The sequence below is a fragment of the Nycticebus coucang genome, chromosome 22 (assembly GCF_027406575.1).
Source record: "Nycticebus coucang isolate mNycCou1 chromosome 22, mNycCou1.pri, whole genome shotgun sequence".
NCBI lineage: Eukaryota > Metazoa > Chordata > Mammalia > Primates > Lorisidae > Nycticebus > Nycticebus coucang.
This window is the reverse complement of record NC_069801.1, coordinates 28,653,125-28,724,099: the sequence shown is the minus strand read 5'-3', so window position 1 is coordinate 28,724,099 and position 70,975 is coordinate 28,653,125. Positions and strand designations below refer to the sequence as shown.

General features: G+C 42.1%; 2 protein-coding genes, 1 non-coding gene and 1 pseudogene across 10 annotated transcripts in view; 2 read left to right on the top strand and 2 right to left on the bottom strand.

Annotated features, from left to right (window-relative positions):
• The window catches only part of SFPQ (splicing factor proline and glutamine rich), a 16,703-nt gene extending 3,616 nt beyond the window's left edge, over positions 1-13,087 (top strand). Inside the window, exons 5-12 of one of the 2 annotated variants that reach the window (XM_053575258.1) lie at positions 500-696; positions 906-990; positions 1,343-1,460; positions 2,508-2,556; positions 2,639-2,760; positions 11,456-11,503; positions 12,574-12,653; positions 12,995-13,087. In XM_053575258.1, the coding sequence (XP_053431233.1) occupies positions 500-696; positions 906-990; positions 1,343-1,460; positions 2,508-2,556; positions 2,639-2,760; positions 11,456-11,479 (595 nt within the window). In that variant the 3' untranslated portion in view covers positions 11,480-11,503; positions 12,574-12,653; positions 12,995-13,087. Of the gene's footprint in view, positions 1-499; positions 697-905; positions 991-1,342; positions 1,461-2,507; positions 2,557-2,638; positions 2,761-5,145; positions 11,504-12,573; positions 12,654-12,994 lie in introns of both variants that reach the window. The other variant, XM_053575257.1, reaches the window with a different exon arrangement.
• A 15,243-nt stretch (positions 13,088-28,330) lies between these two features.
• ZMYM1 (zinc finger MYM-type containing 1) lies at positions 28,331-66,634 on the bottom strand. Of its 7 annotated transcripts, XM_053575252.1 has the most exons (11): positions 66,023-66,094; positions 54,271-54,440; positions 53,521-53,579; positions 52,917-52,989; positions 52,474-52,723; positions 41,605-41,779; positions 41,299-41,511; positions 35,452-35,605; positions 33,386-33,520; positions 32,879-32,916; positions 28,331-31,349 (listed from the first exon to the last, which is right to left on the bottom strand). In XM_053575252.1, the coding sequence occupies exons 3-11, from the start codon at positions 53,575-53,577 to the stop codon at positions 29,055-29,057; spliced, it is 3,390 nt and encodes a 1,129-aa protein (XP_053431227.1). In that variant the 5' UTR covers positions 53,578-53,579; positions 54,271-54,440; positions 66,023-66,094; the 3' UTR covers positions 28,331-29,054. The 7 variants fall into 7 exon arrangements, with proteins under 7 accessions (XP_053431227.1, XP_053431224.1, XP_053431225.1 ...); XM_053575249.1 differs by lacking the exons at positions 53,521-53,579; positions 66,023-66,094 and adding an exon at positions 66,588-66,634; XM_053575250.1 differs by lacking the exons at positions 53,521-53,579; positions 66,023-66,094 and adding an exon at positions 66,097-66,577.
• LOC128575434 (ubiquitin-40S ribosomal protein S27a-like) lies at positions 36,380-37,235 on the top strand (annotated as a pseudogene).
• On the bottom strand, positions 51,372-51,478 carry LOC128575630 (U6 spliceosomal RNA). Its single transcript, XR_008377057.1, has one exon. It is a non-coding gene; the product is annotated as a U6 spliceosomal RNA (small nuclear RNA).
• Positions 66,635-70,975: the final 4,341 nt, after the last annotated feature.

Here is a 70,975-nt window from a genome sequence, read left to right as displayed (position 1 = left end):
GTTAAATTTTGGCAGTTTTAAAATTTAGTGCAAAAAAGAACTTGCTGTAGTTACTTTTCAATTTTGCTTAAAATATGCCAAATTATTTGATACGGCTATTGATAAAAATCTCGGGCTCAGAAAGTTTGCAATGTTGAAGTTCTTATTCACATAGCTTTTGTTTCGGAGGTAGGCACATTCATATGCAGTCCTGTTCTCATCCTTGTAACAATGGCATGAATTGCATTTTTATGGATTGAAAAAATTAACTTTGGCTATAGAGGAAGACAGACTTGGGGAATCAGGAATGTAGGTTTTATTTCTAGTGCCCATGTTTTTTGTTAATGTATCATTCTCTTTGTTGTAAAAATAGTTTATATAAATCAAAGTAGTTTTTCCCTTTTGTATTCCTTCCAAGTGATAGATCCAGGAAAAGACCAGTATTTTAAGGGAGATCAGGTAATAGTTCTTGGTAAATGCATTCACAAATCAGTTCATGTTTATTTTCGTGTATTATTAGGGAGAGAGAAACTCCTCCTCGTTTTGCCCAGCATGGCACATTTGAGTATGAGTATTCTCAGCGATGGAAGTCCTTGGATGAAATGGAAAAACAGCAAAGGGAACAAGTTGAAAAAAATATGAAGGATGCAAAAGACAAATTGGAAAGTGAAATGGAAGATGCTTACCATGAACATCAGGCAAATCTTTTGCGCCAAGGTAAAAAGTCTTCTATGTGAACTTTGCTAATGGGATCAGTTGCTTTCTTTTTCTTTTTTTTATTTTTTCCAAGTTGTTTCAGGCTAATTTGAAGGTACAAAGAATTAGGTTACAATGTTTGCATTTGTTAAGTAGAGAAGATCAGTTGCTTTCTGAACTTTTTAGAGCCTCATTAATGTGAATCCAAAATACCATTTTCCAATATTCAGATCTGATGAGACGGCAGGAAGAATTAAGACGCATGGAAGAACTTCATAATCAAGAAATGCAGAAACGTAAAGAAATGCAATTGAGGTAAAACTTTATTAAATTAAGCCTTTATTATTCTGAATGATTTTTCTAACCTTTTGACAAAAAAGATATATTTAATCTTAGGAGAGTTAGGTTAAGTAAATATACAGAGAAGTTAAAGGTTGGTTTAACACTTGTAATGGAGGAGAGAATAAGATTGTCATTAATAAAGCTTGTTTTCTTGGCCAGAATATGTTTAATGCTATGTACTTCCAGTTGTTCCTAGTTTTTATTTTTTTTTATTCGTAAATTAGATTTTCTAAAGTTCTTAGGCAAACTTAAGACTTTCTTCCAATTGAATTTTAGAAAATGTAGGTAACACTTAGGTTTAAATATCTTGATGAATATTTTCCAGGCAAGAAGAGGAACGACGTAGAAGGGAGGAAGAGATGATGATTCGTCAACGTGAGATGGAAGAACAAATGAGGCGCCAAAGAGAGGAAAGTTACAGTCGAATGGGCTACATGGATCCAGTAAGTCAGCGTTTGTTGCCAATCTGATTGGAGTTACCCATAGGACTTTTAGGTACCCAGAAGGGAATTTTGCTCAGTTAAATGTAAAATATCTGTGCATGCATGGTCACCATGCCTATAATACCAACACTTTGGTAGGCTGAGGTGGGAGGATTACTGAGGCCAGGAATTTAAGACCAACCTGGGCAACTACTCTCTCTACCAAAAAAGAAAAATTAGGTGGGTGCATGGCTTGCCTCTGTAGTACTAACTACTCTGAAGGCTGAGGCGGAAGGATCACTTGAGTCCAGGAGTTCCAGGTTACAATGAGCTGTGGTAGTGCACTCCTCCTGGGCAGCAGAGTAAGACCTGTCTCTTAACATCTTGGCTCATCACCTGTACTTCACTAGTTAGGGCGCTGGCCACATACACCAGGGCTGGTGGGTTTGATCCTAGCCCAGGCCTGCTAAACAATGACAACTACAACAATAGCCGATGTTGTGGCAGGTGCCTGTAGTCCAAGCTACTAGGGAGGTTGAGGCAAGAGAATCGCTTAGAGGTTGCTGTGAGCTATGACACCACGGTACTCTACTGAGGGTGACAAAATGAGACTCTTTTTTTTTTTTACAACTGTATTGTGTTTGATTGCTATTATTTATCTGTTTAGCTGTTCCTATGGTCCAAAAGATTTCATTGGCTAGGAAGTTTTATAGGTCTTTAGGTAATTGACTCTAGCCTTAGTTTTCAGAATATTAAAGTCTTTTTTTTTTTTTTTTTTTTTTTTTGAGACAGTCTAACTTTTATCACCCTCAGTAGATAGTGCTGTGGCATCACAGCTCACAGCAACCTCCAGCTCCTGGGCTTAGGTGAGTCTCTTGCCTCAGTCTCCCGAGTAGCTGGGACTACAGGCGGCCGCCAGAACACCCAACTATTTTTTGTTGCAGTTTGGCTGGGGCCAGCGCTCTACCCACTGAGCGACAGGTGCCACCCAGAATATTGAAGTTTTGATACCCTAAATAATACTTGGTATAAGTATAGGGCACGTATAAGAGAGATTTTTTCTTTCAGAGAGAAAGAGACATGAGAATGGGTGCTGGAGGAACAATGAACATGGGAGGTAAATATGAAAATTAAATTTAAAATACATCATTAGAGAGCAGTATTCTGGTGGATTTGTAACCACCATTTTTGTTTCCTAGATCCCTATGGTTCAGGAGGCCAGAAATTTCCACCTCTAGGTGGTGGTGGTGGCATAGGTTATGAAGCTAATCCTGGAGTTCCACCAGCAACTATGAGTGGTTCCATGATGGGAAGCGACATGGTAATGTATCTTGTGGGACCTAGTACCAAGGAAAATCTCATTTTCACAACTTACGTGTGTTTTCTGTTTTTTTTTTTTTTTTTTTTTTTTTTTTAATTGTTGTTTTTTTAAAGTAGGTGACTGGACCCTCTGAGTTTTCCCTGTCATACATAAATATGTAATAATTGAGGAATACTTTGGCAACATAGAATTCAGTGTTGGTAACCTAAACATATGGTTGCCAATGAGAAGTCAATGCTGTTAGTATGTGGAATTATCTTTGGCAATAGTAGGTTTAGGAGCTTTTGAACTCCAGTGCATGGTGAATCTAAATTCTAGATGCTAGATAATATATCTGATTATTCTACATCCAAGTGAAAGTGATCAAATGGCAAACTGTCATTCTTTAAGCTGGTATTTGCCATAAGTAGGAATCAGACTTGTAGTTTGTAGCTTTAGGCATGCTTTAGTGACTATTAGGACTTTGACCTATATTTGGTGTGGCTTCTATCCCATGAAAAGGGAATTGACTGTTTTGACTCGTCGTTTCCCATCTGTTGGGCCTGTCTGTAGGTGTACCTTCTAAAACAAACTCATCTCTATTTTGCTACACGGTAGCAAAAATCAATTATATTAAAGCATACTAGTAGTGTGCATTTGATCAGAAACTTCTTGATGCTATCATGTTTTAGCTGTACAGATAGCCTGTTCAGCAGAGGGTTTAGAACAATCAAGTGAATTGGTAAAAGTGGCTGCATTAGGGCACTACAAATCTTGAGGACTGAAATTTGGTGGGTTCAGAAGTGGGCTTTTACAGCTGACTTGAATCTGATTTAGTTCACCTACAGGTATTTGGCAAAGGAGGGGAAGCTGCAGTGTGGCTCATAAGATTCACTTATGAATAGAAATATAAGGATTTAGTGGAGGGCCTCACCTATTTAAAATCTGCCTATGGTTTTTTGAGAATTAAAGTTAGAATTGTAAATGGCTGGTTGGGTAAAATGTAGTATTGTTAGGTTCCTTGAAATTGAATTTTTAAAATATGTAGGGTAATACTTTGGTTTATTTGCTTTCTAAAGACAGATTGTTGGGTATGTATCAAACTTTAAAATCTAATTTGACATGATCCTACAATTAAAGGTTCTGTATTATAGGTAACAGGTAGCTTCTGGGTTCTCAGCTATTCAGGATTACCACGAAACCCTCAAAACTTACCTTTTAGTTCTTAGTGATATGACAGTACAATGCGCAAAAACTCCTATAATTAAGATTTGTAAAAATAAAGGATTGAGGTTTAGTTTTTTCATATAGCTCAGTTTATAGTATTTTGTAAAACAAAAATGTTGAGGTTATGTAAGAATAAACTCTAATGCCCTTTTAGTTTTGCTTTGGAGTAATACTTTTAGTAATGGATTTGTTCTAAATGGAATTAGACAGTGTAGGCTTCTGTGTTTGCATACCTGCAGGGTTCTGCTATTTGGGTACATATGCTTCCTATGTTAAGTCTAGAAGTACCTAAAACTAGATGGAATAAGGAGGTTACTCACTGCTTTATTGCAGTCACTTTAGTGTTAACACCATTTGGGAGGTCTCTAAAACAAGGAATTACAGCAGAGTGCACTTTCCAAAGACCTAAGGGAAAAGGTGGGCTGACGTGAAGGTGGGCATTCAATTTGCAACAATGTAGAATAGTCCTGTGAACCTAATTGTCTCTGGTTATAATAGTGATGGCTTTGAAGGTGTAATACCTATGAATGTGGCAACACAAGTTTTTTCGATCAAGTTACTGTGCCGGTTAAGTGACTAAATCTGTTAGTCTTTTATGCTTTTTCTTTTTGTAGTCTGGTAGCATTTTATTAAAACTCAACCTTTTAAGATTTCTGCAACTTAGCAGATGTGTCTTAAGATCTTGAAAAAGCACAAGGTTTCTTAAGCAGCACATGCCACTAACTGGTGAGTAGGTCTTTGTCACTTCATTGAGTGAATTGAATCTGTCTGGTTGGGCTTCTTAGGCTTACTTGGAAGTTAAAATTCCTGTTCAGACCTTGAAAGTGAGAGTTTGCAAGCTTTTCAGTGGGTTAATCTGATGTGAAATTTCTTAGAACTCATTTTGGAATGGATTTTCACATCTGCACTAATTCTTAAATTTTTTAGCACTACAGGGAAGATCTATTCTTTGAAACAGGTGTATGAGAATGGCTCAAGTGGGAACATACCACAAGGCATGTATTATCGTAAACTAATTTTCAAATTACCCTTTTTTCCTTTCTATGTTCCCGGTACCTGTGGATCGACTCATTGGTGATTGTATCGACGAACGTTGACTACGGAACCTTCTAAAATATTTACTTAACACACATGGACATCAACTACATATAATGAACTGTTAATTACTGTTAACAATAGCGTACTGAGCGCTTTGGGCAGGGAGGTGCGGGGCCTGTGGGTGGACAGGGTCCTAGAGGAATGGGGCCTGGAACTCCAGCAGGATATGGTAGAGGGAGAGAAGAGTATGAAGGCCCAAACAAAAAACCCCGATTTTAGATGTGATACCTAGGCTTCATTCCAGTTTGTTTTTGTCTTTTCTTGTTTAGATACCTATCTTTTAAATTCTTGCATTTTAGTAAGAAAGCTACCTTTTTATGGATGTTAGCAGTTTATTGACCTGATATTTGTAAATGGTCTGTTTGGGCAGGTAAAATTATGTAATGCAGTGTTTGAAACAGGAGAATTTTTTTCCTTTTTATTTCCTTTTTTTTTTTTTTTTTAACTGTATAATGTCCCTCAAGTTATGGCAGTTGTACCTTGTGCCACTGAATTTCCAAAGTGTACCATTTTTTTTTTTTTTACTGTGCTTCAAATAAATAGAAAAATAGTTCTAATATTGATCTTCAAGTTATAATATTGATCTTCAACTTTGCCATTCATGCTTCTATGCACATTAGGCTAGGTATTCCACTTTGAAAGCATGAGAATGTCTAGGCCTTTGAATGGCATATGCCATTTCTGGGAAATGTATCTGGAGGCTAAATACTGCTTTCCACAAATAACTATTCCCCCTTGTTTTAAAAAAAGAAGGAATGCACATTGAAGTAGTGTTATCATTTGTTTGGCATTATAGGAAGCAAGCTGGTGCTAAGTATTTTTAATGGTTATGTAAGCAAAGCTGAACTGTAAATCTTCATTCAGGAATATGTATTAAGATTATGGAATGGGTGTAAGACTTGTAGGGGGTGAAAGTGGATTTGGTTAAATGGATATTTTATGGCCCTATGCTCTATCCTTTCCTTGAAAGTTTTTGAAAAGTGGAAAGAACATTTTGTTGCATTTCCCCATTTCTTGTTTTTAAAAGAACAAATCCCAAGCCCTACAAATGGCTTGTATTGAACTTTTACATTTGAATTAAAGATTGTTAAACATGAAGCCTTTTCATGTATTACTTCAAGTGATTTATAAAGGTGGGGTTTAGTTTGAAAAATCAAACTTTAAAATACGGTTTAGTCACCATGAAGTAGGTTTAGCTGTATTATATATACATTGTGCTCTGCAACTTTTACATCTCCTTGTGCTACTTCTGTTAGGCAAAATGTGTAGGACTATAAAAATCTATTGGTTCTCTTTTCTAAGAGCTAGTGGTGACTGTTAATAACAAATAGGTTTGCAGATAACCATTGTTATAAATTTGTTAACTTGTTTTTACATAGTTTCCTTTTGATGTAGCACTAAATCTGGAGAGAGTTGCTCATGCTACGCAGTACAAATATCCCTTATTCGCAACATAAAGCTTTGGAATGTTTCGATGGTGTTGTCAGTTAATTGTCAACTTCATTGAATTTCCATTAGAACAAAAGAGACTTTCTGACTATTAAAGTAGATGGTTTACTCTTGCCTGTGAGTTCAGTAGGAGCCTGATTTCCCAGTGTAAATATGTTAGGGGAACAACTTCCTAACAGTAGGTAAAGTAATTGAGTGGTTTGGCCTGGTTCTTAGGTATGTTCCATTCAAATCTACATTATATAGAACTCTTACTATGGAATGTGTCTTCCTCCTTTCACCTCTGTTCTTGGTGCTAATTGGCAAAAGAAAAATTCTCAATCAAACCTTTGTTAATATGCTGAAGGTTTATAGTATTGTGCCTGAGTACAAAAGGGAATCTATTGTTGAAACAACTGAGCACTTTCTGCATAGGAAACAGGGTAATACACTAGTACTCTATTAGAGTATAAAGGCATCTCTCCAAATTCTGGTTGTATGACTGATAGGTACATGGTGTGCTATAATTAAGGGAGAGAATATCATCAGAAAATATGCTTATTATTTCTGTCCACCAACACACTCGGAATAAGTAGTTCTGCCTTCATTTACCATAATTATATCAATGAGGCGGTTTTATCCCAAGTCATTAAATTGGTGATACAAGAGATTTTCTGTATGGAAACAGGTCTTGATTTGAAAGGAGTCCATGATAGTTTGGTTGAATTGTACAGTAGGGACTCTACTAATGACAAAATAAGGGGTGTTCATGGGACACCCACAGAGGGTGAATTTGAATTGTGGGTGGGTGGGGGCTGGTGGGGAAATGGGAAAATCTGCCTATAAAATTAATGTTTCAGTTTATTTTTCAGATTACATGCCTTTCTTTATAAGGGATGCTGGCACAGACCCCTAAAATAAGCTTTTGGTAGATTGTACCTTTGAAGAGTGGTGAAAGATGCTAATGGATAATTTCCTGAAAGTTGTGGCTTTTGTTACCCTTGTGGGCTATATAGAATTGCTAAACGTTGTTTAGCAAATAATGTTGCTTAGTTTTCAAATGACATTTGACTTATCAGTTACCAAGGGTTGTATGTAAGCTTACTCAAATAGACTTTCAGTAAGTCTTGCAATGTATATGATACTTAGCTTAATGTGAATTTAAATCATCTTAATAAAGTAGTTTCCTAAAAGTTGATATGAAACTTGGGGTGGGAAAGGGAAGGCAATAATTTTGAAGTACTTTAGCCATTTTTCTCATTCAAAGAAAACCACTTACCCCATTTCCTCTTCTCTTTCTCTCATTTTTTTTTAAGAGGAACACTGGTTGTTTTTAAACTTGTTTCCTAATCTTTAATAAAAACTGCATTCTCCAAAACCACCTCAGTGTATTTAATAGGTATCTTATAAGCTTAAACCCACTAGCTCAACATTACTTAGTGAAACCATAATCCTCTTTGTTAGAACATTGATTATACTCCTGAGAAGTACTATGAACACCACCACTCTTTATAGATGTATTATACAACTAATATAAACAGATAGCAATTTGGGAAATTGTAATGTTACGCCTGTGCAATTTTTGTAAGTGGCATATTATGGCAGATAAAAATTTAGATACTTGGCTTTTCTTGGGCAAGCCACGAAGTTGTGGCGGAATGTTTTCTGGTATTCTTGGACTGCAATTGTGCACTATTAAAGTAGTGGCCTGCTACATAACTACATTTAGCCAGCATTTCTGCAGTGCGTAACTGTGAGGAACGTAGTACCGCAAATGGCAATGGACATTAGGACCCGGATGTAGTATTCCTGCTTGCTCCAAGATTCTCATTGCCGACTGCATACAGGTAGGTAACAAGCAATATAATCTAACTTGGTGACTTGCTATGTACTTTTATTCCGTGGGCATTCTGACATCACACTTCTGACAATGAAATTACAGTGCAGCACCAAAACTTGTATGGTGAAGTTAGCTTATCAAAACTGCGTGGGCTTGGGGTTAGAGCTGTAATTTGTTAGGCAGAATTCAGTGCTGTTGCAGTTCTCATATAAAAAGTGCAAACTTGACTCTGGTATATCTGACTCAGTTGTGTGGTTTTCTTTAGTTGCACTGTAACTGAAGATGACATGAAAAACATCAGTGGTGTGGGGGATGAGGGAACCAAACCATACTTGGGAACTAGAGTGCTTTTAGCACTTTGACATGGACTGTGTATGTAGCATGTGATAATTAGTATCTATTGTAGCAAACTGACCTGCCCAGAGGTTGGCAATATCAATAATTTCATTATGCAATCTTGGTAATTCTGCAAGTTGAGTGAATTAAGACTAAAAAGTACAGATTTTTTTTGTAATGTGATAACTTTTTTTTAAAAAAAAACATGGGCTCCATGGAAACACCTTTGCTACTAACTTGGGCTTAGATGGGAATCTAATGTGAATAGTTCAAGTTATGTGACTTGTCTAAATATGTCTATACTCTAAATCTGGGGGAAGTTGGTGTGGAAGATTGGCTTGCCTACAGTTGAATACGTGTTGGGAATCATTCCCAATCATAAGATTCGTCGTATTCTGTAGGATCACTGCATATGTTCAGAGTAGCATTTTGAATTTGGCTCCCTTAGCTTTAGGGATATGTTACAGTACACAGTGTTTTGTAAGAAAACGTAAGTCTTCAAAAGCACCTTCTTTTGTTGCTTAGGACTTAACCTTTGCATTACTTGTTCCAGACCTCAATCCAACTTAACTTTGGTCTCTGAATTGGTTCTTAGCTAGTGTGCATGAGAAATAGCTTTCATGTAAATGCTTTCTGCTTTGTAACTTGAAAGTTGGGCTTATTTTGCATAAATACCGGTGAAACTCTTCCTGACTGAGAATTTTCTTGCATTGTATCAAGAAAAATAGCTTACTCTTTGGCAAGCAGTTCATAAGGTGGGGACAGATTTGTACTTTATGTAGTCCATTAAAGCCAACAACTTTTGACTCTCCTAGACTCTTGGTAGATGAAACAGCAAATGATAACTAGTTTAGCTCTCCTATGTTTATAATATGCAAATCAAACATAATGCCGAGTACTAGTGACATTGAGTATCACTAAATTGCATGGAACCCTGATGGGGGTTTTCTATGTCGTAATCCATTAAATCGGTGGCCAATGCTTGCTACCGGGGGTTTAGTGTTTGGACATTTAGAAACAAAAGCTCAGGCTTATTTCTTACCAGTCAGCAACAATTTTCAGAGATTGTACTTAGTATAATGTATGGACTAAAGGAACATCATGGGGTTGGGGGGCTAATTTTGCTTTATTCTGCTCACTTCAAGATGATTAGTCTTTTGCACTTGGGAATGAGAAATTTGTGACTTAAGTCTTACTAGTTTATATGTAGCTAAAAATTGTGAATCTTAGTACAAGTGAGTTTTTTAAGAAGTACTCAGTCCAAAAGCTGGGAATTTCAGTGGCTTTCAGTAATGCTATGCCGAGGTGCTTGCATTGTATTTCATAATCTTTTCCTGCTACAAACCAAAATTCTTTTTAATGACACAAAGTTTTGAGTTCAGAGTTGTGATGCCAGAATGCATTTTCGTACTGTTAGGCCCTTGGAACAGATACCGGTGCTTTCTCAAAGATGAAAGAAATGCAATGGGTGCTCTTCATGCAAGGTTGCAAACCTACAAAGAATGCATAGCAGTCTCACTTCCCCAATGAAGAGATGCGTGTGATTAGTTTTGGACTTTTAATCTTAATGGGGGTTGCATGTCTCCTATTGTTAATCATTGTCAGCTGCAGTGACATGATTCACAGTCCTGCATTTACTGCCTTTCCCTGAAAGATTTTGGACAGGTTTTAGAGAGCCAGGATGCTTGTTCTGGGCCTTCATTTGGTTTTGGCTTTAGCTGATAATGTTTCAGTGCTGTCAGCTAGTGCAGTTCTCAAATGGCTGCCTATTAGGGAAATAATTCAGAGGATTTGACTGCTCCTAATCATCTGTCATTGCTGCTAGATAATGATTGGCAATTTTTAAGACTCAATTGTGGAAATCTCAACAGTTGGTGGTAAACCATCAGCCATAAAACATTGCTTTTGAACACCAGTGCTGAAAAGATTTTTTTTTTTTTGAGAGTGAAAAAAGGGGCTGGATGCAGAATAGGATAATCTGGAGAATTTGGGAGGGAATGCAAAACGATATAGTATCCCTTATGGATGGTACATGTGCAACAGGGAACTCTTAACTCATATACCCTTGGCAGTAACGATACAGGGTGGAAGGAAAACCTACAACTTGAATTAAGGCTGATCTTCTGTTTTTGTGCACTGTGGCCCTGCCAGGCATATAGAGAAAGTGAAGGTCTTCTCCCTCAGAACAGCTTGGTTCCTTGCTGTCCCAGTTACAGCATAGCTTTCCTGTCCTGACCTAAAACTTAGTGAGGACTTTGGGGGAAAGAATGAGAAAAATAGGATTGCAGGGTAACTACTGCAGTGTTGTGTACTTTGGGAAGGGATAGGGAACTCTTGAGGATTCCTGATGAAGGTGGCCAGCCCACCTGAGAATGGAAGACACACTTGAATAGGGAGCAGAGTATGTGCTTTTATATGAAAACAGAGTTGATGTTCAAACTCACTTGGTGAGGTAAATGTTGTCACATACCTTCACATAAGGGATAGTATATTTTGGGTTGCAGTCAAACTTCATTGTGCTCAGACTGGTGAAAATAGGAGTTAGGCTTTTACATTTTAAAGAAGATACAGTTTTCATTTTAATTCAGGTGTCTACTTAACTACATTATGTAAGAATAATTTTAGATTTTTTTCACCCATAAAGTTTCTTCCTATTTTTTTAAGCTGTAACTTACCCCCAATCTGTCTCTGGAATTTTACTCTTTAAATTTTGAAGTTGACTAGCATTTTCAGACCTTTATTTTATACCCTTGTCTTATATATTAACTTTTTCTTATTATTCTTTAGGTAAGAATGATTGATGTTGGCTGATACTGGAGTGCTCATTCACTTGAAGTAAGTTGTCTCGGTAATCTTAACCTCCAGAGGATTATGAGTGCTATTTATTTTCTGCTTAATGGTTAAAATAGTTTGATTTAGCTATGTGGGGTGAAACTTTTTTATGGTTACTTTTCCTGAGGTAATATCCCTGTATTTCTTGTTTGGAAAATAGGTGTTATGTGTGATTGAGAAAGGGGATATTTATTATTAAAAAATGTCAAAATAGGCTTGGCACAGTGGCCCACACCTGTAATCCTACCACTGGAAGGCTGAGATAGGATTGCTTCAGCTCAGGCGTTCCAGACCAGTGTGAGACAGAGTCAGACCCTAACTCTATCAAAAAATAAAAAAACTAGCAGAAGTGGTGTATACCTGTTGATGCCATCTACTTAATGGGGCTAAGGCAGGAGAATCACTTTGGGCCAGGAGTTTGGTTTCAGTGATAATGTGATAAGCTACTACACTACTAACCTGTGTGACAGAGCAAGACCTTGTCTCTAAAAAAATAAAAATAGAAATGGAAAAATAAAAAATAGGGCGGTGCCTGTGGCTCAGTGAGTAGGACACCAAGGGTGATGGGTTTGAACCCAGCCCTGGCCAACCTGCAACAAAAAAATAACCAGGTGTTGTGGCAGGCGCCTGTAGTCCCAGCTACTCGGGAGGCTGAGGCAAAAGAATCACCTAAGCCCAAGAGCTGGAGGTTGCCCTGAGCTGCACTCTACCAAGGGCCACAAAGTGACACTTAACCAGCATATTTTTTTTTTTTTTTTTTATCTAATAGTCATAGAACAGAAAACTTGAATTAATGGAGAATGTATTTTCAGTACACTAAATTCAATTTTATACCCATTCAAAATCTCCATGATTCTTTTTAAAGCTGTAAATGGTAGAGGAGTAACTGTCAGTGGTGGGAGGAGGGAAAATTACATAAGTACATGTGAAGAAAAATAAGAGTATAACGTTGGTGTGGACCAGAATTTAAGCAATTAACAAGGCAAAAATAAATAGTTGATTGGAACCAATGCCAAGAAAAGTACATACTGTTGAAAAATAAAATGTAATATGCTAAATATTTTCAATTATAGGTGGATAGTTATTTTCAAGACATCAGACAGCATGAGCCAAGAAGGAAATCTACAAGTTGTTAGACTGACAAAGTATCTAGGTAAGCTGATTTTTTTTTTTTTTTTACTAAATCATAGCTGTGTACATTAATGCAATCATGGGGTGTGCAATGTGCTGGTTTTATATACAATTTGAAATGTTTTCATCAAACAGGTTAACAGCATTTTCTTAGTTACTGTGTTAAGACGTTTATATTTTATAAGGTTGAATGATTCTTGAGTGGTCTTCAGAAGGACTTTTAGGTAGTACAAAAGTCACATTCCTTGATTGATAAAGTTTCTTAGGAAATCCACTTGGTTGATACTGAGAAATACTGTTCTGTTTGTGAATTGGGGATGACCCTGATGTTCCTTGGAGTAATCATGTCCTTTAATTTGACAGGATAAGGTGAGCTGTGTCCGGAAAACCAGTAATGAGGAGTCTAAGGAAGAATGAACAACAAATTTGTCATTAATAAAGACATTATCCTAATTATCCATTTGTGTTTTGTGGGGTTTTGTTTGGTTTGGTTTTTGAGACAGTCTCAAGCTCACAGCAACCTGCAAATCAGGATCAAGTCATCCTCTTGCCTCAGTTTTTCTATTTTTAGTAGAGACAGGTCTTACTTCCTCAGGCTGGTCTCAACCTCGTGAGCTCAAACAGTCCACTCACCTCAGCGAGCCACAGTGGCCCTTTTGTTTTTTGCTTCGAGACAGAGCCTGTCTCCTGGGTAGAGTTACTTGGCATTATAACTCATAGCAACCTCAAACTCTGGGCTTAAGAGATCCTGTTGCTTCATTTGGTGTCTCTTGCTTAAGTGATAGATCCACCTACTTCAACCTCCCTGAGTGCTAGAATTAAAGGTGTGAGCCAACATGCCAGCCTACCTTTTGTTTTTAAGAGATAGTCTCGGGCGGCGCCTGTGTGGCTCAGTCGGTGGGGGCGCCGGCCCCATGTACCGAGGGTGGTGGGTTCAGGCCCGGCCCCGGCCAAACTGCAACCAAAAAATAGCCGGGCGTTGTGGCAGGCGCCTGTAGTCCCAGCTACTTGGGAGGCTGAGGCAAGAGAATCGCTTAAGCCCAGGAATTGGAGGTTGCTGTGAGCTGTGTGAGGCCACGGCATTCTACCGAGGGCCATAAAGTGAGACTCTGTCTCTACAAAAAAAAAAGAGACAAGAGTCTCAATTTATCACCCTTGGTAGAGTGGTGTGGTGTCTCTGCTCATAGCAACCTGCAACTCCTGGGCTTAGGTGATTTCTCGAGTAGCTGGGACTACAGGCACCTGCCACAATGCCGGGCTATTTTTTTTGTTGTATATTGGCCAGGGCTGGGTTTGAACCCACCACCCTCGGTATATTGGGCTGGTGCCCTACCTACTGAGTCACAGGTGCTGCCTAAAATACATACTGTTTTGAATGGTATGAGATTTCATGCCATATTGCTCTGTCCCACCTTGGATGTAAACCACTCACAGTCTGGTACCATCTGGTTTCAGGCTAGTTGTGGAATGTGTCCCCTGCAGGTAAGAGAGGACTGCTCAATTTCAGTAAGCCAGAATGAAGTTGATGAGCAGGGTAATTGGGGTAAGATGGAAGGAAAACGACTAAAAACTGCATAGTAAGATTTTAGATCAGGCTCAATGCCTATAGCACAGTGGTGATGGCACCAGCCACATAACCCAGGGTGGCAGGTTTGAACCCAGTCTGGGTCACCTGAACAACTGACAACTGCAACAAAAAATAGCCAGGCATTGTGGGTGCCTATAGTTCCAGCTACTTTGGAGCTGAGGCAAGAAAATCGCTTAAACCCAAGAGTTTGAGGTTGCTGTGACGTCATGGCACTTTACTGAGGGTGACATTGATTTGCCTTTTTGTAGCTGTCTTGAGCTATGACACAGGACTTTAAAGCTTGCTGGACTGCCTCACACTAAGGAAGCACTACTATATATGTTTCCAAAGCAAGCACTTTATTTAGTCTCACTTTGTCACCTTGGTAGAGTGCCATGGCATCCTATCTCACAGCTCAAACTCCTGGATTTAAGCAATTCTCTTGCCTCAGCTGGGACTACAGGTGCCTGCCAAAGCCTATCTTTAGAGATGGGGGTCTTACTCTGGTTCAGGTTGGTCTTGAACCTATGAACTGGGATTACAAGCCTGAGCCATTGCACCTGGCTTATTTATTTAGAGACAGTCTCACTTTGTTGCTCTCCATAGAATATTGTGGCGTCACAGCTTACAGCAACCTCAAATTCTTGGGCTTAAGTGATTGTTTTGCCTCAGCCTCCCAGAAGCTGGGACTACAGGCGCCTGCCACAATACCCAGCTTTTTTTTTTTTTTTTTTGCAGTTTTTGGCCGTGGCCGGGTTTGAACCCACCACTTCCAGTATATGGGGCCAGCGCCCTATTCCTTGAGCCACAGGTACCGCCCCAGCTATTTTTTGTTGTTGCAGTTGTCATTTAGTAGCTAGCACAGGCTGGGTTCAAACCCACTAGCCTGGGTGTATGTGGACAGCGCCATAACCACTATGCTACCAGTGCCCATCTCTCTTGGCTATTTTTAGAGTCGGGGTCTTGCTTTTGCTTGGGTTGGTCTCAAACCTATAAGCTCAAGCAATCCACCTACCTCAGTCCACCAGAGTGCTGGGATTACAGGCATGAGCCACCTCCCCTGGCTGCAAGCACTTTTTAAAGCATTTGTTCAGGACAGGCTTGAGGCTATTTCATATTTAGATAATTCTAGGCAGCACCCGTGGCTCAAGGGTAGGGCCCTGGCCCCATATACCAGGGGTGGTGGGTTCAAGCCTGGCCCTGGCCAAAAGTAATTCTAGGGCCAGTATGTTACTCATGCCTGTAATCCTAGCACTCTGGGAGGCTGAGGTGGGTGAAGCTAGAGCTAGACCCTTTCTCTAAAAAAATGAAGAAAAAAAGAGAAAACCTACCAGGGCATGATGGCAGGCATCTGTAGTCTCAGCTACTGGGGAGGCCAAGGCAAGAGGATTGCTTGAACCCAAGAGTTAGAAGTTGCTGTGAGCTATGATGCAACAGCACTACCCAGGGTGACAGAATGATTCAAGAAAAAAAAGCTGACAATTAAGTTCACAAACTTATCCTAGAAAAAGTGCTACATACCTCATTGCTGAATACCACTATGGTCACCACTTTGGGAAGGTGACCATAGTGATATTATTCACTGATGCCAGCACCTAGTCTACCCTTCAAAGCAATATGGTTTGGCCATCAGAGCTGCTGAATATTACCCTTGTCTCGAGGGTCATCAAAATGTCTTCAATATTTCTTTTTAGGGTAAAGAAAAAAAGGCATTGGGGATCAGATTAGGTGTTGCAATACAGTTATTTGTTTACCAGCTAAAATCTCCCTTACAGACAGTACCGTGTGAGCTGGTTGGTGCACTATTATGCCCAGGAGTCTCTCAAAGACCACACCACCAGACGAATTAAAGAGGAGTCCTTTATTGAAGAGCCAGCCAGTGACTGCCTCAGTGTCCCAACGTGGGATTTCTGAGAGAGCCCCAAGTTGTCTGAGGCTCTGACTTTTACAAGGCAAAATTTTTCCAGGGGCAAACAAACAGCAGTTAGGGGAAATCAGGAGAGTAAGGTGGCTTAGTCAGTTTATACAATGTTACAATCAGGAGAGCAATTAGTAATTTTTCTTTACAAAGCAGGTTCAATCTACAATGTCCTAAGGTAATGCAGGGCGGGGGACTCGCAGGTGAGGGTCGTAAACAGCATGATCATAAAAAGTGATGATAATCACCAGGGATATAATCACAAGTGCAGGCAGTAACTTAGACATCACTAACAATCCCAGATGAATGCGTTCACAGTTATACAATGGGAGGGCAAAGAAGAGGAACCAGTTTCGAAGGTAATGGAAAATAACAGAAAAGGAGTAAACAGTAAAGTGGAATCAAACTTGCTCTTTTAACATCTTCATATCATATACAGATGGCACGAAGACCACCTAAACATGATCACAAGTGGTGGTGTCACAAGGGTAGTTAGTGACTTTCTACGCAATACTAATAATTCTAACAGTTCTAACCAGGTACACTTGAAATACCATGCAATGGGTGGGGAGGCAAGTGGAACCAGTTTTTTTTTTTTTTTTAATGTAACAAAGCAACAGAATGGAATCAGGCCTGCTTTGCCTTCCCACTGATTCTCTGGAAAAAGAGTTATATCAAAATGGAGTTAGGCTTGCTTCTCTTTCACCTCAACACTGCAATGATGCAAAATCCGAATTGGCCAAGATTTTCCTGTTTCTGTACCTATGTTTACTTGGTCTGCTATGCTTCCCACAGTCAGCCTGATGATTTTGAAGCACAAGTTGAAAATCTTTGTTAATATTTTTCTCAGTTCTGCTCGTTACTGGCTTCCCTGACCTATCTTCATCAGTGATAACTTTTCTCTCCCCTCAGAAAAACATTTAAGACAAATGTACACTACCATTTTCTTCATAGGATTATCCTCATAAACTTGGACTAACATGTCCCCGGTTTCACTTCCACTTTCAGCAAGGTTTAACAAGAAATTGGTGAATATTTGTTGCTGTAATTCAAGCTATGACATTGTCTTGATGGCACACAAAAACACAACAATAACAAATGTCAACACTTAACACAAGTGTCAGACACTGATTTGCCAGGGTTATGAAACCTTGCGGAATTGTTCGTACAGTGCTGCCAACCTAAGTGTATGGTAGCAAGTTCACAAACTTGTCAGACCTCACATAGCCAGTATCAGGAAAGTGAGAGCCAGATGTGGCTGGTTTTCATGCTGTTAGTCACTGCTTATCCATGCCTGGCATGTCTTTTCAAATAACCAGCCAAGGCCACCTACCCCCAAATCAAGAATCTGTTCAGAGTCATTGTTTTAGTTCAGTTTATTCTGCTAATCCCTTATGACTCCCACGATGGATCTCTCAAGGCCAAAGCAATCATAATACCATGGTTAAAATAATTCTTCAGGCTGGGTGCAGTGGCACCCTATGCACACATTCCTGGCACTCTGGGGAGGCTGAGGTGGGTAGATTGCTTGAGCTCAGGAGTTCAAGACCAGCCTGAGCAACAGTGAGACCCCATCTCTACAAAAAATAGCTGCGTGTTGTGGCAGGTGCCTGTAATCCCAGCTACTTGGGAGGCCGAGGCAAGAGAATTGCTTAAGCCCAAGAGTTGAGATTGCTGTGAGCTGTGATGTCACAACACTGTACTGAGGGGAACATAGTGAGACTCTGTCTCAAGAAAAAAGAAAGAAAGAAAAATAGAGGCTCAGTGCCTGTGGCACAAGTGGCTAAGGCACCAGCCACATACACCTGAGCTGGTGTGTTCGAAGCCAGCCTGGGGCCTGCCAAACAACAATGATGGCTATAACCAAAAAAATAGCTGGGCATTGTGGCGGGTGCCTGTAGTCCCAGCTACTTGGGAGGCTGAGGCAAGAGAATCGCTTAAGCCCAGGAGTTGGAGGTTTCTGTGAGCTAAGATGCCACAGCACTCTACCCAGGGTGACAGCCTGAGGCTCTGTCTCAAAAAAAAAAAAAGAAAAAATAATAGAAAAACTACTTGGGCTTTGTACAGATGCCTATAGTCCTAGGTATTTTGGAGGTGGAGGAAGGAGGATCACTCACAGGAGGAGGACACCAAAGCACTCTAGCCTGGGTCAACAGAACAAGACTGTCTCCAAAAACAACATTTATACAATTTGATGCATTATCTGGCAACTTACTTGTCCAAGTTGTAGTTAACCCATCAATAACACTGCCTTTATTATAGGGTCATTGAGATAAAAAATTATGTATACAAAGCATTTAGCACAGTGCCTGAAGGTGCAAAAGGAGTGCATAAGGGCTGGGCATGGTGGCTCACACCTGTAATCCTAGCACTCTGGGAGGCTGAGCAGGTGGATTGCCTTAGACCAGTCTGAGCCAGAGCGGGATCTCGTCTCTAAAGATAGCCAGGTGTTGTGGCTGGTGCCTGTAGTCCCTGCTACTTGGGAGGCTGAGGCAAGAGAATTGCTTAAGCTCAAGAGCTTGAGGTTGAGCAGTGCAATCCTTCAACAAGAGGCACAGAAAGCACTTGGATGAATAAAATTGCCTCCTAACTGGTTTTACTCTGTTCTCTGTGGTCCATTTCCAGTACGGTCTCTGATTCAGTTATCTATTGTTTATTATTCATAACAACAAACCATCCCAAAATTCAGTGGCTTTGGACAACACATCATTATGGTGTTGAGGGTTGGCTGGGCTCACCTAGGCAGTTCCGGGTCAGAGGGAGGGTTATAGCTGGAGTCTTCCAAAACACTTTTAGTCTCTAAGATGATTGTTTCACTAGTGTGTCTGACAACTCTGCTAAGATGGTTGGAAACTACATTCATTCTCTCCATTTCCCTTCCTTATTGCACTCTTTTAATTGACAAATAAAAATTGTATAGTATATTTGGCCAGGTGCTATGGCTCATACCTATAATCCTAGCACTTAGGGAGGCTGAGGTGGGAGGACTGCTGGAGGCCATGAGTTCTAAACCAGCCTTAGCAAGAACAAGACCCCATCTCCACAACAAATAGAAAAATTAGCTGGATGTGGTAGTGCAGGGCTGCAGTTGCATCTACTCAGGAGGTTGAAGTAGGAGGATGACTTTAGGAGGAGCATTTAGAGGTTGCATGAGCTATGCTATGATGATGCCATTGCACTCCATGTGGGGCAACAGAGTAAGATTCTGCCTCAAAAAAAAAAAAAAAAATTAAGGGCAGCACCTGTGGCTCAAAGGAGTAGGGCGCTGGCCCCATATGCCAGAGGTGGTGGGTTCAAACCCAGCCCCAGCCAAAAACTGCAAAAAAATAAAAATAAAAATAAAATAAATTACATGTATTTATGGTATACAATGTGATGCTTTAAAGTATTTGTACATTGTGGAATGGCTAAATCAAGCAAATTAATATACATCACATAATGTAGTCATCATTTATTTGTGGTTAAACCTATTAAAATTTATTCTTGGGCTGGGCATGGTGGCTCACACCTGTAATCCTAGCATTCTGGGAGGATGAGGCTGGAGGATTCCTTAAGCTCAGGAGTTGAAGAACAGCCCGAGGAATAGTGAGACCCCATCTCCACCAAAAATATAAGAAATTAACCGGGCATTGTGGTAGGCACTTGTCCTATCTACTCAGGAGGCTGAGGCAGGAGGATCACTTGATCCCAGGAGTTTGAGGTTGCTGTGAGTGAGGCTAACACCATAACACTCTAGCTTGGGCAACAGAATGTGAGACTCTGTCTCAAAAAAAAAAAAAATCTAGGGTGGCACCTGTGGCTCAGTGAGTAGGGCGCTGGCCCCATATACCGAGGGTGGCGGGTTCAAACCCAGCCCCGGTCAAACTGCAACCAAAAAATAGCCAGGCATGTGGCGGGCGCCTGTAGTCCCAGCTGCTCTGGAGGCTGAGGCAGGAGAATCACTGAAGCCCAAATGCTAGAGGTTGCTGTGAGTCCTGTGACATCATGGCACCCTACTGAAGGCAATAAAGTGAGACTCTGTCTCTACAAAAAAAAAAAAATCTATTTTCAGTGAATTTCTAGTATATAATACACTGTTATAGACTAAAGTCACCAAATTGTACAATACATCTCTTGAACTCATTCCTCTTAATTGAAAAAAAAATTTTTTTGAGATAGTCTCACTCTGTCACCGGGTAGAGTGCCATGGCATCACAGCTCACAAGCAATCTCAAACTTTTGGGCTTGAGCAATCCTCTTGGCTCAGCCTCCTAAGTATCTGAAACTATAGGTACCTACCACCATGCCCAGCTAATTTTTCTATTTTTAGTAGAGATAGAGATCTCACTTTGCTCAGGCTAGTGGCAAACTCCTGAGCTCAAGCAATCCACCTGCCTTGGCCTCCCAGAGTGCTAGGATCCCAGGCATGAGCCACAATGCCTGGCTCTAATTGAAATTTTGTGCCTTTTGACCAACATCTCATTTCCTCCATCATCCTTCTTACTGCGCCCCCCTCTCCCTGCCTCTCATAACCACCATCCTACTCTCTGTGAGTTTGACTATTTTCCCACATATGAGTGAGTTCATGCAGTATTTGTCTTTCTATGCCTGGCTTATTTTATTTAGTATGATGTCTTCTAGGTTCATCTGCTGTAAAAAATGACATGATTTCGGCTTGGCACCTATATCTCTGTGGTTAGGGCACTGGCCACATACACTGAGGCTGAGGGGTTTGAACCCAGCCCGGGCCAGCTAAATAACAATGACAACTGCAACAAAAAACAGCTGGGCATTGTGGTGGGCAAACTGTAGTCCCAGCTACTTGCGAAGCTGAGGCAAGAGATTCGCTTGAGCCCAAGAGTTTGAATATGATGCTACAGCACTACACCAAGGGCGACATAGTGAGACTTTGTCTCAAAAAAAGAAAAAAAAAAAGGCTTGGCGCCTGTGGCTCAAGTGGCTAAGGCACCAGCCACACCTGAGCTGGTGGGTTTGAATCCAGCCTGGGCCCGCCAAACAACAATGACAGCTGCAACCAAAAAATAGCTGGGCATTGTGGCAGGTGCCTGTAGTCCCAGCTACTTGGGAGGTGGAGGCAGGAGACTCCTGGAGGTTGCTGTGAGCTGTGATGCTACAGCACTCAACCGAAACCGACAGCTTGAGGTCCTGTGTCAAAAAAAAAAAAAAAAAATAGCCGGGCGTTGTGGCGGGCGCCTGTAGTCCCAGCTACTTGGGAGGCTGAGTCAAGAGAATCACCTAAGCCCAAGGATTTGGAGGTTGCTGTGAGCTGTGTGACGCCACGGCACTCTACCAAGGGCGATAAGGTGAGACTCTGTCTCTGCAAAAAAAAAAAAAAAAAAAAAAGAAAAAAGAAAAAGAAAGGCTCAAGGCCAGGCACAGTGGCTCACATATGTAATCTCAGCACTTGGAAGGCTGAGGCGGGTTGATAGCCTGAGCTCACAGGTTTGAGACCAGCCTGAGCCAGAGCTAGCCCCCATCTCTAAAAATAGCCAGGCATTGTGGTGGGTGCCTGTAGTCCCAGCTACTTGGGAGACTGAGGGAAGAGAATCACTTAAGCCTTGGAGTTTGAGGTTGCTGTGAGCTATGACGCCATAGCACTCTAATAAGGGTGACAAAGTGAGACTCTGTGTTGGAAAAAAAAAAAAAAAAGGAGCTAAAAAAATGAAACGATGTCACCCCTGTCCTCAAGATGTTCAAGTTAAATCTTATGGGGAGGTTGAATGAGAGTAAGAGAAGAAATTAATGTTTCTGTGTGTTCTACTTATATACTGACACTTTATTTAGGTCACATAAATGATCTAACTTATTCTTCATAGTCATTTACTAGTTTTGGCCTATGCTGAGGTCTGGAGAGTATGGGCTGGACACAGTGGCTCACACCCGTAATCCTAGCACTCTGGGAGGCTGAGGCAGGTGGATTGCTTGAGCTCACAAGTTCAAGACCAGTCTGAGCAAAAATGAGACCCCGTTTCTACTAAAAATAGAAAAACTGAGGCAAGAGGCTCACTTGAGCCCGAGTTAGAGGTTGCTATGAGCTATGACACCACGGCATTCTACCCCAGGCAACAGCTTGTGATTCTGTCTCAAAAAAAAGAGAGAGTATAACGCATGTAGTGGTAGGGAGTTGGATATTGTTTTAAATGGAGATTTGGGCTGGGTGCAGTGGCTTATGCCTGTAATCCTAGCACTCTGGGAGGCCAAGGTGGGAGGTTCTCTTGAGCTCTGGAGTTTGAGACCAGCCTGAGCAAGAGCAAGACCCTAAAACCCTGTTTCTACTAGAAACAGAAAAATTAGCCAGATGTTGTCGCAGGCGCCTCTAGTCCCAGCTACTTGTGAGGCTGAGGCAGGAGAATCATTTGAACCCAGGAGTTTGAGGCTGCTGTCAGCTAAGCTGAACCATGGCACTCTAGCCTGGACAACAAAGTGAGACTGTTTCATAAACAACAACAACAACAACAAAAAAGACAGAAAGAAAGAAAAAGGGAGGAAAAAAGAAATGCCACTTTAGAACAAATGTTATATTGGCTTTCTTTTTTTTTTTTTTTTTGAGACAGTCTCATTTTGTTGCCCTTCGTAGAGTGCCATGGTGTCACAGCTCACAGCAAACTCAAACTCCTGGGCTTAATTGATTCTCTTGCCTTAGCCTCTCAAGTAACTGGGACTACAGGCACCTGCCACAACGCCCAGCTATTTTTTTGTTGCAGTTGTTATTGTTCTTTAGCTGGCCCGGGCCAGGTTCGAACTCACCAGCCTCAGTGTATGTGGCTGGCACCCGTAACCACTGTGCTACGGGCGTCGAGCTGTTACATCTCCTTTCAAAGTTATTTTAAATTGCCTCATAAAGATTTTTTAATTGAGCTGTTTATAGATTTGAACGTACTAGAAGCTTCATTTTCCTTCAAGGCTAAATAATATGACTAGCTATTTGAAGGAACAGGTGAAATGAATTATGCTACCTCTTTTAGTTGAAATTTTCTATAAAAGGTGTACTGTAGAATGATTCTATTATGCCCTATTCCTGTAGACAATTACTATTTAAGCATCACTCATTATTTAACAAAGACTGGGAAATTTTCAAAGCCTCAGGAAAGATAATATTAGTTTTATAATACTATGTGGGAAGTTATTTCTTTTCTTTTCTTTTTTTTTTTTGTAGAGTCAGAGTCTTACTTTACGCCCTCGGTAGAGTGCCATGGCGTCACACGGCTCACAGCAACCTCCAGCTCTTGGGCTTATGTGATTCTCTTGCCTCAGCCTCCCGAGCAGCTGGGGGGGAAGTTATTTCTTTGGAAGAAAAGAAGTTTACATAGCATAGTGATTCTTCTAACATTCCTAGATGTTATTAAAGACAGTGATTGTTGTCTCCTACAGGTAAAAATGCTTTGATTTGGAGAAGGGTAGTATATTCATTAGAGTCACATATTAGATTTGTGAACAAGATCCAGAAATTCCCCCTTCATGCTGAGATGTTTGAAGATTTGGTATAGTTTGGTTATTTAGTATCCCTTGATAGATACTAGAAATTCTTGTTTTTTTGAGAGAGTCTTACTATGTTACCCTCAGTAGAGTGCTGTGGCATCACAGCTCGCAGCAACCTCAAACGCTTGGGCTTAAATGATTCTCTTGCCTCAGCCTCCCAAGTAGCTGGGACTACAGGCACCTGTCACAATGCCTGGCTATTTTTTTGTTGTAGTTGTCATTGTTGTTTGGCAGGCCCGGGCCAGGTTGGAATCTGCCAGCCCGGGTGTATATGGCAGTGCCCTAGCTGCTGAGCTACAGGAGCTGAGCCAAATCTTTTTTTTTTTTTTTTTTTGATTTAAAATATTTTCCTGGGTGGCACCTGTGGCTTAGTGAGTAGGGCACTGGCTCCGTATACTGAGGGTGGCTGGTTCAAACCCGGCCCTGGCCAAACTGCAACAAAAAAATAGCTGGGTGTTGTGGCGGGTGCCTGTAGTCCCAACTACTAGGAATTAAACGAAATAATCATCACCATGTTTACTCACTTTGGAGCTCCTTCTAGTTTTCTTTTTTTCAGAGACAGTCTCACTCTACTGCCCAGACTAGAGTGTCATGGTGCCAGGGTAGCTCACAGTAACCTCAAACTCCTAGTTTCAAGTGATCCTCCTGCTGCAGCCTTCTGAGTAGACTACAGGTACCTGCCACAAGACCTGGCTAATTTTTTTATTCTTTTCTTTTAGTAGATATGGGGGTCTCACTCTTGCTTAGGCTGGTCTCAAATTCCTGAGTTGAAGAGATTTCCCTGCCTTGGCCTCCTGTACCGCTGGGATTACATGCGTTAAGTCACCATGCCTGGCCTTGTTTTTTCTTTTTTTAAGACAGAGTCTCACTATGTTGCCCTTGGTAGAGTGCTGTCAAATCACAGCTCACAGCAACTTGAAATTCTTGCATGACAGCTCACAGCAACTTCAAACTCTTGGGCTCAAGCTATTCTACTGCCTCACCTTCCTGAGTAGCTGAGATTACAGGGTGCCCACCACAAGGCTCAGCTAATTTTTTTTTTTTTTTCAGTTTTTGGCTGGGGCCAGGTTCAAACCCACCACTTCTGGCATATGGGGCTGGTGCCCTACTCCTTTGAGCCACAGGAGCTGCCCTAATTTTTTAATTTTTAGTATAGATGGAGTCTCACTCTTGCTCAGGCTGGTCTGGAACTTGCTCAAGGGATCCTCCCACCTCAGCCTCCCGGGGTGCTAGGATTACAGGCATGAGCCATTGCACCTGTTTTTTCGTTTTTTTGAGACAGAGTCTCACTATGTCACCCTCGGTAGAGTGCCATGGTGTCACAGTTCAGAGCAACCTCCAACTCTTGGGTGTAAGTGATTTTCTTGCCTCAGTCTCCCAAGTAGCTGGGACTATAGGAGCCCACAACACCCGACTTTACTTTTTTGGTAGAGACGGGGTCTCATTCTGGCTCAGGCTGGTCTCGAACCTCTGAGTTCAGGGCAATCCACCTGCCTCGGCCTCCCAGAATGCTAGGATTATAGGCGTGAGCCACCACACCCAGCCTAGAACCCTATTTCTTTCTTTTTTTTTTTTTTGAGACAGAGCCTCAAGTTGTTGCCCTGGGTAGAGTGCTGTGGCATCACAGCTCACAGCAACCTCAAACTCCTGGGCTCAAGTGAGTCTCCTGTCTCCGCCTCCCAAGTAGCTGGGACTACAGGCACCCGCCACAACGCCTGGCTATTTTTTGGTTGCAGCTGTCATTGTTGTTTGGCGGGCCTGGGCTGGATTCGAACCCGCCAGCTCCAGGTGTATGTGGCTGGCACCTTAGCTGCTTGAGCCACAGGCGCCAAGCCAGAACCCTATTTCTTGATCTTGTTTTTGATGGTGGTACTTTCATGTTAATTACTGATCAATTTTATGGTCTTTTTAAAAATTTTGAGACAGTCGGGGCGGCGCCTGTGGCTCAGTGAGTAGGGCGCCGGTCCCATATGCCGGAGGTGGCGGGTTCAAACCCAGCCCCGGCCAAAAACCACACAAAAAAAAAAAAAAAAAAAAAAATTTTTTGAGACAGTCTCACTATGTCCCCCTCTTCGCCCTTGGTAGAGTTGTGTTACAGCTCACAGCAACCTCAAACTCGTAAGCTTAAGCGATTCTCTTGGCCTATGATGCCACAGCACTCTACCTGGGGTGACAAAGTGAGATTTTGTCTTCAAAAATAAATAAAATAGGGCGGTGCCTGTGGCTCAGTTGGTAAGGTGCCGGCCCCATATACCGAGGGTGGCGGGTTCAAACCCGGCCCCAGCTGAACTGCAACCAAAAAATAGCTGGGCGTTGTGGCGGGCGCCTGTGGTCCCAGCTACTCGGGAGGCTGAGGCAAGAGAATCGCTTAAGCCCAGGAGTTGGAGGTTGCTGTGAGCTGTGTGAGGCCACAGCACTCTACCGAGGGCCATGAAGTGAAACTCTGTCTCTACAAAAAAAAAAAAATAATAATAAAAAGTAAATAAATAAAAATCAATAAATTGGGGGGAAAATGACAACACCTAATATTGGTAATGATGTGGAGCAACAGACTCATCTCATGTGTTACTGCTTTGAGGGAAAAACGATATATATTCAAGGTCTAGTTAAGGTGGAAGATGCAGCCTAGACCCACCAACTCCTCTTGTAGGTTACATGCCTTTGAATAGACCTTCCCAACTGGTGAGCCAGGGGTGGGTGGCAGGGTGAGGCCTAATGTGGCCATAGCCTCCAAAGCCTTTTTTTTTGCAGCTTTTGACTGGGACTGGGCTTGAACCACCACCACCTCCGGCATAGGGGGCCAGCACCCTACTCCTTTGAGCCATGGGCGCCACCCTAAAAAAATCTTTTTTTGACAGTCTCACTCAGTTGTCCTGGGTAGAGGGCCGTGGCATCATAACTCACAGCAATCTTGTACTCTTGGGTTTAAGCAATCTTCTTGTCTCAGCCTCCCAAGTAGCTTGGGACTTATAGGTGCCTGCCACATGTCTGGCTTGTTTTTTCTATTTTTTAGTAGAGACAGGGTCTTGCTTTGCTCAGGTTGGTCTCGAACTTGTGAACTCAGGTTCTTGCCACCTGTCTTGCCCTCCCCAGAGTGCTAGGATTACAGGCATTGAGTGCCCAGCCTGTACTTTAAAAAAGTTTCACTTTTGGGCAGTGGCTCAAGGAGTAGGGCGCTGGTCCCATATGCCAGAGTGGTGGGTTCAAACCCAGCCCTGGCCAAAAACCAAAAAAATAAATAAATTTAAAATAAATAAATAAACTTAAAAAAAAAAGTTTCACTTTTATTTACTTATTTTTTGAGACAGTCTTACTATGTCGCCTCAGTAGAGTGCCCTGATGTCACAGCTCACATAAACATCAAATTCTTGGGCTTTAAGTGATTCTTTTGCCTCAGCCTCCTGAGTACCTGGGACTACAGGCGCCTGCCACAATGCCCAGCTATTTTTCTGTTGCAGTTTTCATTGTTGCTTAGCTGGCCGGGGCTGGGTTCAAACCCGCCAGCCTTGGTGTATGTGATTGGTGTGGCAACCACTGTGCTATGGGTGCTGAGCCCTAGTTTTATTTAAGAGACAGGGTCTTGCTATGTTGCACAGACTGGAGGGCAGTGGCTATTCACAGGTGTGATAAAGGCACACTACAGCCTTGAACTTCTGGGCTCAAGCAATCCTCCTTGCCTTAAGCTTTCCAATTAGCTGGGACTACAAGTGCCCACTATTGCACACAACTTTGTACCTTTTCTGTGTTAAAACCATCCACAATTTTTAAAATAGTAGAGCAACATTGATAAATCTAAGAACACGTTCAAAAAACAAATAACTAGAACAAATCACTAGTTGGGTTAATTAAAAAAGAAAATGTGTACAGAAGATGAATAAAGAGGTACACAGAAGAAACTAAGAATACTTCCCACAACTCTAGGGAAACACATTTGAAAGCAAGTCTCGATGAAATGAATATTCTTTCTATAAAAATTACAAGTTATGAGAATTGATAGGGGAAGAGGAAGAGGGAACCACTAAAGAAAGTACCAAAGAAATAATCCTCAAAACACCAAAATTCCAAGCACAGATAAATGCAGCTCATAGCCTTTCAAATCTTTGAGAAACACATTTGCTTTATCATTATCATCATCATCATCATCATTTTTTGAGACAGAGTCTCACTATGTCGCCCTTGGTAGAGTGCCGTGGTGCATAGCTCACAGCAACCTCAAACACTTGGGTTTAAGCAATTGTCCTGCCTCCGCCTGGGCAGAGTAGCTGGGACTATAGGCGGCTGCCACAATGCCTGGCTGTTTTTTGGTGCAGTTGTCACTGTTGTTTAGCTGGCCCGGACTGGGTTTGAACCTGCCACCCTTGGTGTATGTGGCTGGTGCCGTAACCACTGTGCTATGGGCGCCAAACCCATTTTCTTTATTATTTAAACTTTTTTTTTTTTTTTTGAGACACAGTCTTGGTAGAGTGCTGTGGTGTCTTAGCTCACAGCAACCTCAAACCCTGGGCTCCAGCAATCCTCTTGCTTTAGCCTCCCAAGTAGCTGACACCCACCACAATGCCCAGCTAGTTTTTCTGTTTTTAGTGGAGATGAGGTCTTGCTCTGGCTCAGGCTGGTTTGAACCTGTGAGCTCAGGCAATCCACCCTAAGAGCCTCGCCCTCTCAGAGTGCTAAGATGAGCCAATGCGCCCGGCCTATTATTCAAATTTTTCTAAAGCATAAAGAAGAGTCCTTTCTTTGGGTGTTATTTATTTGAAAATAGTCATATTTTAATCAAGTAGCTCAATAATTTGCTGTGTTATCCAGGTGAGGTATAAATACAGCAATATTTAATTTTAATTTTTAAACATGACAGTTACAAAAAAAAAGAAATACAAAGAACTGAAACAGGCATCCAACCTTATTAAGTGAAAATATAAAATTCGACTGAGATTAAAATACCATTTTCAACTAACAGCTTGGCAAAGATCAAAACATTTGATACACTGTTTATAAAGATTTAAAGAAATTAGGCACCTCAAGTATCATGGGAGTGTAAATTGGCACAATCCGCATATATAGATCTATCAAAAATAAAAATGCACAATCTTCTGATCTAAATGTAATTTCAGATTTTATCTTATACTCACTTGTGTACCATATGATCTATGTGCAAGGTTATTAAAGTGTTTATAATAGCAAAAGATTAGAGAAAACATGTCATTAAGGATTACTCAAATATATTATGGTACATTCATTCACACAATGAAATCTGCAGTTGCAAAAAAAATCAAGAAACTCTTTATGTACAGATATGGGACAATCTCAAAAATATGTTATGTGGAAGAACAGTGTGCATTTTACAGTACCACTTACAAAAAATATCTCTAGAAAGATATTTAAAGAACAGGTAATACTCCAGGGAGGAACTGAGTTCTAAAAGAGGTATATCTGTATATTGGTCTATATCTCGTTCTGTCTCATTATGTGTCTTTGATCTGACTGACAAACTTTTCCACAATTCCATTGAGTCTTTCAGGTTCCATGAGTTTATTTACCAATTCCTGCTCAACAGCCATTAGGGCCAGGGAACTAATCTTCTCTTGTCCCATGGTATGACATAAATACGTTTTAAGACGGGGCAGTACAGATAATGAGTTTTCAGTACTTGGTGAAGTAATTGGCCAAGACAAAGCAATAAATAGCAGCTCTGAGATGCAAGGAATATTATTGTGTAGACCATGTTGAATAAATAAATAGCCAAGACTGATGAAGTTGAGGCAATCATTATCTACAACAAAGTTACGCTTTGCATAATGCCGATAAAATCTAAGCTCTGGGATAATGTCAGCATCAAGTTTATAAAATTCTTGAACACTTTTGGCTGTTGTTTCATTTAATGGTTCATTCCATTTAAATAACAGTTCTGAAATTTGCTTTATTTTGTAATAATCAAACTCTGAAAAACATAATTTAAAATTTTGTAATACAGTATCCAATCCTTGGTAATAAATATTAACTCTATATAGTTCTTCTGCTGAAGTAGGAAAAAACATACTATCTGAATTGTCAAGATCTATTGTTTTCTGAATTTTTCTTCTTTTCTGAAGAGAGGGTTTTTCAACTTCAAAACCTTTACAGGTTATTTTTTGACATATTTCCTCTGCTTCATCCCAAATAGTTTTGAAATATATATCATTTCTTTCAGATAATAAACATTCCAAAATTGCTTCTATTTTTGAAGATAGAGAAAAAATGTCTATGGTTTTACTTTGAAGCTCTTTGGAAAGAATTCCTGTAACACTTAGCACTCGATAGAGAAATTTCAAACAGAAGACAAATTCAAATCTGGAAACCAATCTCAGCAAATCACTCAATTCATCAGCCAGACTTGTGTTTGCATAATGGCTCGATATGACTTCCAATGTTTCAATAATCTCTGGAAGATTGTCGATCACAGATAGCAGGGTACGCTCATGGGCCGTCCAGCATGATTGTGATATGTGCTTCTTGCATGTTTTGTTTTGACTTAGCTTACAAATGTTCTGAAAATTTGCCAACATTTCTCCAGACATATGAATAGCACTGAACAAAGAACTGAGAGCATTTAGAGTACTTCGGAGTTCTTTTACTTCTTTACAAAACCTAATTACTGCTAAATCCAAAAAGTGAGCATAACAATGTATGTATAAAGCTCTTGGTTTTTCCTTTTTGAATTCTGCTGCAATTTTACTAAATCTTATCCTCAAATTAGTGGTACTATCATAAGCCTGGCCATGCATTTTATTCAAATCAACTCCAAGTTGCTCTAAGTAAGTTTTGACAGTATTATGTAAAGGGGTCCCAGTCATCTCTCCAGTATCAACAAAACCCAAGAATCTTTCTTTAATGAAGACAGCGTTTGGTGATTTCTGTGGGTATCTTACACAAACTGAAAGCCGTTCTGTAGTTCCTCTGTCAGTTATCTCATCACATATTATGGAAAAGGCTGAGCAGTCATTGATCTCATTCACAATATCCTGCAACATTTCAGTCTTTATTATTTCAATAATATCACTTTGAATTTGTGTACTATTATAGAAGTCGACTTGTGAATTCGTAAGTTGAAATATTTCTGCTCCTTTATCTTTTGCTCTGATTTCTAACAGTTCCAAAAAATTGCCTTTATTCACATATGAAATAGACTGGTCCTTTCCCCTTAAGGGTAAACACTGCTTTCCAAGAAATAAAATATTTTCAATTATTAACTTCAGGTATTTTTTATTTCTCTCAATCTGTTTTGAATGAATAGGTAAATTATCATTAACAGTTTCATCACAAAACTGATACTGCCGCCAAAATTTCAATGATTTCAAATGCATTTCACTTTTTTCATGTTTCCTGAATTTTTCCAGAGTTTTTTTCCAATTAGGAGTTGCAAATGACTTTCTTCCATAGCTAAAATTGTTTTGGCAGAACAACTGGCATGAATAACAAAATGTCATATCTTTTTTAATACTGTCTTGCAAATGCTGAAAATTTGCACAAGATTTTTTAATCCTTTGTGATTTACCTTTGACTTTTTGCACTTTGGACGTAAATTCTCGGTGACACAGTCCATCACTTACGTTCATAGATTTCATATTGTATGAAGGATCCTGGTTTGATACTTTATCTTTTTGTACTTCTGTACTGGAACCAACTGTAAGCTGACTGAGGAGTGACAAAGATGGTGAAAGGCTTGGCTGTTCCACACCACTATTAGTAGCACTACTGCTTGACTCACTGGGTGAAGAACTCTTTGGGGAGAAAATGATAAAATAACACTGTTTTAATAGTTTTCAAACTATTGATTAAAATATCAAACACATGTATTCTTTTTTATTTTTTTTGGCTGGGGCTGGGTTTGAACTTGCCACCTCCTGTATATGGGGCCGGCACCCTACTCCTTTGAGCCACAGGCACCGCCCAAAACACATGTATTCTAATACAGTAAAATGAATGGTGGAGTTACATACAGTACAAGCTCCATCGGGGGAATTATTAATAATTATTTGTAACTTATTTATTTGCCATCTAGTTTCAGCATTAAGTGTTTAAAAGACCTTTTGGTATCTAATTGTAAAAGAAATGGGTTTTGGGCAGCACCTGTGGCTGCTGAGTAGGGCACCGGCCCCATATACCAAGGGTGGTGGGTTTGAACCTGGCCCTGGCCAAACTGCAACAAAAAAATAGATGAGCAATGTGGTGGGCGCCTGTAGTCCCAGCTACTCAGGAGGCTGAGGCAAGGGAATTGCCTAAACCCAAGAGCTGGAGGTTGCTGTGAGCTGTGATGCCACAGCACTCTACCGAGGGCAACAAACTAAGACTCAGTTTCTAAAAAAAAAAAAAAAAAGAAAATAGATTTTACTGTTCATGTGATTAGAATTGATTAAGTATTTAAAAAAAGAATCCAGAAGAGAAAGAAAATATGACTAATAAAACTTCAGTTTAAACAGTCCTTTTCTCTTTTCTTTTTAGGTAGGGTCTTGTTCTGTTGCCCAGGCTGGAGTACAATGGTCTGATCATGGCTCACTGCAGTCTGAAAGTCCTAGGTTCAAGTAATCCTCCCTCTTTAGCTTCCCAAGTAGTTGGGACTACTTGCTGCCAGAGTTGGCTCAGTTTTATGTTTTGTAGAAAAGAGATCTTGCTATGTTGCCCAGGCTGGTCTCAGACTCCTGGCCTTAAGAAATCCTCTTGCAGGGCGGCACTTATGACTCAAAGGAGTAGAGTGCCAGCCTCATATGCCAGAGGTGGCGGGTTCAAACCCAGCTGTGGCCAAAAACTGCAAAAAAAAAAAAAAGAAATCCTCCTGCTTTGGCCTCCCAAAGTAATGGGATTAGAGGTGTTGAGTCACCAGGCCTGGGCTAAACAATCTTATTATATACATAATTACCATATATAAATACACATACACACACACACACACACACATATATATATATATATATATATATTTTTTTTTTTTTTGAGATAGAGTCTCACTTTGTCACCCTGGTAGAATGCCGTGGCATCACAGCTCACACCAACCATAAACTCTTGGGTTTAAGCAATTCTCTCGCCTCAGTCCCCTGAGTAACTGGTGCCTGCCACAATGGTGGCTATTTCTAGAGACGAGGTCTCGTCTAGCTCAGGCTGGTCTCAAACTTGTGAGCATAGGCAATCCACCTGCCTTGGCCTCCCAGAGTGCTAGGATTACAGGTGTGAACCACCTCACTCGGCCTATTACTTACATATTTTAAAATCTACTTATAAAAGACAGAAACAAAAAAGAAAAAAGGAAACTTACATCCTCAGTGATATTTGCCATTACTGAAGAAACTGTACCTATTAAAATAAATTAGAACACAAATTCAAAATCTTATACTATGATCTATGAAAAGCATCATAAGCTATTAATTGCTTATTTAATATCAGGAAACAAAAAGAAAATTTAGCATATAGACAGATTTATAAATTATGACAAAGCACTGTTAACATCAAATATCTTTTTTTTTTTTTTTTTTGAGACAGAGTCTCATTCTGTCATCTTGGGTAGAGTGCTGTGGCGTCATAGCTCGTAGCAATCTCAAACTCTTGGGCTCAAGTGATCCTCTTGCCTCAGCCTCCTGAGTAGCTGTGACTACAAGCACTGCCACAATGCCTGGCTATTTTTTTTTAGAAACAGGGTCTTGCTCTGGCTCAGGCTGGTCTTGAACCTGTGAGGTCAGACAATCCACCTGCCTTGGCCTGCCAGAGTGGGAGGATCAGCCACCTTGCCGAGCCCTATGTCAAATATCTTAACGCCAATTTTTACCTTGCAAGGTATCAGTGTTCATGATGGGCAAAGAGACATGAGTGTCTGCCAATGACACTATATTGCTTATAACTGGAGTTGTATCTTTCTTTGGAGAAAGGAGCTCTGTTGAATTATCATGCACCATGGAAACATCTGATAAAAATAAAAAGATTTCTTATAAAGTAGGCAAAATCAATCAGTAGGCACTGTTTAATAAAAAGTGTTTAAAGGAACAATGCAAGTAACTAAGGTACTGCTGAGTATTGAAGCAATTTTTATTAGGGCTTAAGGAATGCCCAGCTTCTTTAGTATATAGTATTAATTCCAACTATACTAAACTGTTAATTTATACTTTCCCAACATTTTAAATCTTTTACTTTGTATACAACTTCACAGCCCTTTTATACGATATGCTTGAAATTATGAACAAATTGTTTTTTTTTGTAATTGAGACAGAGTCTCACTTTGTTACCTTCTGTAGAGTGCTATAGTGTCATAGCTCACAGGAACCTCAAACTCTTGGGCTCAAGTGATTCTCTTGCCTCAGCTTCACTAGTAGCTGGGACTACAGGCACCCACCAAAACTTCTGGGTATTTTTTTTTTGTGGTTTTGGGCCGGGGCTGGGTTTGAACCCGCCACCTCCGGCATATGGGACCGGCGCCCTACTCCTTGAGCCACAGGCGCCGCCCCCGGGTATTTTTTTTTTTGTTTAGCAGGCCTGGGTTGCATTTAAACCCACTAGTCCTGGTGTATGTGGCTGGTGTCCTAACCACTGAGCTATAGGTACCTAGCCTTATGAACAAATTTCTACCACGAAATTACCCATGAAGAACAGAAAAGATTCCTACAGAATCTCTTAATGGGTATTGATTTCAAACTCTTCCAGGATTTATAAATCTCTACATTAGTGGAGTGATGTTAGTGTATAGGAGAAATTTCTGTTAATAAGCCAGTTTGCATGATTTACAAACCCCAGGGGCTTCAGTTACTGTGCTGTATATGTAAATAGCACCACTGATTCTGTATTAGACTCTCTGATGCAAAACTTATTTGGCCTGGATTGTTTGTACTTTTCTTAAATTTTTTTTACATTTTTATTTATTTATTTATTTTGAGACAAAGTCTCACTATGTTGCCCTTGGTAGAGTGCTGTAGTATCACAGCTCACAGCAACCTCAAACTCTTGGGCTTAAGCAATTCTCTTGCCCCAGCCTCCCAAGTAGCTGGGACTACGGGCGCCTACCACAATGCTTGGCTTTTTTGGGTTGTAGTTGTCATTGTTGTTTGGCAGGTGCAGGCTGGGTCAAACCCACCAGCTCCGGTGTATACGGCTGGTGCCCTAGCCGCTGAGCTGAGCCAGTATTCTATATTCTAATAGAACAAATCTCATCATAAATATATTGAATACATTCAATATTATCTGAGTGCCTCAGTCCTGAGGCAGGTGTTCAATATATATTAATATAAAAATACGTGTCACTTACTAAAGGATCTAACTAAAGACATACATCCCTAATTTTTTTTTTTAGAGACAGAGTAAGACTGTCTGAGGCTGAGACAAGAGAATCATTTGAGTCCAAGAGTTTGAGGTTGTTGTGAGCTATGACACCATAGCACTCCACCAAGGGCAACGAAGTGAGACTCTGTCTCAAAAAACAAACAAAAAAAAACTGTGTAGAGGTGCCCACGCTCAGTGGGTAGGGCACCAGCCACATACATCAAGGCTGGTGGGTTCAAATCTGGCCCGGGCCTGCTAAAGCTACAATGATAAATGCAACAAAAGAATAGCTGGGCGTTGTGGGGGGCGCCTATAGTCCCAGCTACTTGGGAGGCTGAGACAAGAGAATCACTTAAGCCCAAGAGTTAGAGGTTGCTGTGAGCTATGACAATACAGCACTCAACTGAGGGCAACATAGTTAGGCTCCGTCTCAAAACAACCAACCAACCAACCAACCCTGGAAAACAGTTCTTTGTAACAAGTCCTGGATTGTTTTAACTTCTAAGCCAGTTCAATCTGTAAATAAATAAAAATTATAAATTAAAGCAAAATAGTTTTTTAAAGTTACTAAATCTCTGTAGTTACCTGTAGAAGATTCCATCTTTGGTTTATTGTATGCAGAGAAACAATTAAAAGAACAGAAAAGCTCTGTCTTCCCCAAGTCATTCGTAGTCTCAATCATTTCATCTGAGGGCTTCAATGATTTGCAAGGACCAGACGTAAGTGGTTTGGCTGGTTTCTGTTTAGAGATTAGAATGGTATTCATATTCCTGGTATATGACATATGTTATTAACAAAACAAATATACCTACTACCACTGCTTTCAATTGAAATATATGACAATGAAACCAACTTTTATGCTTTCTTTAAAAAATAGAAAATAAGACATTAGAGATTGCAGTGACTAAAATACACTACTAAATCTATTTGAAAACTATTAATAGTTTTATTATTTGTCCAATATATTTAACAGCAGTAACAATATTAACCTACGTTATTAAGTACGAAATGTCCAATTTCCTTAAGCACTAAGTTTGCCAGTTCATATCTCTGATGTTTCACTTTGACACTTCTTGTTTTACTTTTATCGTGAAGGTACATCTTCATTCTTTCAATGCACATTTTGCTTGTGATAGTCTTTCAAACAAACTTTTAGAGCAATTTTTGTGAAACTGTGGATAACTCTAGCTGGGCATCATGGTGGGTACCTATAGTCCCAGCTACTTGGGAGGCTGAGGCAAGAGGATCGCTTGAGCCCAAGAGTTTGAAGTTGCTGTGAGCTGTAATGCCCTGGCCCTCTACCCAGGGCAACAGAGTGAGACTTTGTCTCAAAACAGAAAACACCCCCAATTTGTGCTAAGTCAAAAATTCATGTTATTTTTGAACATGAGTTCCACCAGTACAGCATAGACAGTTCAAAATATCAGTGAAGTATTTGGGTAGGGTATGGCTAATGAATGCATACTATATCAATGGCTTGAGAAGTTCCATTCTGGTGACTTTAATCTTGAAAATGAGCCATGGAGTGTGTGCTGTTGGCGGCTTTCTGGCCAGCGACCTTTGCGTAGCCTTCTCATGTGTCCCTAGTTCTAATTCTTCTCTTCCTTTCCCCACCAAGGTGCAGATTTTCGTAGAAACCCTTACGGGGAAGACCATCACTCTCGAGGTTGAACCTTCGGATACGATAGAAAATGTGAAGGCCAAGATCCAGGATAAGGAAGGAATTCCTCCTGATCAGCAAAGACTCATTTTTGCTGGAAAGCAACTGGAAGATGGACATACTTTGTCTGACTACCACATTCAAAAGGAGTCCACTCTTTATCTTGTGTTAAGACTTCGTGGTGGTCCCCTACTGGCCTTGAATCTCTGCTCCCAAGTCTCAGCCACCATGACGCCCTGTGATGTGCCCCTTGGATCCTGAAGCTGTGTCTTGGCCCCACTGCCTGGGCTGAAAGGAGCATTTGGGTTTTTTTTGGTTTCTTTCTTTCTTTTTTTTTTTGTAAACAAAACCAGAAAGCAAGCAACAAAATATATACTTTGTCAAAAAAGAAAAAGAAAATGCCTTAACTATAAAACGTGAATCAAAACTTATCACTCAAGAGAAAAAAAAAAAAAAAAAAAGACTTCATGGGTGCTAAGAAAAGGAAGAAGTCTTATACCACTCCCAAGAAGAATAAGCATAAGAGAAAGAAGGTTAAGCTTGCTGTCCTGAAATACTATAAGGTGGATGAGAATGGCAAAAAAAGTCGCCTTCGTCGAGAGTGACCTTCAGATGAGTGTGGTGCTGGAGTTTTTATGGCCAGCCACCTTGATAGACATGATTGTGGCAAACGTTGTCTTACTGCTTCAACAAACCAGAAGACAAGTAATCATATATGAATTCATAAAAGAACTAAAAAAAAAAAAAAGAAAATGAGCCACATGGGTGACCTGAGACCAAGGAGTGGAAAGCTGTAGTGCAAGCAAATCCATCTCAACCTATGTGTGAATGAGCAGCAAGGTTTGCTGTTAATATTCCAACAATACTAACCCCCCACCCCCTTTTTTCTGGGGCAAGAGTCTTACTATGTCACCCTTGGTAGAGTGCCGTTGCGTCACAGCTCACAGCAACCTCCAACTCCTGGGCTTAGGTGATTCTCTTGCTTCAGCCTCCCAAGTAGCTGGGACTACAGGCACCCACCACAATGCCCGACTATTTTTTGTTGCAGTTGTTATTGTTTACCTGGCCCAGGCCGGGTTTGAACCTGCCAGCCTCAGTGCATGTGGGTGGCGCTGTAACCACTGTGCTATGGGCACTGAGCCCAATAGTGAACTATTTGAAACAAATCTGCAAGGTAAAGAAACTGGATAGATGGGTTCCACATGAATTAAACAGCATCATGAATTAAATGTCTGCTAGCTTGCCCTTATTTGTTGTCACGACACAAAGGCAAACCATCTCTACACTGTATTGTTACATGTGATGAAAAATGCATTCTTATGGGGTGGTGCCTGTGTAGGGTGCCAGCCCCATATACCAAGGGTGGCAGGTTCAAACCCAGCCCTGGCCACACTGCAACAAAAAAATAGCCAAGTGTTGTGGCGGACGCCTGTAGTCCTAGCTACTCAGGAGGCTGAGGTGACAGAATCGCCTAAGCCCAGGAGTTGGAGGTTGCTGTGAGCTGTGATGCCACAGCACTCTACCGAGGGTCATAAAGTGAGACTGTCTCTTCAAAAAAAGAAAAAAAAAAAAGAAAAATGTATTCTTTTTGACAACTGCGAGCATTTGGCATAACACTTAAACAAAAATGAAGTGCCAAAGCAGTCCAAAACCAAATACAGGGAGTCCTCAGGTTATGAACGAGATAGGCTCTGTAAGTTTTTTTTTTTTGTAGAGACAGAGTCTCACTGTACCACCCTCGGGTAGAGTGCCGTGGCATCACACGGCTCACAGCAACCTCTAACTCCTGGGCTTACGCGATTCTCTTGCCTCAGCCTCCCGAGCAGCTGGGACTACAGGCGCCAGCCACAATGCCCGGCTATTTTTTTTTGTTGCAGTTTGGCCGGGGCTGGGTTTGAACCCGCCACCCTCGGCATATGGGGCCGGTGCGGCGCCCTACTCACTGAGCCACAGGCGCCGCCCTGTAAGTTTGTTTTTAAGGTGAATTTATATGTAAGTTGGACCAAGCACATTTACTGTTATCTGTAATAGCACCCATTCTTAAATGTGAGCTGTACATCAGTTGGATGTTTGTAACGTGGGGATGGTCTATATTCAACAAAAAAAGCTATTGGTTTCTGTCTTGTGGTCCAGCGTTGGTATTCTCCAGCTTCATGAAATCTGGTCAATTATAGTGGATGTCTACTACAAACTGGATGAGTTGATGAGGATGCTTGTGATTATGTATCTAAGACTGGTCAACAGAAACAGGCCAATGCTCTTGGAAGACAATGCTGTCACACTGCTCAAACTACAGAAGCTGGACTTTCTCTGTCATCCACCGTTATTTTTTTTCTTCATCCACTGTATTTACCAGACCTTTTACCAACTGACTACCACTTCTTCTAGGATTTGGATAACTTTTATTTATTTATTGCAGTTTTTGGCCAGGGCTGGGTTTGAAACCACCACCTCCGGCATATGGGGCCAGCGCCCTACTCCTTTGAGCTACAGGCGCCGCCCTGGAGTTGGATAACTTTTTACAAGGAAAAATATTCAATTCTCAGGCGGTGCCTGTGGCTCAAAGGAGTAGGGCACAGGCCCCATATACCAGAGGTGGTGGGTTCAAACCTAGCCCTGGTCAAAAAAAAAAAAAAAGAATTCAATTCTCAACAAGCTGTGGAAAATGCCTTTCATAATTTCATCACCACTCATTCTCCAGGCTTCTTTGTGCTGGCATACACAAGCCACCATTAAGATGGCAAAACTGTGTTGACAAGCTAGGCACATACTTTGATGCATTGTACTCTTCTTGTTTGAGATAGAAGACACTAAATTTTTTTGGCGAGGGGAACAGAGTATCACTCTGTGTCTCTGGGTAGAGCGCTGTGGCATCATTGTACCTCCCAACAACCTCAAACTCTTGGGTTCAAGTGACCCTCCTGTCTCAGCCTCCTAAGTAGCTGCGACTACAGGCATCCACCTCGATGCCTGGCCAGTTTTGCTATTTTTAGCAGAGAAGGGGTCTTGCTCTTGCTTAGGCTGGTTTTGACCTGAGCTCAGACAATCCACCCACCTCAGCCTCCCAGAGTGCTAGGATTACAGGTGTGAGCCACCATGCCTGGCACTAATAAACCAAACTTTTGATTCAAAATCAGACAGTTCAGATCTAATGACCTAATAGCTATACAAGCAATTAAGAAAGTGGTCATAGGGCGGCGCCTGTGGCTCAGTCGGTAAGGCGCCGGCCCCATATACGGAGGGTGGCGGGTTCAAACCCGGCCCTGGCCAAACTGCAACCAAAAAATAGCCGGGCGTTGTGGCGGGCACCTGTAGTCCCAGCTACTTGGGAGGCTGAGGCAAGAGAATCGCTTAAGCCCAGGAGTTGGAGGTTGCTGTGAGCTGTGTGAGGCCACGGCACTCTACCAAGGGCCATAAAGTGAGACTGTCTCTACAAAAAAAAAAAAAAAAAAAAAAGAAAGTGGTCATAGCTAATATCCATCATCCAGGCAATCAAAGCCTCCTGGATAAGTCAACAAAGGCCTTAGGTAATGACAGGTCTCCCCTCTATCCTTGCTTGGGCGTCAACTCAGGAAAGCACCACTGAAGGGAGCCAGGAAGGAGTGCTTAGCACATATTACCAGATACCACGGGAATCACTGTTTTTCTAGGCTAATTTCATGGTAAAAATTACAAGCACATGATAAAAAAGAGCATACAAAAGGAGAGAGGTATCAGTAAGTGTACAAACGAAAAGGATATAAACTGTGAGGTTCCATCACCTATTCTTTTTTTTTTTTTTGATTAGTGTATTTTATTTATTTTATTTATTTATTTTTTTAATTTTTTTTTTGGTTTTTGGCCAGGGCTAGGTTTGAACCCGCCACCTCTGGCATATGGGACCGGCGCCCTACTCCTTGAGCCACAGGCGCCGCCCTCATCACCTATTCTTTCTAGTGAAACAGGAACTATTATTCCTGGACTTAAGCAACAATACAACAAAAAGCAGAAGATAATTTTGAAAATTCCTATTTTTATCCTTTATTTGTATGAGTCATTTTTATATTTTGAGAAACCCTTAATAATTCACCAACATTTCACACTAAGTAACAATTAGTGCTATAATTTATCATTAAGTAAATTTGTCATTTACAAGGCAAAGCTAATAATATATCCCGCTAAGAAGATAGGGCCAAAATAATTACAGTTATACCTACCAATCCACTTTTTTTCTTTTTTAGAGACAGAGTCTCACTTTGTCACCCTGGGTACGATTCCATGGTGTCGTACCTCACTGCAACCTCAAACTCTTGGGCTTGAGTAATCCTCTTGCCTCAGCCTCCCAAGAAGCTGGGACTACAGGTGCCTATCATAACACCTGGCTAGTTTTTCTATTTTTTAGTAGAGATGGGGTCTCACTCTTGCTCAGGCTGGTCTAGAATTCCTTAGTTCCAGCAATTGGTCTCCCAGAGTTGTAGGATTACAGGTATGAGCCACCCATGTCCAGTCTATTTTGGTTATCTTTGTTTGTAGTTTATAAGCAGGATTCAACCTGGTCAGATAATCCATGTGAGATTCTTTAGGAAAATTTCCTAAAGAATTTCCTAAGAATACTGGATTTATCATGAATTCTTATGCAAGAAGAATCTGTCAAAGTCTTCTATTTCACCTTCATCAATTTAACAATGGAAATTATTCTCAAGAGCACTAAAAACAATATTCCCACATTTTCCTAGAGTAGAACCATTCACAGGCCAACTAAGGGAAGAATAGTAGTCGATCTTTATTCGTACCTGCTTATATGCTGTAATATTCTTTGAACTGCTACAGTTCTGGGACGGTCCTTCCATCTGAAATATCTGGAACACACTAGAGCTGGTGTAACAATAAGCTCCACAGTTTTCACAACAGTTCATGATGAGGTTGTTAGCAGAGTGAAACTTTGAAAAGCAGGCACCACTGCAAAGACTATGTTTCACATTTTGATATTTTACTTCATACTGAATCTAGAATTAAAAACAAAAGATTCAGTAAAAACTGCTAGTTAAGCAGAATCATGACTCCCTTGAAAAGTAAAAAAAAAAGCCCCTGCAACTTACAACAGCAGTCTTCTGACACATGCTGCACTTGGTCAAATCGCTGTTAGAGCATATGGTAACAAATGGTTTTCTTTTTTCTTCATATGATAAAAGACAAGATGGGCTGCAAAAATTTCTGCTAGAGCTAGTATCTTCCAGCTGGATAGTGATCACATCCTTTGAATTTAAAATGTCTCTAAAAACAAGTAACAATGACACCATTAAATACTTTTACCACAATTACTAATTACCTACTCAGCTAACCCCTTCCACTGTCTGATTTACCTGAACAACTCTGAAATAGAAGTAAGAACTTTAGTCTTGAGAAAACCTGAATTCAGGATCTAGTTCTATCACTTATATTAAGCAACCTCGGACAAGTCATTTTTAACCACTAAGTATTAATTTCCTTACCTATAAAGTAGGGATTATAACACATATCTCATAGTGCAAAGTTTTGTAAAAGACGGGGATCTATTGTTTAGGCTTGCTTAAAACTCCTGGGCTCCAGGGATTCCCCCAAACTCAGGCTCCAGGGACTACAGGCAAACACCACCACACCTGGCTTTGATAGTGCAGTTTTGAAGACTACTTAGCCTGTATTAGTTGATGCTAGTGATAACAGAGTGATGATGAGCAATCATATTTACACATAACTTTGGAATCTTTATGACAGTATGGTCTGCCAGTCCTTGGGGGATTCCCCAGACACTTGTAGGGTTCCACAGGATCAAAACTATTTTCATAATAATATTAAAAGTTATTTGCCTTTCCACTGTGGTAATATTTGAACGGATGGTATAAAAGCAAGGAGAAATTCCACTCCTTGATATACACCCAAAAGAACTGAAAACAAGCTCAACTCAAATGAGCACATGCATGCTCATAAAAAGTACTATTCACAATAGCCAAGAGATGGAAACAGCCCAAATGTTCATCAATGAATGAATGGATAAACCAATGGTGAAATGTAAATACAGTAGAGTATTAGTCACCTATAAAAACAGGAATGGAAGGGCAGTGCCTGTGGCTCAAAGGAGTAGGGCGCTGGCCCTATATGCTGAAGGTGGCGGGTTCAAACCCAGCCCCAGCAAGAAAAAAAAAAAACCTGCAAAAAAAAGAAAAAAAGGAATGAAATCAGGCGGTGCCTGTGCCTCAGTGAGTAGGGGGCCGGCCCCATATATCGAGGGTGGCGGGTTCAAACCTGGTCCCGTCCAAACAGCAACAAAAAATAGCCGGGCACTGTGGTGGGCGCTTGTAGTCCCAGCTGCTTGGGAGGCTCAGGCAAGAGAATTGCCTAAGCCCAATAGCTGGAGGTTGCTGTGAGCTGTGTGACGCCACGGTACTCTATCGAGGGCGATAAAACCTACAAAAAAAAAAAAAAAAAAAAAGGGAAAGGAATGGAATACAGGGTGGCCATAGTTTGGGTGCAATTAAAAATGCAGCTGTTGGGGGCGGCGCCTGTGGGTCAGTCGGTAAGGCGCCGGCCCCATATACCGAGGGTGGCGGGTTCAAACCCGGCCCCAGCCAAACTGCAACCAAAAAAAAAAAAAAATAGCCGGACGTTGTGGTGGGCGCCTGTAGTCCCAGCTACTTGGGAGGCTGAGGCAAGAGAAACGCTTAAGCCCAGGAGTTGGAGGTTGCTGTGAGCTGTGTGAGGCCACGGCACTCTACCAAGGGCCATAAAGTGAGATTCTGTCTCTACAAAAAAAAAAAAAAAGAAGTTTGTGCCAAAAAAAAAAAAAAAATGCAGCTGTTGGGGCGGCGCGTGTGGCTCAGTGAGTAGGGCGCAGGCCCCATATGCCGAGGGTGGCGGGTTCAAACCCAGCCCCGGCCAAACTGCAACAACAAAATAGCCGGGCGTTATGGCGGGCGCCTGTAGTCCCAGCTGCTCGGGAGGCTGAGGCAAGAGAAGAGTTAGAGTAAGCCCAAGAGTTAGAGTTGCTGTGAGCCATGTGACACCACGGGACTCTACCGAGGGCGGTACAGTGAGACTGTCTCTACAAAAAAAATAAAAAACATGCAGCTGTTGGCTCGGTGCCTGTGGCTCAAGCGACTAAGGTGCCAGCCATGTACACCTGAGCTGACAGGTTTAAATCCAGCCTGGGCCTGCCAAACAATGACGACTGCAACCAGAAAATAGCTGGGCATTGTGGTGGGCGCCTGTGGTCCCAGCTACTTGGGAGGACGACGCAGGAGAATCGTTTGAGCCCAGGAGTTGTAGGTTGCTGTGAGCTGTGATGCCACAGCACTCTACCCAGGGTGACAACTTCAGGCTCTGTCTCAAAAAAAAAAAAAAGCAGTTGTTGGCTAGTCACCTGTAGCTCAGTGGCTAAGGTGCCAGCCACATAACACCAGAGCTAGTGGGTTTCCAGTCGGGGCCTGCCAAACAACAACAACTCCAACCAAAAAAAAATAGCTGGGTGTTCTGGCGGGCACTAGTAGTCCCAGCTACTTGGGAGGCTGAGGCAAGAGAATCCTTTAAGCCCAAGAGCTCGAGGTTGCTGTGAGCTGTGATGCCACGGCACTCTACCCAGGGTGACAAAGTGAGACTCTGTCTCAGAAAAAAAAAAAAAATGGTAATCTGAAGGAAAAGCTCATATGGAAATGTTAAGCTACAACAACCTGAATTAGCCACTTTTTTCATGAACAGATTTTTACTTGAGAGTACCGACTATAAAACAAACTGTGGATATCTGGCAGATATTTTCTTGCAAATGAATAAAGTGAGAATGTCACCTCAAGGAAAACAACTGACAGTATTTATTGCCAATGATAAAACTGAAGCTTTCAAGTGAAAATCAGAATTTTGGAAATCTTCTATCTGCCACTTCCAGTTTGACTGCTTCCCAAAATGTAAAGACTTTTCTGATGAGATTGGTGGATTTAAAAAATATTACATAATGAATTATGTCAACATTTCGGAGATCTACAGAAGTCAGAGAAACAATATTTTCCAAATGACAACAGCATGATGTGACAAAAAATATTCACAAGTAAAAGATTCATATAAGGTTCAAGACAGATTTACGAAAGCCTGGTGCAGTGGTTTATACCTGTAATACTAACACTTTGGGGAGGGTGAGGTGTGAGGATCCCTTTAGGTCAGGAGTTTGAGGCTGCAGTGACCTATGATGAGGCTGCTGTACTAGGCAAGAGAGTGAGACCCTATCTCAACAACACAACAAAAAAAGATAGATTAATGAATTTTAACATAACGAAGTATAAAAGTTCAGTGACAGACAGTTCCAGATTCTAGACTATAACTAGCCTTTAAGAAGCTACAACTTAGGCTCAGCGCCTATGGCTTAAGCGGCTAAGGCTTATACACCTGAACTAGCGGGTTCGAATCCAGCCTGGGCCTGCCAAACAACGATGGCTGCAACCAAAAAATAGCTGGACGTTGTGGTAAGCACCTGTAGTCCCAGCTACTTGGGAGGTAGACGCAGGAGAATCCTTGAGCCTAGGTTGCTGTGAGCCGTGATGCCATGGCACTCTACCCAGGGCAAGAGCTTGAGGCTCTGTCTCAAAAAAAAAAAAAAAGAAAGAAAGAAACTACAACTTAAAAAAGAAAAAAGGAACAACTTGCTTTTTGGTGTAGTATCAAAGAACAACATTCACAATTATCTAAAAGGCTATTAAAAACACTTCTAAATTACCTGATGATATGAGCTCCCCCCCCCACTAAGTTCTGAAGGTCTGAATTCAGAACTAGAAACTACTCAGCATCCATAAATAAGGGCATGATTAAACAGATGAGGATAGACCCATAGTACTGAGTATTTATTCTTCACTTATAAATGTAGATTTTTTTTTTCCCTAAGACCATTTAAAATGTACAAAAAGTTACAGGGAAACCATGGAATCACTGACCATAGTCTAAGGATGTTAACATTTCCATATTTTTAGGTTTCTCATATAGATTTACATGTATATGTGTGTAGGCATAAAATTCCTCACTTAATTATAAATACAGTGTATGTTAACTAAAAACCTCTTAGGTAATCACTTTTTCTCAATCCTCTCCCTTCATTTGAAATGGTAACTTCTAAAAACACAGACGGTGTATGTGGGTTTGTTTACCTTGGTATAATAAAAATATATTTTTGAAAAAAACAAACAAAAAAAAACCACTTCTAACATTTCCAGTCACATATATGTAAGGCCAGATTTTCTTTTTCTGTTTTTATTTTTTTAGAGACAGAGTCTTATTTTATCGCCCTTGGTAGAGTGCAGTGGCGTCACAGCTCACAGCAACCTCCAACTCCTGGGCTTAGGCAATTCTCTTGCCTCAGCCTCCCGAGTAGCTGGGACTACAGGCATCCGTCACAATGCCCTGCTGGTTTTTTTGTTTGTTTGTTTAGCAGGCCCGAGCTGGGTTCGAACCCACCAGCTCCAGAGCATGTGGCTGGCATTCTAACCACTGAGCTAAGAGTGCCCAGCCCATCATTTTAAACTCTACTGAAAAGAACAGGTTCATTTCATTATTACAACATCAGTCATTTTATTGGTTTAACATATAGCTCTATCTGCAGGGCTATTCTTCTACTTCATATGACAAAAATTCTTTTAGGTTTCACTGTTTGCCAAGAAGAATTAGGCCTTGAGAATGTAAAGATGAACAATAATCTAGTCCTTAATTTCAAGAGGCTCACAAACAAGACAATATCAATTCTTTTAAAAAGTTACTATTTTAGGGTGGCACCTGTGGCTCAAAGGAGTAGGGCACCAGCCCCATATGCCGGAGGTGGCAGGTTCAAACCCAGCCCTGGCCAAAAACTGCAACCAAAAAAAAAAAAGTTACTATTTTAGGCAGTGTCTGTGGCTCAGTGGTAGGGTGTCGGCCCCATATATGGAGGGTAGCGGGTTTGAACCCAGCCCTGGCCAAACTGCAACAAAAAAATAGCCGGGCGTTGTGGCGGCCGCCTGTAGTCTCCAGCTACTCGGGAGGCTGAGAGGCAAGAGAATCACTGGAGCCCAGGGGTTGGAGATTGCTGTGAGCTGAGGGCGCCTTCACTCTACTAAGGTGACAAAGTAAAACTCTCTCTCTCAAAAAAAAAAAAAAAAAATTAATTAAAAAAATTACTATGGGGCGGTGCCTGTGGCTCAAGGAGTAGGGCACTGGTCCCATATGCAGGAGGTGGCGGGTTCAAACCCAGCTCCGGCCAAAAACCACCAAACAACAACAACAACAAAAAACTTACTATTTTATGATCAATGTTTGGGAGTTATGAAAACACAGGCCATGGAATGGTGTGGGAGCCAGTAAAAGGTAAAGATATTTGAGGAACACCTTTAAGACAGAATGAAAGACATTAGCCAGATGGAAAGGGAGGCAGAAGAAACTACATCGACAGAGGCACAGACATCTGAAAATGCTTACTGGTTTTTACAACCATCAGCACACTAGACTGCTGGCTTCTAATCTCCTAGTCTTATAAATAAAACATTAAAATCTTATTCGAAAAAGTCTAAAAGTAGCTTAAACCTCAAGCACGGGCCTGAACAACTTTGCTATACATAAATCAAGCATTAGTTAGTACCTGGGCCTATTCTGGACTCTACTGATTGCTTTCAAGATTTCTGGTTGGCTCAAACTAAGATACTAAAGTGCAGAAATGATATTTCTTAAATATATGGCTAGCAAAAATAAGCCACATCTTTTAAATCAGATTTAAAATGCCATCTTCAAAGCCATCTTTCAGTTGGCTCAAGAAACAGAATAAAAACTGCATTACTCTGGAATTGAGCTGGATGATTGCCTGAGGCTGGGAGTTTGACAGCAGCCTGAACAAGAGCAAAACCCTTTCTCTACAAAAAATTATGTGGGAGTAGTGGTGTGTACCTGTAGTCTCACCTACTCAGGAGGCTGAGGCAGGAGGATTGCTTAAGTTCCTAGTTTAAAGTTGCAGTGAGCTGGGCGGCGCCTGTGGCTCAGTGAGTAGGGCGCCGGCCCCATATACCAGGGGTGGCGGGTTCAAACCCAGCCCCGGCCAAACTGCAAGAACAACAACAACAACAAAAAAATAGCCGGGCGTTGTGGCAGGCGCCTGTAGTCCCAGCTGCTCGGGAGGCTGAGGCAAGAGAATCACCTAAGCCCAAGAGTTAGAGGTTGCTGTGAGCCGTGTGACGCCACAGCACTCTACCTGAGGGCGGTACAGTGAGACTCTTGTCTCTACAAAAAAAAAAAATAAATAAATAAAGTTGCAGTGAGCTATGGTGATGTCACTGACAGAGGGAGACTCTGTCTCAAACAAAACAAGTACATTCACTCTCAAAACAGAAGTTAAGTCACTTTTATAAAAGGAATCTTAAGAATAATTAGGGCGGCGCCAGTAGCTCAGTGAGTAGGGCGCCGGCCCCATATGCCGAGGGTGGCGGGTTCAAACCCAGCCCCGGCCAAATTGCAACAAAAAAATAGCCGGGCGTTGTGGCGGGCGCCTGTAGTCCCAGCTGCTCGGGAGGCTGAGGCAAGAGAATCGCGTAAGCCCAAGAGTTAGAGGTTGCTGTGAGCCGTGTGAGGCCACGGCACTCTACCCGAGGGCGGTACAGTGAGACTGTCTCTACAAAAAAAAAAAAAAAAAAAAAAGAATAATTAAAAATTGGCTTGGTGCCCATAGCACAGTGGTTATGGCACCACGTGGTTATGCCACATACGCTGAGGCTGACAGGTTCGAAACCAGCCCAGGGCAGCTAAGCAACAACGACAATTGCAACAGAAAAATTGCTGGGCATTGTGGTGGGCGCCTGTAGTCCCAGATACTTGGGAGGCTGAGGCAAGAGAATCACTTAAGCCCAAGAGTTGGAGGTTGCTGTGAGCTGTGATACCACAGTACTTTACTGAGGGCGACAGAGTGAGCTTCTGTCACTAAATAAATAAATAAATAAATAAAAATAAAAATTTGGGGGGACCCTGAAAATGAACTAAAATGTTGAAAAATATGTAATAATACAAGAAGCTAATTGATATGGAATTTAAAAACTGTTGGGGCTCAGCACTATGGCTCCCACCTGCAAACTTGCCTTATATTTTGTTCATGTTGGATTTCTATGCCTAAGAGAACATACACACTAAGTCTTTCTTGCTTTAGCCCTTTTTGATCTTTCTGGGACATCTGCTAAAACACGATACCTTAACTTATCAGGGTTTCGGTTTCCTCAAAACCAAAAGAAAAGATTTAGATTTGACCCCTAAGATCCCTTTCAGTTTCATGATTCTGCAGAAAGAGAAAGCAGGCCCAAGCAATAAAGGAAAAAGGCATAAATGGTATTGAAGGGTTGAAAAGCAAAAGAGAAAGGTAAGTAGAGTTCCAGGAACTAAGACTTGAAGTAACAGATAACATGAGAAATAGCAGCCAAAGGAGAAGCTTAAGCAACTCGTAACAAAGGGTTTGAGAGTTTAAGAGAATGGTAACAACAGTGATAGCTAACATTTACTGAGTTCTATTACATGCTAGTATTGTTCTGATCACTTAAATATATTATTTAATGTTCAAACTACTTCTTTTTTTTTTTTTTTTTTGTTTTTAACGAGATGGATCTAGCTATATTGCTTATGCTAGACTCAAATTCCTGGGCTCAAGCGATTCTCCTGCCTCAGACTCCCAAGTACCCGGAACTATAGTTATGCACCACTGTGCCCAACTTAAGGCTCACAATTCTTACATACTTGAAAAAAACAGGCAGGAGTATTAAGAAACAAAGTTTTTAATGCTTCTCAAACTTTATCATGTACTTGAATGACATGGGGACAAATGCAGTTCTGATTCTGTAGGTCTGCTGAGACCTGAGAATCTGCATTTCTTTCTTTTCTTTTTTTTTGAGACAGAGCCTCAAACTGTCACCCTGGGTAGGGTGTTGTGGCATCATATAGCTCACAGCAACCTCCAACTCCTGGGCTTAAGCAATTCTCTTGCCTCAGCCTCCCAAGTAGCTGGGACTACAGGCACCTGCCAGAATGCCCGGCTATTTTTTGGTTGTAGTTGTCATTGTTGTTTGGCAAGCTTGGGCTGGATTCGAACCCGCCAGCTTTGGTGTATGTGGCTGGTCCCTTAGTTGCTTGAGCTGCAGGCGCCAAGTCAGAACCTGCATTTCCAACAAGCTCTCAGGTAATGCTAACAAAAGCTGGTCAGTGGGGCGGTGGGTTCAAACCCAGCCCCGGCTGAACTGCAACCAAAAAATAGCTGGGCATTGTGGCGGACGTCTGTAGTCCCAGCTACTCAGGAAGCTGAGGCAAGAGAATCGCTTAAGCCCAGGAGTTGGAGGTTGCTGTGAGCTGTGTGATGCCACGGCACTCTACCGAGGGCCATAAAGTGAGACTCTGTCTCTACAAAAAATAAATAAATAAATAAATAAATAAAAGCTGGTCAGGGATCAAACTTAGTAAAATATAACTAAGGGCTAGGAGGCCAGGAGGGTGGACTGCCTGAGCTCAGGAGTTGCAGACCAGTCTGGGCAAAAGAAAGACCCCATCTCTAAAAAAATATAGGTGGGCACTGGGAGGCCAAGGCAGGTTGACTGCTTGAGCTCAGGAGGTTGAGACCAGCCTGAGGAACAGTGAGACCCGACTCTAAAAATAGGCAGGCACCTGTAGTCCCAGTTACTTGGAAGGCTAAGGCAAGAAGATCACTTGAGCCCAAGAGTTTAAGGTTGCTGTGAGCTATGACACTGCAGCTCTCTACCAAGGGTGACAAAGTGAGATGGTCTCAAAAAAAAAAAAAAAAAAAGCCGGGCATTGTAGCAGGTGCCTATAGTGCCAGCCACTTGGGAGGCTTAGGCAATAGAATCGCCTGAGTCCAAGAGTTTGAGGTTGCTGTGAGCTATGATGCCATAGCACTCTACCGAGGGTAACAAAATAATACGCTATCTCAAAAAAATAAATAAATAAAAAATAACTAAATGGAGGGTGGCGCCTGTGGCTCAGTGTGTAGGGCGCCAGCCCCATATACCAAGGGTGGTGGGTTCAAACCTGGCCCTAGCCGAACTGCAACAAAAACATAGCGGCGAGTGCCTGAAGTCCCAGCTACTCGGGAGGCTGAGGCAAGAGAATTGCCTAAGCCCAAGAGTTCGAGGTTGCTGTGAGCTATGTGATGCCACGGTATTCTACTGAAGGCAATAGAGTGAGACTTTGTCTCTACAAAAAAAAAAAAAAAATATATATATATATAAGAAGCAAATTATATTAATCTGGTTCGCAAAACATTATTTGAAAGGAATTAAGTATATATAAAAACGAATTCGATGGCCTATGAATTGTCTTGTTCTGAAATAAGATTTAAAAATTAACAGTAACATGCCTGTAATCCTAGCACTCTGGGAGGCCAAGGTGGGTGGACTGCTTGAGATCAGGAGTTTAAGACCAGCCTAAGAAAGAGTGAGAACCCCGTCTCTAAAAAAACAGCTGGGCATTGTGGCAAGTGCCTGTAGTCCCAGCTACTGGGGAGGGCTGAGGTAGAAGATCTCTTGAGCCCAAGAGTTTAAGGTTGCTATGAGCTATGATGCTGAGGCACCTATGATCCCAGGGCAACTGAATGAGGCTCTGTCTAAAACAAAACAAAACAAAACAAAACAAAACCCAGAATTATATTACCTTAGGACTCTCAAAGCTAAAATGTCATTGATCCTTCACATATCCTTAAAGAAATCTAAGAAAGATTACAGAGACATGTATGTCTACCTATGGCTAGTCAATTTCTCAAAATAATTAAATGACTTCATTTGCCATTGTAGGAAAAACACTGCATTATTCTACATCCTGGAAAATCCAAAATATTTGTTTTTTTTTTTTTTTAAATATGGAATGCTTCATGAATTTGCGTGTCATGCTTGCGCAGGGGCCATGCTAACCTTCTCTGTATTGTTCCAATTTTAGTACATGTGCTGCCAAAGCAAGCACTTGTATCTCTATACAATTAAATGATAGAATAGAATGGACAAGCAGTAATAATTTCACCTATGGATAATTTCTTTTTTTTTTGCAGTTTTTGGCTGGAGCTGGGTTTGAATCTGCCACCTCCGGTAAATGTGGCCAGTGCCCTACTCCTTTGAGCCACAGGTGCTGCCCCCCACTTCCCCCTTTTTAAGAGACAGCATCTCACTTTACCACCCTCAGTAGAGTGCAGTAGCATCACAGCTCACAGCAACCTTCAGCTCTTGGGCTTAGCAGATTCTCTTGCCTCAGCCTCCCGGGTAGCTGGGATTACAGGCGCCTGCCACAATGCCCGGCTATTTTTTTTGTTGCAGTTTGGCCGGGTTCGAACCCACCACCCTTAGTATATGGGGCTGGCACCCCACTCATCGAGCCTCAGGTGCTGCCTGTTATAGATAATTTCAAATGAAAAGAGTAGGAAAATAAGTTTTGGAAGTCACATTGTTTAAAGAAAAATAGAACTTCTCATGTTAATTTCTTTCTTTTTCTTTGAGACAGAGTCTCATTATGTCACCCTTGGTAGAGCACTGTAGCGTCATAGCTCACAGCAACCTCTAACTCTTGGGCTTAAGTGATTGATTCTCTTGACTCAGCTTCTCAAGTAGCTGGGACCGCAGGTGCCCGACACAACTCCTGGCTATTTTTTTTGTTGTTGTTGCAATTGTTACTGTTGTTTAGCAGGCCTGGGCCGGGTTCGAACCTGCTTGCCTGGGTGTATGTGGTGGGCGTCCTAACCACTGAGGTACGGGAACCAAGCCAACACATGTTAATTTCTGAAAACCTCTCAATTAATGAAAAAGACAATTTCTGAAGGATCTATTACAGGAACTGAAAACAGCTCCTTTTCACTAAACCAAGGCAACATGCATTCTGAAAAAATGAAAACGTAGAAAATTACAACCAAGATTCTGATCAAGATCTATGCATAGAAGTAAAAGAGGGAATAATATAAAATCATATACTTTGAGCAGTTTGAACAAGTTCTCTTGGTAGGAGCTGGTGAACTGGCAGATGAAATGTATTCACTGATGCATGGGGTAGAGCAAAAAAGTTGAGTAGATCCTTTCCTCTGATAAGCAGTTTGTCCCTTCTGGAGAATTTTTTTGCAGCCAGAACAGGAAACCTGAATAGCTGTGGCTGAAACTGAAGGAAGCATTTTATTCGTGCCAGGAGATGCCAGAGAAAGCTGAGTGCCTGTAGTTAACTGTGAAGCTATAAAAACAAAAGAGGAAGAAAAAATCAGTAATTATGTAAAATGAAATACGTATTCTTTTATTTTCTTACAGGCTACTTTTCCTGGATTTGAAACCGAACACAAACAAAGCAATATTTAAAGGCATTTAAAGAATAAACTAGCCATGATATTGGTCTGAATAAATATAATTAACTTAAATAGTTCTATTACCACTGTCTGAAAACACAGTGTTTGTTTTCAGTTCACTCTCCTGAGCTTTGGACTGTTGGGCTTGACAATACTCCTAAAAAAGAGAGTTGAAAATAATGAATACCATGTACTTAAAACAACCAGTCACTCAGCAGGTAATTATGCTCAAGTTTGTCCAATGGATTGAATAACCGAGTTGAACCAAGGTATATTAGTAAGTATTACCTTTTTGATGCCCTTTGGTAAAAACATCAATCACTCACTACATTGTTTTGTATTTCTTTGGTACCCAGATGTCATTTCAGAATCTTTGTCAAGAACAGCCACTACCAACAGACAGTAGACATGTTCATGACAATTATTTTTCCTACTTGTTATAGCTATCATATTCAAACTTGATCTATGTGTCTAAATGTCCATGGGTTGAAGAGTAATAGATACTTCCTAATTGGTTAGTTTCCAGTGCCGTCAACGCAATGGTAATCATACTCCCAATACTCATCTACTTTAGGTTATTTCTAAACAGAATACTGAAACTAATTTTTTTACTGATTTACTTTTTGTTTTATTAGAAATTTCAGCAGGTTCATATACCAATATTCTAAAGAAATCTGTTCCTACATACAGAATAACTCGTAGCTTGAGTCAGTTCATCCTTTGTAGGTTCTTTAGTATGTGACATGCCTAAAAGAAAGTTTAAAAAAATTTAAACATAAAACTTGGATAGAAAAATTATAAAGAAAAAAAGAATTAAAACATTAATAGTATTACTTAATAGAGGCAGTAGCATAAAAACATGTAACTAGTTATTTTTATTGTTGTTTTATATATATATATTTTAGTCTCTCTTTATTGCCCTCGGTAGAGTGCCGTGGCATCACAGCTCACAGCAATCTCCAACTCCTTAGGCAATTGTCTTGCCTCAGCCCCCGAGTAGCTGGGACTACAGGTGCCCACCACAACGCCTGGCTATTTTTTGTTGTAGTTAGGCTAGGGCAGGGTTCAAACCCACCACCCACAGTACGGGGCTGGCGCCCTACCCACTGAGCCACAGGCGCCGCCCTGTTATTTATATTTTCAAGTTAAGAAAAACAAAAACAAAAATGTGTCACCTTAGCTTGGCCATACTACCATAAGCAATCCTTTTACCTATCTAAAAGCCCAATTCCAAATTGTCTATTTTTTCAAATCACTTTCTGGCATATATTTGTGACAGCACATAAAACCACATACCCTGTCCGTGTATTATTTGATTAACTGCTTTGGGGAAGATAAGGACTTAAGTTTTTCAACTCATAATTTCAGCACCCTTATAACTAAAACTTATAATTAAATGCTGCTCTAGAAAAAAAATAAAATAAGGTAAAACATTTACTTGAGCATTGTCGGGTTCTGTCTTAATTTCTTTTAGTAGCCCCAGCTGTGGTGCCACTGCCTTGTCACATTCACCATCTAACGGTGGTTCCTTCATTTGAGTATCTGATGCAAAGGAATCCTCCAGTTCCAGACTAATGCGATTCTTCCTGGGGAACAGTTTCCAGATTCCTAAAATAAAATATTGATAGGGTCTGATTTTACAATTAGTCTTTTAAAGCATGATAATTTTATGGAACCACAAAAGGGTCTTTAAAGAACTGGGCTTCAAGGTTCCCTCAAAGGAAACAGCACTGGTTTCCTTCCCTTCATCCATTACTCCGCAATACATTTTTGCTTTACACTTCTCTGGTAGCTACCACCTGTGTGCTTTCTTCTTAAAAGTCTGTTTCTGGCTGCAGCACAAAACCACCAAACCTACTTTTTTTTTTTTTTTCCGTTTTTGGCCAGGGCTGGGTTTGAACCTGCAACCTCCTGCTTATGGCGCCAGCGCCCTACTCCATTGAGCCACAGGCGCCACCCCAAACATACCATTTTTTATTTTATTTATTTATTTATGAGACAGAGTCTCACTCTGTTGCCCTTGGTAAGAGTGCTCTGGCATCATAACTCACAGCAACCTCAAACTCTTGGGATCAAGAGATCCTCTTGCATCAGCCTCTTGAGTAGCTGGGACTACTGGCACCTGTCATAATGCCCGCTAGTTTTTTTTTGTCTTCTTTTTCCTATTTGTTTTTTGTAGAGACACAGTCTCACTGTACCGCCCTCGGGTAGAGTGCCGTGGCATCACACGGCTCACAGCAACCTCTAACTCTTGGGCCTACACAATTCTCTTGCCTCAGCCTCCTGAGCAGCTGAGACTACAGGCGCCCACCACAACGCCCGGCCATCCTTTGGTTGCAGTTTGGCCGGGGCTGGGTTTGAACCCGCCACCCTCGGCACATGGGGCCGGCGCCCTACTCACTGAGCCACAGGTGCCGCCCTCTTTTTCCTATTTTTAATAGAGATGGGGTCTTCCTATTGCTCTGGCTGGTCTGCAACTCCTGAGCGCTGGCAATCCATGGCAGAGTACTAGGATTACGAGTGTGAGCCACTTCAATCCCTTTCCTTCCCACCAGTTTATTTTTTTATTATTATTTTTTTTTTTGTAGTGTTTGGCCGGGCTAGAACACCACCTCCAGCATATGGGGCTGGCGCCCTACCCCTTTGAGCCACAGGCGCCACCCCCCACCAGTTTATTTTTAACATATCAATAGTCTCAGAAAATGCAAAGCTTTCCGTCTGAGGTTAGCAGTTACCTGTGCTCACTACCCGTCTGCCCTCCAGTTATCCTCTCTGCTTCTTCAACTCCTCTTCGCCTCCTATTGGTGCCACTTACATAAGCACTTAAATACAGTCAAGGATCTAACTTAAAGCTCATACCCTCTCTGACCACTCCTTCCCTCATCCTTGAAATTTTCTCCTTCCTTGAATTCTGACTCCACATCCTATTTCCTCTTATTTGCCAGTCTTTTTCACTTATTTCACCTATTTCTAAAACATCTGTGTTCCTCCAAAGCACAATTCCCCAGTATTCTTCTCTCACATTCAACTATCACCTATGAGCTGATTTTTTCCTACATTCCTAAGCTCCAAATACTTAATTGCCTATGAAATATCTCCCCCACTCCAATGTTCCATAGTCCTCTTGAACTCAAGAGATTTACGCTGTATTACCTCCCTAAACCTGCTTTAGGGATACTCCCTTTTTTAGCAAATGGCACTATCATATGCCCAATTTCTATCACAGAAACGCAGCAGCCCCAATTCCTCTTCTCAAATCCAATCAAATTGGATCCTACATTCCTAAGCTCCAAATACTTACTTGCCTATGAAATATCTCCTCCATGGGGTGGTGCCTGTGGCTCAAGCAGTAGGGCACCAGTCCCGTATGCCGGAGGTGGCGGGTTCAAACCCTGCCCCGGCCAAAAAAAAAAAAAAAAAGAAAAAGAAATATCTCCTCCATTCCAATGTTCGACAGTTCTCTTGAACTTAAGAGATTTACAACTGTATTCCTTCCCCAAACCTGCTTTAGGGATACTCCCTTTCTTAGTAAATGGCACTATCATATGATCAATTTCTATCACAGAAATGCAGGAGTAGCACCAAATTCCTCTTCTCAAATCTAATCAGATTGGATCAAATCTACCTTCTACATAAGTTTTTTTTCTTTTTTTGTCGAGATACTCTCATTTTACCGCTCTCGGTAGAGTGCCATGATGTCACAGGATTCACAGCAACCTCCAGCTCTTGGGCTTACTCAATTCTCCTGCCTCAGCCTCCCAAGCAGCTGGGACTACAGGCACCCTCCACAACGCCCAGCTATTTTTTGGTTGCAGTTTGGCCAGGGCTGGGTTTGAACCTGCCACCCTTGGTATATCTACTCACTGAGCCACAGGTGCCGCCCATAAGTTTTTTTTTTTTTTTTTGTAGAGACAGTTTCATTTTATCACCCTCAGTAGAGTGCTATGGTGTCACACAGCTCATAGCAACCTCCAATTCCTGGGCTTAGGCAATTCTCTTGCCTCAGCGTCATGAGTAGCTGGGACTACAGGCACCCGCCACAACATCCGGCTAAGGTTTGTTTTTTTTTTTTTTTCTTGAGCAGAATCTCACTTTGTTACTCTATGTAGAGTGATGTGGCATGTTAGTTCACAGCAACCTCAAAGTCTTGGGCTCAAGTGATCCTCTTGCCTCAGCCTCCTGAGTAGCCGGGAGTACAGGTACATATGACAATGTCCGGCTCAGTTTCCTTTTTTTCCCCACTTTTTTGTTGTTGTTGTTGCAGTTTGGCTGGGGCTGGGTTCAAACCTGCCACCCTCGGTATATGGGGCTGGTGCCCTACCCACTGAGCCACAGGTGCCGCCCAGTTTCTGGTTTCTTTTTATTTTTTTGAGACAGAGTCTCACTCTAGCACCCTGGGTAGTGTGCTATGGTGTCAAAGCTCACAGCAACCTCAAGTTCTTGGGCTCAGTTTTTCTAATTTTTTTTTTTTAGAGATAGAGTCTCACTTTGTCACCTTCAGTAGAGTGCAGGGGCGTCACAGCTCACAGCAACCTCCAACTCCTGGGCTTAAGTGATTCTCTTGCCGCAGCCTCCCAAGTAACTGGGACTACAGGAGCCCGCCACAATGCCTGGCTATTTTTTGTTGCAGTTTGGCCGGGGTCGGTTTTGAACCTGCCACCCTTGGTATATGGGGCTGGCGCCTTACCCACTGAGCCACAGGTGCTGCCCCAGTTTTTCTATTTTTATTTTATTTTATTTTTAGTTTTTCTATTTTTAATAGACAGAGCTCATTCTTGCTTGGGCTGCTCTTCAGCTCAAGCAATCCACCTGCCTCAGCCTCCCAGAGTGCTGGGATTACAGGCCTGAGCCACAGGACCAGGCCAACCTTAAATCCATTTTCCCATGCTTGCTTTTCCTCGATCCCCAAGTCAATGGATTCCTTTTTGGTAAAATCCAAAATCACAGTATACAAGATTGTACATTTGAGCTTTAAAAAAAGAATTCCAGGGCGGCGCCTGTGGCTCAGTCGGTAAGGTGCCGGCCCCATATACCGATGGTGGCGGGTTCAAACCCGGCCCCGGCCAAACTGCAACCAAAAAATAGCCGGGCGTTGTGGCGGGCGCCTGTAGTCCCAGCTACTCGGGAGGCTGAGGCAAGAGAATCGCTTAAGCCCAGGAGTTGGAGGTTGCTGTGAGCTGCGTGAGGCCACGGCACTCTACCGAGGGCCATAAAGTGAGACTCTGTCTCTACAAAAAAAAAAAAAAAAAAAAAAAGAATTCCATTTTATAATTTTTGAGAAAATAGAGGAGCTTTTTGACTGCTCAGCCCCAAGGTCTCCTCTTTTTTTTTGAGACAGAGTCTCACTATGTCACCCTTGATAGAGTGCTGTGTAGAGTGTGCGATTCTCTTGCCTTAGTCGCCCAAGTAGCTGGAACTACAGGTGCCCTCCACAACACTTGGCTATTTTTGTTGTTGCAGTTGTCATTGTTGTTTAGCAGACCCTGGCCGGGTTCGAACCCACCAGCCCCAGTGTATGTGGCCGGTGTCCTAACCACTGAGCACTGGGCACCAAGCTGCCCAGGGTCTCTCTCCAGGACACACTGGTTCCCCTTTTTCCCTGACTGAAGTCTGCTTTCACTTTTCTAGTAGCTATCATCTCTGACCCCAAATCCTTCCCTGACAGACTAGCTTGGCTTCAGGGCGCAAGTCTCTTGGACTCGCCTTTCTTCTTCTTTCCCAAGAAAAACAGATTCTCTTTAAAAAAGAGCTTTCCATAGGCTGGGCGAGGTGGCTCACACCTATAATTACAGCATCTGGGAGGCCAAGGCAGGTGGATTGCCTGAACTCAGAGGTTCGAGAACAGCCTAAGCCAGAGCCAGACCTTGTCTCTAAAAACAGCCGGGCATTGTGGCAGGCACCTGTAGTCCCAGCTACTTGAGAGGCTGAGGCAAGAGAATCACTTGAGCCAAAATTTTGAGGTTGCTGTGAGCTATGACATCACAGAACTTTACCAAGGGCCACAAAGTGAGACTTTGTCTTTATATATATATATATAAAAGGAGCTTTACAACTAATTACTTTGGAGGGCAGAAGATAAAATACAAATTTGGAGAAGTTAAAGTTCTTAGAGGAGTAATTCCAGGTCTCTGGTTTTATTCACAGTTAGTACATGGAAGACTCAAGTAATTCTGCTCTCACTTTTTTTTTTGTTTGTTTTTTTTGAGCAGAGTCTCACTTTGTCACCCTCGGTAGAGTATGGCATCATAGCTCACAGCAACCTCAAACTCTTGGGCTCAAGCAATTCTATTGCCTTAGCCTCCCAAGTAGCTGGGACTACAGGTACCTACCACAATGCCAGGCTATTTTTAGAGACAGGGTCTCACTCTTCCTCAGACTGGTCTTGAACTTGTGAGCTCAGGCAATCCACCCACCTCGGTCTCCCAGAGTGCTAGGATTACAGGTGTGAGCCACTGCACCTGGCTTCCATACTTTTTATTTCTGAAATTGAGGCTCAACCGCCCTTCCCTTGTTCCCATCTTTAACTTGGCTTTTACTGCAGACACCTGACCCCAGGCAGGAAATTAAATAAATAAACCCTGACTATGCTGACTAAAGTGCAAAAAACAGCTCATATAGCTTCTATCTGGCCCATTTGAACTGGATACACAACCAGAAAAGCAAAACTCACTGGAAATCACCTGTTATACTTCCACTAAGTAGACTCCCTTTACCTGAAAGTTTAAGTCCCAATTGAAATCAAAGCACCAGTCAAGCACCATGGCTCACACCTATAGTCCTAGCACTCTGGGTGGAATGGTTGAGCTCAGGAGTTGGAGACCAGCCTGAGCAAGAGTGAGGACCCCAAGTCTCTACTAAAAAACCCAGAAAAACTAGCCAGGCATAGTAGTATACACCTGTTGTCTCAGCTACTCCAGGAGGCTGAGGCAATAGGATTGCTCAGGCCTAAGAGTTTGAGGTTGCTGTGAGCTATGACACCATGGCATTCTACCCAAGGCAACAGAGTGAGACTGTAAATAAATAAATTATCACAGTCAATTAGGTTTATCTAAGGCATTGCTTCTAGTTGGAAAAAAAAAACTGTCACTTTCTGTTTTTTAAAAAAGTCCAATATTGAAACTTTTTAAAAAAGAACTTAAGAAATTTATATTTATGAATATAAATACTGGCTTGAAGAAATCACATTATGAATAACGATTTATATGTTTAAATTAAAAAAAAAATTTTTTTTAAGAGACATTGTTTCATTTTGTCGCCCTCTGTAGAGTAACATGGCATCACAACTCACAGCAACCTCCAGCTCTTGGGCTTAAGCGATTCTCTTGTCTCAGCCTCCTGAGTAGCTGGGACTACAGGTGCCCACCATAATGCCCAGCTTTTTTTTGTTGCAGTTTGGCCAGGGCCAGGTTCGAATCTGCCACTCTCGGTATACTGGGCAGGCACCTTACTCGCTGACCACAGGTGCCGCCCAAATATTTTCTATAACCATTTATTATACCATGTTTAAACATAATACATAAAATTCAGTCATTGTTGGGCGGCGCCTGTGGCTCAAGGAGTAGGGCACCGGTCCCATATGCTGGAGGTGGCGGGTTCAAACCCAGCCCTGGCCAAAAGCCACAAAAAAAAAAAAAAAAAAATTCAGTCATTGTTGATAGCTTGCTTACATTCAGTCCTGAAAACCCTAGCCTTACACATCTTTTTCTACTTTGTAATTACAAAGGTATATTGTCAACCCAGGAGGGTGGAACATATTTAACAGTGTTACTTTGATTTATAACTTTCAAATATCCAGTCATATGGTTTGTAGGCCTCTATCTGTACTTTCCAAGGGATCCCATAAATGCTAGGCCCAGCACCCGAACCACAAGGACATTTCAGAAGTAGGCTGGTTGCTCCCTGTGAATTAGGGGTGAGGAAGTCTGATTGAATGACAATAGCTCCCCATTAGGGGTAGGTGGTTATACCTGACACACCAAAGGCAGGAAAAGGCAGGCCTGGGAGAGCTCTAAAATGACTTTTCTAGAAAGGAGATTGTAGTCCCTGAAGATAGAAAGTCAGAGGAGGTAGTTTAAAGGACAGCTGCAGCCACGGGGAGATCTGCAGGACCCAGAATGGAAAACACTATCATATTCCTGGACCAGAGGAAAAGGAAACAGATGTCAAGGCAAAGAAGCAGCTGCAGAGAGAGCACTTAATCTCCCCACTGTACCAGTGCTCACTTTTCCTCTCTGCAAAGATCACTGCCTATTCACATCCTACATTTGCAAACCAACGCAGCTATAGATTTGATCAGATTGGCAAAAATTAAAAATAAAACTGATAACTCCAGGTATAACATAGTAGCTTTTAGCATACTAAATCCTCTTACAGGAAACAGTTATAAAATTAACAGGCTTTACCCTTGAGGGCTCTTTCTAGGACAGAATAGAGAAAAAAGTCCAAGTAGACTGGCATTCTTCCTTTCTTTCTTTGGGATACTAGGCCATTCTCTTGCTCCTTTTCTCTCTCTCCTCCATCTTCCCCCTCTTACTCTCTGCTCTCTCTTTCCTATCTCTTCCCCTCACACTCTTCTCTTTCTCTAATATAAAATAAATTTATACTTTTAGAGAAATTCTTTTCTCATCCGCGGGCAACACCTACTGAGTAATTGAGCATTTTTCAAACCTATCATTTGGTGGCTCACGTGGTAACTTCAGAAAGTCACTTCTCTACCTCTTTTATTTATTTATTTATTTATTTTTTTGTAGAGACAGAGTCTCACTTTACTGCCCTCGGTAGAGTGCCGTGGCGTCACACGGCTCACAGCAACCTCCAGCTCTTGGGCTTATGTGATTCTCTTGCCTCAGCCTCCCGAGCAGCTGGGACTACAGGCGCCTGCCACAACGCCCGGCTATATTTTGTTGTTGCAGTTTGGCTGGGGCTGGGTTTGAACCCACCACCCTCGGCATATGGGGCTGGCACCCTACTCACTGAGCCACAGGCGCCGCCATCTACCTCTTTTATTAAAAAAAAAAAAAAATACAAAAACAAAAAAGCCCAAGCAGAAAACAGCAGAAGACAGAGTCAGGGTTCTAAAGTAGTTGGAACTCAAGAGGCACAATCTGGGACGGGCAGAAACTAGACAGAAATAAATGCCCAAATATGTATATAAATCTCCTCCTGCCCCAAGTCATTGGCTGACCCCTAAATTGCACATCTATAGAGTGAGACTCCAAGAACCTAACAGAAAAGAGCAGTTAGAAAGCCAAAGAGCGGGGTGGTGCCTGTGGCTCAACGGAATAGAGCGACGGCAGCATATGCCGGAGGTGGCAAGTTCAAACCCAGCTTCAAAAAAAAAAAAAAGAAGGGTGGTGCCTGTAGCTCAGAGAGTAGGGTGCCGGCCCCATATACCGAGGGTGGTGAGTTCAAACCCGGCCCCGGCCAAACTGGAACAACAAAAAAATAAATAAACTTAATTAAAAAAAGAAGAAAGCAAGCAAGCCAAAGAGCTGAGGAGAGATTATTTTAGGAGCTATGCAGGGCTAAGAGAGTTATAATTAAAGATCAGCAAAGACAGAGGCCTTGGTAAAGACTTGGACTTTCGGAGATGCTAGGAGGTCTTCCACCCTGGGAATAAGGGCTATGCTTTGGGAGAAAAGACCACCTCCTAGAAGAAAGGGCAAAATGAAACAGACCAGCCCTAATAAGGCCTAAAATCAAAGCTCAAGAGGATCAATGCAATCTACTAATGCAACTAAGCCCACTTTGAAGGAAGTGCCTCCTGATGCTAAAAATGAGGTGTGGTGGCTCATACCTGTAATCCTAGCACTCTCGGAAGGAGGATCCCTTGAGCTCAGGAATTTGAGACCAGCCTGAGCAAAAAGTGAGACCCTGTTTCTAAAAGTACTGGGCATTGTGGCAGGTGCCTGGATTCCCTCGGGAGGTTTGAGGCAAGGAGATCATTTGAGCCACTGTGCCTGGCCTAGATGAAAGATTTAAATCTAAGACACAAAACTATAGAGGGCCCAGGGCAGTGGTTCACACCTGTAATCCTCATACTTTGGTAGGCTGAAGCGGGTGGATCGCCTAAGCTCAGGAGTTGGAGACCAGCCAGATCATGAGTGAGATCCTGTCTCTAAAAATAGCCAGGTGTGTGGCAGGTGCCTGTGTTCCCCAATAGCCGGTGTTGTGCCGGGCGCCTGTGGTCCCTGCTACTGGAGAGGCTTGAAAAAAGGGGATTGCTTGAGCCAAAGAGTTTGAGGTTGTGTGAACTATAATGCTACGGCACTCTACTGACAAAGTGAGACTCTGTCTCAAAAAACAAACAAACAAACAAAACCTCCACAAAACTATAAAAACTCTAGAAGAAAGTGTGGGGAAAACTTAATGATATTGGGCTGGGTGCAGTGGCTCACACCTGTAATCTTAGCACTCTGGGAGGCTGAGGTGGGTGGATTGCCTGAGCTCACGGGTTTGAGACCAGCCTGAGAAAGAGGGAGAACCCCCTCTCTAAAAATAGTGTTGTTCCGGGTGCCGGTCGTCCCAGCTACTTGGGAGGATGAGGCAAGAGAATCGCTTGAAACTAGATAAGTGGGGAACCAAGAGTTTGAGGTTGCTTTGAGGTGTGACACCATAGCACTCTACTAGGGCGACAAAGTGAGACTCTGTCTCAAAAAAAAAAAAAAAAAGAAAAACCCCAAAACAACAACTTAATGATTTTAAGTTTAATCATTGGTAACTGAAGCAACAAAAATAAATAAATGGGACCTGATCAAGCTTAAAAGCTTCTACACAGGCCAGGAATGGTGGCTCATGCCTGTAATCCTAGCACTCTGGGAGGCTGAGGTGGGTGGATTGCCTGAGGTCACAGGTTTGAGACCAGCCTGAGCAAGAGCCAGACCTTGCCTCTAAAAAATAGCTAGGAGTTGTGGCAGGCGCTTATAGTCCCAGCTACTTGGGAGGCTGAGGGAAGAGGATCATTTTAGCCCAAGAGTTGGAAGTTGCAGTGAGCTATGATGCCCCGGCACTCCATCCAGGGAGATAGAATGAAACTCTGTCTCAAAAAAAAAGAAAAAAATGCTTCTACACAGTAAGGCCCCAAGAAACAAAGCAAATAGGCAACCTTCAGAATGGATGACGATATTAGCATGTGTCGAATCTGAAAATGGGCAAATAACCAGAATCTGTAAAGAACTCAAGCAAATCAACAATAGCAAACAATCCAATTAGTCACTGGGCAAGAGACATGAACAGAACCTTCTCCCAAGACACACAAAACACGAAAAAATGCTCATTGTTCCTAGTCATCAGAGAAATGCAAATCAAAACGATCTTGAAGTATGACCTAACCCCAGTGAGAACAGCCCACATCACAAAGTCCCAATGCTGCAGATGAACTTGGTGCAGAGAACACTTATACACTGTTGGTGGGATTGCAATGTTTTTGGAAAGAAGTATAGAGAATCCTCAAAGAGCTAAAAGTAGACCTTCCATTTGATCCTGCAATCCCATTACTAGGTATCTACCCAGAAGAAAAAAAAAAATCATCTAGGCCGGGCACGGTGGCTCATGCCTGTAATCCTAATACTCTGGGAGGCCCAGGCAGGTGGATTGCTTGAGCTCACGAGTTAAGAGACCAGCCCGAGCAAGAGCAAGACCCTGTCTGTAAAAACAGCTGGGGCTCGGCGCTCATACCTCAGTAGTTATGGTGCTGGCCACATACACAGAGGCTGGTAGGTTCAAACCTGGCCCGGGCCCGCTAAACAATGAATGACAACTGCAAAAAAAATTAGCTGGGCCGTTGTGGCGGGCGCTAGTTGTAGTCCTAGCTACTTGGGAGGTTGAGGCAAGAGAATCACTTAAGCCCCAAGAGTTGAAGGGTGCTGTGAACTGTGATGTCACAGCCCTCTACTCATGGTGAGACTGTCTCAAAAAACAATATAAATAAAAAAGTTGGTGTTGTGGCAGGGCCAGTAGTCCCAGCTAATCAGGAGGCTGAGGCAAAATAATCACTTGAGCCCAATAGTTTGAGTTTGATGTTAGCTTATGATGCCACAGCACTCTACTCAGGGTGATAGAGTCAGACTGTCTCAAAAAACAAAAACGTTGTCTACCAAGCAATGATGGAAGAGATATTCCTGGCAGAGGGGCCGCAGGTACAGTATGTAAGCAGAAATACATGGAAACTCTAAGGTGCAGAGTTAGTGTTGAAGATAAAGTGCAAGAGTACTAGAAGGACTGAACCTGGAAAAGTCAACGTGGGTCATAACAGGAAGGCGCCTGAATACCAAAGACCTTGAATTAATCTGGTAAACCAGGAGCTCTCAAAACTGTGCTTTGAGCTTCGGCAAACATTTCATATTTTTTAAATAAAAATTTATTTAAAACTAATAACATTGTAATAGCCGGGCGTTGTGGCGGGCGCCTGTAGTCCCAGCTACTCGGGAGGCTGAGGCAAGAGAATCGCTTAAGCCCAGGAGCTGGAGGTTGCTGTGAGCTGTGTGATGCCATGGCACTCTACCGAGGGTGATAAAGTGAGACTCTGTCTCTACCAAAAAAAAATAAATAAATAAAAATAAAACTAATAACATTGTGAGATACATTTAACTCTGTTATATACCAAGCATTAAGTATTTTGGAGACTTCGAAAGCATAGTTTAAATTAACAGACCTTTAGAAAACACTATTTCCTACTATTTGGGGGAATATAGTTCAATTCTTCGCAGCTCTGGTATTGATTAGTAATGTTACAGACTTCCACCATCCTTTTTGGAATCTGACTTGTGTTATGTTCACACAAGTAAACCACACGAGCAAATTAACTATTACCAAGTGCGCCTACTCTGTTAAGGCTCTTAGCTTCCCTCTAAGATTAAATGGGTGAAGCGTTCTAATCAAGTTATTACGCATTTCGAGGGCTTCTTTTTTTATTAGGAGAGGTGGGGTCTCACTCTTGCTCAGGCTGGTCTCAAAATCCTGACCTCAAGCCAGCCTTCCACCTCGGCCTCCCAGAGTGCTACAATTACAGGCTTACGCCACAGGCCTAGCCTTTTGGGCGCTTATCATCTCCTACTTTGGGAAAGGGGAATACAAGTTATTGTCAGATGTTATTAGTGAAATTTCCCCACTTATGTACTTTCACGCTTATCGTTTAGTTTAATTGAAAAGCATGCTGACACACTGCATCCCGAAAAAGTTGATTAAGTTACCGTTTGCAAACAAGAGTCCATGCAAACGAAGAACTTCTCAATCTTGAAAACTAAAGCAAAATACAGTACCGCACCTTGATCTTATCACAATTTCAAATCCGAATTCATCGAGTCAAACTTTTACAATTATTCCATCTCTTTTAGCTGGGATCTTGGGTATGATTCTATCTTAGGAGTTCCATGACTTTTTTTTTTAAGTTTGAAAAATCACTGCTTAATGGAGTGCCACAGGTGTGATCCGATGAGTACTTTAGAAACGGAGGCTGAAGAGAGAGACCAAAGTCTGAGAGCCCAGTAACGATACAGGAGCAGGAGGCGGCGAGAACTGCTGGAAGTGGGGAGCAGCGACCCCCCGATTTTCTGCGGGTATAGTTAAATAAGGCGACAAACACAATCCAGGTCAGGGCCTGGCCCGGAGTTCCCGACCCCCACATGGCGGAATCCGCATCAGGCTCCGTCTCTAGAACCCCGACCCGGCGCGTCATCCTCCCTCAGACAGCACTCTGCCCCTTTCCAGTTAGGCACGGAGTAAAGACCGAAAGCAGAGCCGCAGAAGGAGGCTTACTAAAATCAGAGTCACTCGCCGCGCCAAGATCCCCAAACGCTCTCGGATGCGAAACCGCCTGTGCTGCCCCGCCCCTTTCCCGACGTGCTGTGCGGCTGAGCATGCGCAGCGCCGCCCACCTGGCGTGGGCTCGTCTCTCTGCCCTGGGACAGGCGACCTTGGGATAGAAGAACTCGGAAGGGGGATGGGAGGGGGCCTTTTGTCCACATAGGATCTTACCATTGACGTCATCTCTAGCTGGCAGCCAGATTGGGACCCTGAAGGGCTAGGGGTAGCGTCAGGTTTGACTCAGGCAGGGAGGGCCCTTAGATTTTTTTGGTGTGAGAGGCTCTACTCCTTCCTAGCTGTCTTTTAGTAAACGATTTGACCACCTTCGTTAATCCCAATTTCTTCATCCTTAAAATGAGGGTAATTATAGGCAATTATAGGGAAGCATGGGCAAAGTTAGTGAAGTGCAAGGTGCAGAGTAAATTCCCAATAAAAGACGTTATCCCCAGAGATAAAGCATTCAGGATTCTTCTTTTTGTGGAGCTCTGAGTATATTAAAATAACCCCCTAACTATGCCAAAAATATATTTTAAATGTTAATATTTTCAACATCTATAAAAGTATAGGATTATCTAATTGTGCTTTTCCTGAAGTCATAATAGGATTATATAAAATCGAATGATGAGGGCAGCGCCTGTGGCTTAGTGGGTAGGGCGCTGGCCCCATATACCGAGGGTGGCGGGTTCAAACCCGGCCCCAGCCAAATTGCAACAAAAAAAATAGCCAGGCGTTGTGGCGGGCGTCTGTAGTCCCTGCTACGGGAGGCTGAGGCAAGAGAATCACCTAGGCCCAGGAGTTGGAGGTTGCTGTGAGCTGTGTAATGCCACAGCACTCTACCGAGGGCGATAAAGTGAAACTCTGTCTCTACAAAAAACATCGAATGATGAATTTATTGCAATCTTGCCTTTCACAATAGAAGATACATTGGACCCCAGGAGATGGTTCACTCCTATAATCCTAGCATTCTGGGAGGTGGAGGAGGGAGGATCCCTTGAGGTCAGGAGTTCAAGCCTTAGTAAGAGTGAGACATTTTCTCTACTAAAAATAGAAAGAAAAAAAAATTAGGTGGGCCTCCTGGCTAGCGCCTGTAGTCAGCACCTCTGGGGTCTGAAGCAGAAAGATCACTTGAACCCAGGAGTTTGAGGTTGCTGTGAGCTATGCTGAGGCCAAGGCACTCTGGCCTGGAGCAACAAAGTGAAACTCTATCTCAAAAAAAAAAATCAATAAAGAAAAGAGGTATTATCAAATGTCTAAATTTGAGACCCTTTGCAAATGAAGGGAGTTAACCTCAAATTTAAACCCTTCGGTAATTTAAAATACTAGGCTAATAACTTATGTTAAGAAGTATACTTTCAGCTCGGCGCCCGTAGCACAGGCGTGTTACAGCATCAGCCAGGTACATTGAGGCTGGTGGGTTCGAACCCGCCCCGGGCCTGCTAAACAACAATGACCACTGCAGCAAAAAAAATAGGTGGGCGTTCTGGCGGGCACCTGTAGTCTCAACTACTTGGGAGGCTGAAGCAAGAGAATCGCCTAAGCGCAAGAGTTGGAGGTTGCTGTGAGCTGTGACGACACTCTACCAAGGACGACATAGTGAGACTCTGCCTAAAAAAAAAAAAAAAAAAGAACTACACTTTCCAGAGGCTTTTTTTTTTTGAGAGACAGAGTCTCACTATGTCGCCCTCGGTGCTGGGGCGTCACACAGGTCACAGCAACCTCCAATTCCTGGGCTTAGGCGATTCTCTTACCTCAGCCTCCCGAGTAGCTGGGACTACAGGCGCCTGCCACAATGCCTGGCTATTCTTTTGTTGCAGTTTGGCCAGGCCATGTTCCAACCTGCCATCCTCTGTATATGGGGCCGGGGCCCTACCCGCTGAGCCACAGGCACAGCCTCTTTCCAGAGGCTTTAACCCAGTTCTTTTGGTGGGACTAGAAAGAGGAATCCAAAAACTAAAGAAAAGAAGCTTTCCACTGAGAATGCAGTTTTATTTTATTTTTTCAATTCACGTATAATAAAAATGTTCTATGAATTTGAATACATATATAGTGTCAAAAGACACAATCCGCAGGGCATGGTGGCCCCGGCCTATAGTCGCAGCTTTGTGGGGGCTGAAATGAGAGGACCCCTTGAGCCCAGGAGTTTGAGGATGTAGTGCACAAGGGTTGCACCTGTAAACAGCCACTGGACTCCAGCCTTAGCAACACAGTGAGAGACTCCCTGTGTCTCAGGAAAAAAAAAAAAAGAGAGAGAGACAATTCATTACAACAGATTTAATTTAAAGACCTAGTTGGCTCTTATTTGTGATTCCAGAATCAGACAACACTTCATCATATGAAATAAAATAAATATTCCAATGAGCTGAGCAGAGGAGGTTGGCTTTACCAGCAGAAAAAATGCTGAGAAAAACAGAAGCAGAGAACAAAAGGCAGATAGTCATTTTAAAGTTACTTTCTAACTAAAGTGTAAATCAAAGAGGATTTCCTTATCATGCTGGTGAAAACTGGTCTGTTTGGAGATTTGGCTATTATCTCTCTCTCTCCTGACTTCTGTGAAGGTCAGATAAACAACTTAGTTTTGAGTTGGTGGCATGGGACTTAGGCATGAGTAGCTCCATTTTGGTTTGATCTGTTGGTCTTAGCGCAGCAGCTCAATTCAAACCAATTGCCTCCTTTAAATTTTATTTAACCATTACCACAATCAAAATACAACCGTACCATCACCCAAAAACCTCCACTGCACTCATACTCTCTTATCATAATCCCCAGCAACCACTGCTCAGCTCTCTGTCATTATAGTTTTGTCTTTCTGATGTCAATGAGAAAATTATTCATAAAGATGGTAAAGTGGAAATGCAATTCAAGGGGGGGGGGTCATAGTTACAGGCATAGAGACTGCTAAGAAATATTGCACAATACCAACTTCAACAAGGGCAAGTGGAGATTGACAATCAAAGAGTGGGGGAGGTGGTCAGCAAATAGGAAATTACTAAGAGGAAACATCAAGGGTAAAGGGTTTTTGGTTATACTAAGTTGATAGGATTATCACCGAATGTAGGCCAGGGTGATGAACTATCAAGGATGGTCAGATAGCAAGGATGAGGTATTTTGCCTAAACTGACTTAGCAGGATTCTTGCTTGAACTGGATATTACAAGAATAGAGAATACGAGACTAAGATTGGGCCTGGTCAAGCAGAGGACTCAAAGGGGCCTGACTAAAATTTTGGTCAAAGGGGACAGTATCTTTGTCATTTAGAATATCATATAAATGAAATCATACAGTGTGTGACCTTCTGAACCCAACTTCTCTCTCTTTTTTTTTTAGAGACAGAGTCTCACTTTATTGCCCTTGGTAGAGTGCTATGGCATCACAGCTCACAGCAACCTCCAACTCTTGGGCTTAGGCGATTTTCTTGCCTCAGCCTCCCGAGTAGTTGGGACTACAGGCGCCTGCCACAGTGCCCAGCTATTTTGTTGTTGCAGTCTGGCTGGGGCTGGATTCCAACCTGCCACTCTCGGTGTATGGGGTTGGCGCCCTACCCACTGAGCCACAGACGCTGTCCCTGAACCCAACTCTTTCATAGTGCCTTTGAGATTCATCCACTTTTTTTTTTTTAGAGACAGAGTCTCACTCTGTCACCCTCAGTAGAGTGCTGTGGCGCCACAGCTCACAGCAACTTCCAGCTCTTGGGCTTAGCCAATTCTCTTGCCTCAGCCTCCCGAGTAGCTGGGCTACAGGTGCCTGCCACAACACCTGACCATTTTGTTGCTCGGTATGTGGGGCTGGTGCTCTATCCACTGAGCCACAGGCACCATCCATGCACTTTTTTGTGTGTGTGTGACAGAACCTTACTTTGTTGTCCCCAGTTGAGTGCTATGGCATCCTAGCTCACGGCAACCTTAAACTCTTGGGTTCAAGGGGTCCTCTTACCTTGGCCTCCTGAGTAGCTGGGACTGCAGGTGCCTGCCACAATACCCGGCTATTTTTTTTAGAGGCAGGATCTCGCTCTTGCTCAGGCAGGTCTCAAACTCCTGAGTCAGGCAATCCACCCTCCTCAACCTCCCAGAGTGCTAGGATTACAGGGATGAACCACGAAGCCTGGCTTATCCAAGTATTTTGTTTCTCAAAAATTCATTCCTCTTTTTTTTTTCTTAATGGAGTTTTACTCTGTCACCCTGGATAGAGTCTGTGGCATCATCTTAGCTCACAGCAATCTCAAACTCTTGGCCTCCAGCGATCCTCTTGCCTCAGCTTTCCAAGTAGCTGGGAATACAAGTGCCCACTATGACACCTGGCTAATTTTTCTATTTTTAGTAGAAACGGGGTCTCATTCTTGCTTAG

Excerpts from the sequence above, each read along its gene's own strand:
- ZMYM1 (XM_053575249.1), bottom strand. The coding sequence starts at position 54,366 with ATGAAGGAACCACCGTTAGATGGTGAATGTGACAAGGCAGTGGCACCA. Across the intron at positions 35,606-41,298 it reads ATATTACAGCATATAAGCAG|AAACCAGCCAAACCACTTAC; the intron begins GTACGAATAAAG and ends ATCTCTAAACAG. Across the intron at positions 32,917-33,385 it reads GAACACTGATACCTTGCAAG|GTACAGTTTCTTCAGTAATG; the intron begins GTAAAAATTGGC and ends TTATTTTAATAG.